The 63,607-nt window shown below is 40.1% G+C and overlaps 1 protein-coding gene across 2 annotated transcripts; it reads right to left on the bottom strand.

Moving 5' to 3' along the window:
- Nucleotides 1–7,567: 7,567 nt before the first annotated feature.
- Nucleotides 7,568–56,949, bottom strand: plekhm3 (pleckstrin homology domain containing M3). Of its 2 annotated transcripts, none has more exons than XM_085435116.1 (8): nucleotides 56,904–56,949; nucleotides 52,729–53,811; nucleotides 43,629–44,735; nucleotides 31,461–31,606; nucleotides 30,789–30,982; nucleotides 24,861–24,924; nucleotides 14,981–15,138; nucleotides 7,568–13,235 (listed from the first exon to the last, which is right to left on the bottom strand). In XM_085435116.1, the coding sequence occupies exons 2-8, from the start codon at nucleotides 53,249–53,251 to the stop codon at nucleotides 13,073–13,075; spliced, it is 2,355 nt and encodes a 784-aa protein (XP_085291242.1). In that variant the 5' UTR covers nucleotides 53,252–53,811; nucleotides 56,904–56,949; the 3' UTR covers nucleotides 7,568–13,072. The 2 variants fall into 2 exon arrangements, with proteins under 2 accessions (XP_085291242.1, XP_085291244.1); XM_085435118.1 differs by lacking the exon at nucleotides 56,904–56,949 and adding an exon at nucleotides 55,605–55,742.
- Between the last annotated feature and the right edge of the window lie 6,658 nt (nucleotides 56,950–63,607).

Below are 63,607 nucleotides of genomic sequence, written 5' to 3'. Positions count from 1 at the left end.
ATTTCTGTAATATACTCACATATCTATATTATTGCTAATATATATTGTAATATATCTATATCACTAAAGCACTTCTGGATGGATGCAAACTGCATTTCGTTGCCCTGTACCTGTGCATGTGCAGTGACAATAAAGTTGAATTCTATTCTATTCTATTCTATAAATAACAATTTAATCTATATTTGCTTTATTAAATTAAATATCCTTTTTTAAATTGCCATCAGTTTCACACATGATGCAGTGTATCCACATCATCGCCTCAAGGTCACAATAGTAACATAAAAAATAATAATAATTTTTTAGTGAACCTATTGAAAGAATTTTTGTTCATTCTGCCGCGAAGTAAAATCAGTTCCTCATATTTGAAAGTTAAAACAAAGCAGAGCAGTTTTACTGAAGCTGATAGCAACAATGTAAGTTCTACTTTAAAAGGGGAAAACTCTGTGCGCCTGCTTAAGCAAGATAGTAATTCTAAACTGGGATCGTGGAGTACTGGACAGTTTTTTTGAAACCTGGAGTTATGGACAGGTTTCCTTGGTTATCAGAGCAGCATGCACGTGGGTGTGTAAGGGAGTGTAGGTTGCCAGCTAAGGTCTGAGAAATGCTCGCAATGAACGCACTGATATCTAAATGAAGTGGTAAAAAAAATCAGTTGTGCTCGATAGCAGATCTCCTAACGCTGCTCTCTCTCTGTAGCCACACTGTACAAAGGTCACAGCTCTGGCTGGGGGACAAAGGTTTCCAAAGGTGCGTTTGTGTGTTTTTGTGTGTGTGTGTGTGTGTGTGTGTGTGTGTGTTCAGCATATCAGCTGAGACGAGTCTTTCTGATTTACCCCTCCTCGGCTCACACTGATAGATTAAAGCAAACAATGAGGAGTTCATATGTAAAGCTGGCAAGGCATCAATCTGTCACGTATACCAAAGCACACACACAGACACACAAACATATGCATGTGATTACTTGTGCCAGTTGTGTTTGCCTAAGATTTAAGGGAGAACACACGGAGACGTGACCTGCATCACTAGATGTTCAGGTAACCACAACACACACACATCTGTACTTGTTTCACCCGCGAGGACTCTCAGTGCTTCCCACAGCCTGCTGAAGAATTTCTGTCCACAAGACAAAATTAATGTCTATTTAAGTGACTGCAATGAGGATCTCTAAGGTTGCTGTTCGATGCCATGCATCCAAAGCAGTACTTCATATGTTGCTTAGCTTGGCTTTGTATTCCTTAACCACAGTTTTCAAAGTAACCAGTGTTTTCCAAAAACATATCTGTATGATGAACAGCTAAAGTGAGGGAAACAATTCTTTGATCATCTGCTTAAAGTTTGCTCCCTTATAAAGAAATTCTCTAACAATCCTCTAATAATAAGTATTTGATTGGCTATGTGCACATGTGGCACACAGATTACAATCAGTCAGTCAGTTGATCAATTGCACATACTCCAGATCAAAATTCTTTTGTGTATAAAACACACCTGTCCACAGAGCCAACTTCTTCCACTGAAGAATCTCTCCACCACCATTGGCAAGATCAGAGAGCTGTCAAAGGATGTCGGGGACAAGATCGTAGACCTGTACAAGGCTGGCATGAGCTACGAGACCATCAGCAAGAAGCTTGATGAGAAAGTGACAACTGTCAGTGGGATTATCGGAAATGGAAGAAATGTAAAATGACCATCAATGCAAGATCTTGGCCCATGGGGTGAGGATGATCATGAGAAAGGTGGTGGTACCACAGTCACCAAGAACACCACCGGTAACACTCTCATTAATGGCACCATCAACTACTAAGTCATGTTTTGCTTGGGAATCAAGCAAACATGTAAATCAATTTATATTTTTTATGTAATGAGTTCTTTATGGATGTTTGGTTGATGTTCTCCATTAAAATGAAACAAGCATAAAAACAGGGGGTTCATTTCTTTCTAAGTGTACAAACTTCAGCAGGGGATCAAATGATGATTTTCCCAACTGTATGATCTATACTTGGTGCAGGGACCGAGCCTCAGGTCCCAGGAAATGTGTAATGACAGTGGGTGGGTTAGTGGATGCGAGGTGTGTTCAAGGAAGTATAAAAGGTGTTAAAGCCTTTACACATGTTCTCACTTTCTTCGTCTTCTTTTGTTTAACAATAACTGGATCAGCTGATCATCGCTTGATGTCAACTTTTTTTCTCAATGTGATTTTTCTGAAAACTATCGTTTTTTGTTGCATAAATGCAATGCTTTTGATATATATATATATATATATATATATATATATATATATATATATATATATATATATATATGTGTGTGTGTGTGTGTGTGTGTGTGTGTGTGTGTGTAGATATAGATATTTTTCTGTTTCCATCAGAAAAATATGGAATTTCGTGACATTTTTTTTGTAAAGGCCTTTAAGCTAAAAACCTATGATAGCTAATCTGTTTTGTTTTTTTTGCTAATTCTTGTCTACAAATGTCACTTGCCAAGGACTGTAGCCATTGTGCATTTAATGATTAATTGTCTGTCTGCCTGTCCATGAATATAACCAACAATCAGTCCAATGTTTTTGTATGAACAGCAACAAGAACAAAATAACACAATCACCAGATTCATGGCGAGCCAGCAAGCAAACTGCTGTTATGTCTCTGTTACACAAGACGCAGATGCATTTTTGACATAATCTTTAATATGTCGACCGTTAATTTGGTTTATATTTGGTTTATTATCTTTAAAGAAAGACAGTCTATTGTTCTGTAAAATCTGCAAGGAGCTTGCACTTCATACCTCATAGACACAATTTTTAAGCTATTTTATTCAACTCGTTGTTTCCCCAAATCTTTAGAATTAGTTGGAAATTGCAAAGCTAGCGAATAATCCACATAACAGACCTTATAGAATAAGTTGCAATCAGCTGGAATTGTCTTTCAAAACCAATTCCCCAACAGTTTGGCAGCTCATGAAACCTCTTCTGCCTGGCTTGTCACTGGTTTGTTGAAGGCGTTCAATAAAAAAAAAAACAACAAAAAAACATCTCATTAAGGATTTAAGTAGAAAACAGTGGATCTACCCTTTAACCTTGGTAAAAGCACACTGACAATCAGAGGCCTGCTGAAAGCGTCGATGTGGCCAAACGAGCGTCTGAACAACCAGGTCACTGGGAACACTGGGGCCCTGCCAGCTTTTGTGTAGCGGCTCGATAAATGTCGAGGGGGGGTACTGTGTATGTGTGCGTGTCAAAGCCATGCACTCTCCACTCATGTTGGGAGAGCAGAGGCCCGGTCCTTCCTCCTCTGTGACCGTTGTCCACATTCCCCCTCCTCCTCCTCGTCCTCTTTTCCTCCTTAAACTGTCTTTTGTTTTCATTTTCGTTGGCATTTCTGCTCCGTCGTTGTTCAGTCCACTAAATGAGTCTTGACTGGCTCGCAGGCCACTGGAGAAGCACAAAGGACTTCGTTCTACTCGCTACAGTTGATCCATTGTGGGCGTCCTACAATGCACTAATTGGCGATGACAATTAAGCACGGTCGACACTCAGCTTCAATTTGCCCACTGCTCGACATACATCAGAGGCAAATGAGTCAGCCTCTGAGCTCCCAGCTCTCTCACACAATATCCATGTTCACTCTAGCAGGTTTACATGCACCTTTATTCACATGGATCTTGTTTTCTCTCAGCTCAGCTTGAGGCTGAGCTCATAATCTGATCATCGGCTGCAAACTGACACGTTATCGTTTTTCACCTCAGCAAACTGTGAATTAATTTGGAAATTGTTCACGTCACACGGCGCTTTTCGGCACATGGAGATGATCCACGTGTCACAATCTGTGAATCTTGTGCTCTCATTAAACTATTGCTCTGTAAAAAGAGTTTTATCTCCTGAGACTTTGGATGAAATACTCAAATGTGGTACTAAACTCAGCTGCCAATGCAGTGCGCAGTGTGAGAATACAGGCATCTAACATCTGGTTTAAGTTAAAGTTCAACAAATTAAATAATCCCAGTTTTAGGTTGCATTGTTTTCTACCTTATATGGAGTACAATAAGTCAGCTCAGTGAATCCTCCCTTAGTTATGCTGCAATAGACGTAGGCTGCCGGGGATTCCCATGATGCATTGAGTTTTTCCTTTCCAGTCACCTTTCTCACTCACTATGTATTAACAGACCTCTCTGCACTGAATCATATCTGTTATTAACCCCTGTCTCTCTTCCACAGCATGTCTTTTATCCTGTCCTCCTTCTCTCACCCCAATCGGTCGCAGCAGATGGCCCCGCCCCTCCCTGAGCCTGGTTCTGCCGGAGGTTTCTTCCTGTTAAAAGGGAGTTTTTCCTTCCCACTGTCGCCGAAGTGCTTGCTCATAGGGGGTCATATGATTGTTGGGTTTTTCCTCTGTATCTATGAAGCGCCTTGGGGCGACTTTTGTTGTGATTTGGCGCTATATAAATAAAATTGAAATAAATTGAATTGAATTTCCAGTTTAAATGTTCTGCCCCACAAGATCTCTTTTCCACAAAGTACTGGTTTCCAATCTCTATCCCATCATGTTACCCCTCACACACCCCACACAAAAACAGATTATTGCAGGTTCGCAAAAGCTTTCAGTATCATGGCACCAGAAAAAATTCCTGGCCCAAATTTGGAATCATTCGTCGACAGGGTCTACTGCATGAAATTTGCAATTTCACAGGGGAAAATGTGCAATTATTTCATGATTTTCATTCCGGTAGAAGTTATCCTAACATCTCCTGTGTAACATTTTGTTGTGGGGTATTTCTGAGAAGACAGAACGTAGTCAAGGACTACGTTGGTGCAAAAGACATAGGATAGTCACAAGGTTAATTTGAAGGGTCGTGAGATGGTTATGATATAGAAGTTATGCTATAGACATTCACAGGTCACTTCATCAGTTAGACCCTACTAGTACTGGGTAGGACCAGTTTTACTTTCAAAGCAGTCTTAATTCTTTGTTGCATAAATTCAAAATGCTGGGAAGGTTCCTCTGAGAATTTCTGTCCACGTTGACATGATGATATCACACAGTTGCTGCAGATCTATGATGTAAATCTCCTGTTCGACCACAGTGAAGTCACTGTCATTCTCAAACTGTGACATAGTCATGTCATGTATTTACTCCAAAGTTCATTTTCACTGAAGATATACTAATGCACAGCTTCATTATCCATGGATGTATCTTAACACATTCTGAGAACAACCATATCTTTGTAAAAAATACTGTTAGCAGTTATCTTCAAGTATGACCCTTGAAGCCACACATTGATATTAAAGCCATATTAATGTCTACTGGAGGCAGGTGATGACAGGCATGACTTATGAACACATGATTTCAATCTTGCTGCATAAATACTTAAGGCATATTTGCATTTCATGTAATTTACATATTAGCAAATGTGTTCAGCATGTTTGCACACTGTATATTTATTCAGATGACTAGTAGGATACCTCTCTTTGTTTTAACAAAAAGTGTTTGCCCTCGAATTGTTTCAAGTTCCACTTTTTGTCAGTTTCCAATATTAACATCTTCTCAGACTTGTCTTTCTCCTTTCTAAAGAAAAAAAAAATCAGATTGATGTCAGTAAATCAAAACTTTGCCTTCTTGCAATGAGATGACTGATTAATAAATTACCAAGTAAAAAATCAAGTCTAATGCTGCATATACACATATCTTTCACTTGAATCAGTTGCAGTACGCATGCATCTGACAGGGCAGATATGTTGACATGACAGCATCACACAGCTGCTGCAGATTTGTCAGCTGCACATTCATGATGCGAATCACCTGTTCCAGAAGGTTCTCTTATTGGATTGAAATCTGGAGAGTGTGGAGGCCATTTGAGTGCAGTGAACTCATTGTCGTGTTCAAGAATCCAGTTTATATGATCTGAGCTTTCTGATGTGGCATGTTATCATATGAGGGTACAATGTGGTCATAAAGAGATGGACATAAGCAACATCATGCAGGCTGTGACATTTAAATTGTTCTCAGTTGATAATGAGGTGGCCAAAGTGCCTCAAGAAAATATCCCCTACACCAACAGTGTCAGCAGCATCAGTCTGAACTGTTGATACAAAGCAGGATTGATCCACGCGATCATGCTGTTTATGCTAAATTCTGACTTTACCGTCTGAATGCTTCAACAGAAATCAAGACTTGTCAGACAACAGTTTTTTCCAGTGTTCTGATTTCCGGAGTTATTTTTGTCTTCCTATCAGCAGCAGGGCTGTTACCCCTCTGACCTCAGGTATCCACAAGGCATTTTTCACCCAGAGAACTGCTGATCACTGATTATTTCCTCTGTTTTGAATCACTCTCTGTAACTCTAGTTCTCTGAAGAACCCCAAAGTTCCCCACAATTTTTACTTTTTGTATCATGACTATATTTTAATGCAAAATTAAACTACACATCTGTAGCAAGAGTATTTCTACTACATGGTAATACCAATAAGTTCAATTTAAGCTTAGAGTACTTCTTCCACCCTCAGCTCAGACTCATAATTATCCAGGTTTACAATTAGAAAATACACCTCTTATTCTTGGATGCATCTTAGTACTTTTTTTTTTTTTTTTTTTTCTGGGGGAAAGAAGGGGAGAAAGAAAGAGGGAAAGAGAAACAGCTGAGAAGAGGGACGGGGGAGAAGGGCAAAAGACAAAAACCAACAGAACGGGCAGAGAAAAAAAAATGCATATATCAATCACCTGGATCACCTGCTGAGAAAGAAAAAAGAAAGCAAGCAGAAGAGAACAAGAGTAATAGAATAAACAACATCACAATGATATATGGGAATATGACAGTAAATACTAAATGTTAAACATTATTGTGCAGCACATAAGATCAACAGAACACAGTGTGCTTTGAGGTAGGAGCCAAAAAGGGTGTAGTTTGTGGGTGTGATCACCCGTGTGTACACCTGTGAGCATGGACGCGCTTGTTTTTTGTTTTTTTAAAAGGTTCCTTCATGTAATAATCTGCTAGAGGGTGTGGGGGGGCCACAGCCCCGTCCTCCAGGGCATGAAGCAGGTGTGGAGGAGATCAAAACTCCAGACATCCAGAGGCCCCCAGAACACAAGAGACCAAGGAAGACCAACAGAGGGGCAGCCGCGCCACTGTCCCAGAAAGAGCTGAGGAGAGTCCCAGATGAGGGCTCACTCAGCAGCCGCGGAGCAGAAGCCAGGGGGAGTTGCAGTGACGCGCCCGTGAGCTCCGCCGGCAGCCAGCTGCGCCTGAGTGACCGAGCCCCAGGCCGAGAGGCCGGGGGCACCCCACCTCCGAAGTGGCCCGAGCGAGCCCCAGGCTCCAGGCCCCGATAAGCGGCCGCCAATGAGTGAGCCGGTGTGTACCTGGACGCCCATCCCCGGACACAAAGAACCACCAACGCACCGATGTCTGAGGGGGTCCGTCACTGGCAGGGGAAGTGGTGGTAGGGGGAGATAGGCCTCCAAACCTTGGAGGGCCTGAGATGTAGTACATTCTTACATTTTTACACTGTACTGTACACAAAATATTAGCAATCCTTAATGCAGTGAAACCCAAACAATTTCTCAACATGCACTCAAAACACTTTCACTGTTGAGAAGTTTGTCTTTATTGGCATCAGTGGCTAGCAGACAAACCTGAACAAAATCCAACAGCAGGAAGGGCTGATTAAATAAGACAGAAAAAAAAGTTCAACTCCCTGTATTTGCATCAGAATTTGGATGTGAAAACAAGGATAAACAAGGACAATAAAAAAACTTAAAAGTGCAAAAGATTTTCAGTCCAGCTACTGTGCTTAAATACTGTACAATATATTATTCTCTAAGACCATACTGCAATGATCCCCATGTGCCTGAAACATAAGCAACATTTCAAGTCAAGTACCAAAAAAACAAAACAAAACTTCCTTAAAATTTCAACTTAGGCTTGAGCTGGAGGTTACTAGGATAACACTGCAGTCATGTAAAGAAATAAAAAAGCAGCTGGGACAAAAGACATAAGAGATTTGCAGATGTTGCAATATTGCAGTATTATTTAAAAATCAAATAAACATAGACCTGCACTTCCAGGTTGCAGTGAAACAACAGCATAAAATTAGCAAGTAATTTAATACATTTCTCAAAGTACACAATCAAGTAACTTTAGCTACATAGCGGCAAATTGTTGGGCCCAGCAGGTATTTGTCCTATATGGGTTTTCTTTCCATAAATTAGGTTTCTGCTCTTTAAAAATGCATCATTAGACTGGAGCAACAGAACTAAATGTCCCTTTTACCTTTTAAAAAATAGTTATGGTTGTACTTTCTATTATAGATCAGTAAAAATATGGTAAAAGTGAGGTAACAAGTTGGAAATGAGGAGATAAAAATTATTTATTAATTATATTATAATTATAACACATAATTATCTTGTATCAACAACTATAAAGAGCTGAGTAATATTACACTGACATTTATGTAGATGGGTAATAACAGGCCATATGCCTATGGAGCAAAACCAAAAGCTAATCATAGTAATATGTTGATAAAAAAATAATAACCTGCTAGCAACAAAACAGGAATATCTGTATTCAAATTTTTATACACTGACTTGCAGAAACTGGTAGTAACCTCAAAATAAGGTAATGTTGGTTGATGTTTTATATTTTAGAATACTATTATCATATTACAATACTAGAATTAATTCTGCATTATGTCAGAAACAACAAACAGAAAAACATCTGGGTCTTAATTGATTTTAATGTCACTTTTATCATTTTGTTTGGGGCAGATGAGGACAGGCATGACTTCTGGACAGATTCTAATGTTACTGTTTATGCAAACATGTCTTTTAAGACCTCGTCTGCATTTGCGTCAATTTGCATATTGGCTTATGTCTTCAGGATGTTTGCACACCTCTTGCTGTGTTTTATATATTTATTCAGATGACTTCACTTGTACAAATAGAGAAGCGTGCATCACCCCGAGGCTATACTTGTGCTCTGAGCTATTTAAGATGACAATAACTGATGTTTAGCATGCATAATGTTTACTATGTTTGCAATCTTAGTTCATAGCGTGCATAGTATAGAAATGTTTGATAATTAGGTCTAAACAAGTAACTACACAAATGCATATTCCACCCATATTTCACTCAGATTCACAGATATAGGCTAATGATAGCATTACAGTACCGGTAACATCATAAATATCAGCGTTGATACAAGATAATTACTTTGTAATTAAGTGGTAATAACTTGTAATTGTGCCATTATTAGCTTTTGGTTCTTACTGCCCCACTATTACTACATTGTTACCAACGGTAATATAAAGTACTACGGTAATTAGTATCCAGTTTTTACAGGTAATTGTTTGAATTCAACTTTTACTAATATATTTATTGTCTTTGAAACAATTGTAGCCAATTCACTTAGTAAGTCGGCCAAAAGTAAATGCATGTCTCTTGCTTCACACAGGTTCTAATTTTTCAACCCACTTTACCCACACACAGCTCAGTCGATTATACTTGTATGAAATTGTGGCTGACACAGACACACAAACACTGGTTAGTTAGATGTAGCCTCATTTCTTCAGTCATTTTCTTCTTTGAGTCCTTTTTCTACTGTTGCACTTTTGCTTGTGAAATTAATATTTTGGGGATAACGCCCCACATTTTTTTTTGCATATTGTGCAAAAATCATAATATCGAGTCTGTACTTTGTGTGTATAACTTTGTCTAAGCTGCCTGTTTCCACACACAGAAAACCTGTAACGCCTTTCACTTCTATAATTTATGCATCACTGGTGCTTTGTGTGCTTATTCAGTTGATAGTTTATGGAATTTAAAAGAAAAAAAGGCTTTCAATCTTTTGCCTTTTGCAGTGTGAAATGTTTTAGTGGCATGAAATCAGATTTTGTGGGTGATGTGTAGACTTGTAAAAATAGCCATAGTCTGAAAACAAACAAACAAACAAACAAACAAACAAACAAACAAACTCTACAATCTGGCAATCTGTAACAGGAATATAATCCCTAAATCGACATATTTTGATCCTCTGAGTTGAAGCTCTTTGTTGGGGCCAGGATGAGGATGAGGTTTGATTATGCTCGTTATGCAACTGGAAACAGATGAGCTAACTTTGTGTGGTGGGCTGGATTTGGACTTGATTACATGTGATTTATTCTCCCTGCAAAACTCTGATCTGTGTGATAAACAGTTAAATAATCTTTGACCTCTGCTGGGCTCCAAAGTACAAAAACAGCATGAGTTCACAGTCAAAAAGTGTAATAATAATAATAAAAAACTTCATTAAACAAAACAAAAACAAAAGGTTTTTATGCAGCAGGCACGATCAATTGACAACTTAAACACTGTTTTTAATCTCACCCGACATGACTTCAGTTATGACCATTAAAACAAACAAAAATAAATAAGTAAAATAAATAAAAATGATTTAATTTCAGCTCAAACACCTATTTAGTTTCAACGCGCAGCATCCTGAGTGCTTCACAAACACGTAGAACTGTCACTGATCTCACAAAAACACATATTCCTGAATCAAACCAGAGCTGAAGTTTGTCACATTTCAACATTGATGTAATTTTATGGCTCAAACAAGCTGATGAAGAGGAGGTTAAGAAAGGACAGATGGGAAAAAGTCTGCACTGAGATTTCAGCTTGTTAGGAAGAAAAACAAAAGACAAAAAACAAAACATATTACACATTTTGGCATATTGAACTTTAAAGCTGCAGTCCTTGAGTCTTAAGACGTTGAGAAATCCAATGTTTTCTGGTTTGCAATATATTTGAAATCTGATTTTATAGCAGTGCCTAAAAACAAAGAGAGTGCAGCTTTCATCGATCACTACAGGCAGACTTTACTATCTTTTACTGATTGGAGCAGTTTCATATTTTATGTAGAAAAAATAAAAGCTTACTGTATCTAACATTTCACTCTACACCAAACCAGAAAAAAATAGCAGGATTTAATTATTTACTCTTAAACCAGCAAAGAAGACAGAAAATTAATTAGATTAATTTCCTTTCATTATTATATTCTTAAAACTTGATGTAAACACAGCTCGTTCAGCGCTGTAAAGAACATGTTCCCAGACCTTTACACATCAGAGCTGTGGATTATAAAGGCCATCTAGGTTGCATAGAGATACTAAAACGCTAAAGCTGCTATCATGCTTGATAGATTCTGCATGAATAAAGCACAACAGGAAGTAGAATGACACAGGAGGGGGAAAAGGCAACAATAAACAATTAAGTTACAGTTTATATTATTGCCCCTTTTGTTATTTTACAGTCAGAGAGATGGAGGGAAGAAAACGTGCCCAAACACACTGACAGAGTCTGCACTAAAGAAACAGCGATCAAGTGAGTGAGTGAAAATCCACACGTTAAATAACTTATAAGTAGAAGAGAGGGGAAGGATTTTTATACTTTCATACACATTATTTTTTTTGTTTCTTCAGAACAGCAGCAGCTGTGGTCAGTTTGGATTTAGTCAGACTGTAAATGTCACTGCAGACACGTTGCCACAGTTTAAAAAAAAACAAACTAAATCACTGCTCATTAAAACAGCCCTGCAGCAGAATCCACTCTGCTGGGTTTATCCACGTGCTCCAAATGCTGTCAGAGTTATCACACACTACAGTAAAAATATTATAAATAATACAAATATTAGCTGATTTAGTAAATTAATACTGTCATTACGAGACAAGCTGAGAACATTTGAGTCCCGCTGAAAAAATAATCTGTCACTTACAGTAACTCTGTTCAGGGACTTTGAGCATCTCGACAACAATTTGTGGCACTATTGTGAAATCTGGTCTTATGATTTTTATGAGCCACTCTGCGTCAGCGCACCTGTGCTTTCAGAGAAGATGTGATTTTAGTAATATTATAGGAAATCTGCTCTTATGTGGGTAAAGCAGCTGATTGTGCTGCAGGACTGTTTTGAGAAGTTTTCCTCCTGGCACTATTTTCATGTAAAAACAGCTTATTTGAATCACGCCTTCCTGTCCTGCACTCGTCATTAAAACACACTTTTCTAAATCCTATTACAAAGGACACCGTTTGTATACTTCATTCACTCTAGCATGTTCTGAAAGTGATCTCAGGTTCAGTCTTGATTGCAGACTGAGGACTGTGGAGTTTTAGACCAAATAGCTTCTGTTAAAATGTTTTTTTTTTTCTTATCAGTGGTCAATAAGAACATGGAAAAAAAATACAGCTTATAAAATGTGTTTCACTTTTGACTACCATTATAAAATTAATAAACTGATATCTTACCCTTTAATATTTGACTGCTGACATAAATACATGTCTCTTTCTCTCTGAAAGGAAAAATGGTGAAAAAAGGGTTTGAAGTTTTGAGAGCTCTATCACTTTAACATGAGTTGACGCATTTCCATTACACACAGATCTGTTTTCAGTTATTCTCTATTTTAGTCTGTAAACAAAGACAAAAACATTGCATGGTCTCGGAGGAGGGGGATTTCAAAATTTGCTTATTTCACCCAAAAGAGAGCAGCAAATTTAATGTTTTTTTACACATCCATTGCCGAGATTGTATACTAGTTTTCTGCCTACTGACTACTCATTTTATTGTTAAACTTAAGCTGGACTTTGAGAGCAGGTGGCTACAATCCACAACATTGTTTTTAAGCTTGAATTCCTCCAGTTGATCAGCTTCGATTATGCAGGTCTAACTCCTGCAGTTGGAAAAATGTAAAAGGTAGGAATGAGGAGTGAGGAGGAGATGGGATAGAGGATAATCAGAGGATAATCGGTTTGTGCTGGACTACAAAATGCAAGTAGTTTGATCTGTAGAGCCTGACTCAGCAGTTCTTCAGTTGGTTTTCTTCTTGCTCTTTACAGCAAACCAAAGGGTGCTCGGCTCAGGCGTGTGCGTTGGCAAGTCCACACACAAAAACACAAACCTGACGCTGCAACAAAGTGCTCCAAGTCCACTCCCTGGTCACTGCTCCCACAAGGTCCATCCTGCAGACACACACAAATCAGAGAAACAGGCCCTTGTTGTCCAGGGTGATGGCTGGGCGGCGGTGCCCTGTTTGTTATGGCTCCTGCGGGTATTTGTCTCAGGTGTCTTGGTAGGGCACGTGGAAACAGCCTGGGCTGTCGTCATCAGGTGACCAGAAGGACGATGGCCTCTTGTGGTGGAGTTCCCGGCGAACGCAGCGAGGACACGGCTGTGCTTTCTGTCGACACTCGGCGTGGAAAACGGCGCCGCAGCTGTCACACCTACAAACACACACATCGGTCAAGTTTCACCAGCTGTACAAGGACACTATCAGAGAGTCAGATTCAGACTCCATACCAACTGCCATGCATCAGGCGTCATTTGGCCCTGCAGGACTGAGTGGCGAATTATGTGAGGAAGGAGTGGATGGTGACTGTGTGGTGAGATTATGAGATTAGGTCTTTATGGTGCATATATGTGGCATGACCTTATGCTTTGGCAGTTCAGGGTAAGGCTAAGTAAACATATTTGAGAATGTATCATTTATATCTACTAAAGCATTGCATGAATCTGACTTCTAAATATATTTATTGTACTCAGATTACTGGTGCAATCCAATTTCATTCCCTTTCTTAAATAAGCCACCTGAGCTGCTCCTCCTACCTTGAAACCAGCTTTCTTCTGATTTGCTAACCCTTGAAAACAGAAGGTTTGAACTGCAGGTGGGTGTGGCTTTTGTGCTCAATGACATCATGCAGAGCTAGGAGTTGAAATTTTTTTTTAAATTGAGTGTTTAAGGTAGTCTGAATTTGAAACTTTAACCAAGTTTACTAAGTGTCCAAAACTATAACAGAATTTTTGTAATTAAAAATAATCTTTTTAAAATTAAGCAAATCAGCCGCAAGTGTTTGTTATACCAGTGAAAGTGGCATCAGGGCTCCCACCTAAATTTTGGTTAGAAAGGAAACAACCAAACTTCCAAAGAAGTCTAACACTTTTACTACTAGTGATTAATAAGTGATACTGAGAAGCGCATATAGATTTGATAATGGGTCTTAAGTTACCTGCTGATTACACTGATCTGGTGAGTCAAGAAATACGAGTGTCTGGTTAACCAAAGTGTCCAGGCCAACAAGCTCTTTCCTGTTTCCTTTGGCATTTTAGATGATTTCCCAATGACTTTAAGCTCCAAATAAATCGATAACTATAAACTGATAAAATGTAGTTTCCAAACTGTTAAGTGAAATGCATATTGCAATATTCCATAATATGATTCACTGTTAAAACCACAAAGACTACATTGTAATCTGATAGCAATAGATTGGAACTGTCCATGAAGTAGGATAGGCAATTAACGCCCAGTTATTGCTCATTTCCTGCATCTTCTGAGTATGTGTAACTAAGTCAACAGCTCAGTAAATCTTTACAGCTCTGTTCCAGTAAGGACAGCAGATATGACTGTTATCAGTTAACACTTCTCAAGTCATGAAACACAGCTCAACAAGTAGGGTGTGTGTACGTCCAGAGCTCACAGTCTTTCAACTATTGGTCCTGATCAGCTCTTATCTCTGTGATATCTGTCACTCTGAATTTCAGTGATGGGGACGAGGTTCTGGACACTGTCGTGACAATCCCTGCACCCAAGACAGACACAGACACACACACACAGACACACACACACACACAGACACACACACACACACACACACACAGCTCTCATGCCAACCAGTGTTAGTAACAAACAGCAGACTCAGTCTTGGTGCTCAAAAACTCACGTACACGTTAGCACCTCATTTCCAGATAGCAAAGTGTCAGCTCACCCGGCTTTCTCCCATGCAAACTGTTTTTAATCAATTTCTGGATTCAAAACAATTACTGAGTCAATAAAGTCTCCTGACTCCACTGAGTCAACTTTAAATACATTTATCTGGAAACTATCAGTTATGTGCGCTGATCTTCCATCTGATCTTCCAAATGTAAAACCAGTCATGTTTAACTTGTAGAAAGGTTATCGAAGGATGTGTACCTCCGGGTGGCGTTCTCCTGGAAGGGATAGATGACCTGCCCGTTTTGGCAGAGTTCACAGATGAAGCCTTTCTCTCGACACAAGCTGCAGCTGAAAACATGTGAGCTGGCAAACTTGATCACCTTGGACAGGAAAGGAGCGAGTTTTCCATCAATCACCTAGAGAATGATAAGAAAGCATGGACGGGTGTGAGGGATAAAAAAGATGAGCAGCAGGAGACATAAGAAATACATGAAATGAAACAATAAGTGTGACAGTTGCTATGTTTCTTCTTCTGATTTCTTTCATTATCTTTTTTAAGCCCACTAACTCCTCCTTTGTCTGTTTTTATTTTTCCTTTTTAAGTTTTTTCTTACAAGTTGAAAATCTTTAGGGTGGCCAATAAAGTATTAGTCACACGCACTGAGGTAAAAACTAAATTAAAAGTACTAAAGCATGCATCATAGCTCAACATATACATTTAATGTTTAAACAAAATTCCTAATGAGTGTGTTTGATAACATTTAACTTAATATAACTAATTCAGAAAGCAATTTTATAATAAGCAGCTTAAACTATAATATTTTGACAATCAAGTCAAGTCAGCTTTATTTGTATAGCACATTTAAGAGACATCAAGTGTCAGCCAAAGTGCTGAACAGAGGGACAATGTAATCAAATAAAACAGGGGTGTCAAACTCAAATACACAGTGGGCCAAAATTCAAAACTGGAACAAAGTCGCGGACTAACATTAATATTTATTGAAAAATATTTATTCCTCCAGATATAAGAATGAATCTTTTCTTATGGACTCAAACACGTTTTGCTGAAAAACTGAATATGGAACAAGCAAAGCTTAATACTAAACAATATATATATTAGCTGTATAATACCAGTAGGCCAGCTCTAATAATAATTTGGTATGGCTTCGCGAGCCAAATGTAATTAGGCTGCGGGCCAAATTTGGCCCGCGGGCCAGAGTTTGACACCTATGAAATAAAACATGACATTGAAGGCTTTATTATTATTATTATTATTATTATTATTATTATTATTATTATTATTATTATAGCAGTTTTATTAAGTCAGTCTACCAACAGAGAAGCATCATCCTCTTTACTGGAATGTTTGAAGGTTGCCAATATATGTGTCTTTACATGTCTGACTGACAAAGACATTTCATATCCTTGCTATGCAGATGACAAACAGCTGTACTTCTCTGCTAATGTGCCAGGAGCTAGCACTGTAGCTCATGCAGATTTGGTTGCTGAAAGGCAGGGGCATTTCTATGATCTAACCTTTAGGGGGCTCAGGCCCCCATCATAATATCATGCGTGCAGATGAATAATCACAGATTTCAGTATAATACACCAGTTTTATACTAGTGAACTCTTTAGTTATTAAACCAGAGGCAAAGGATCAGCTATGTTGACCAGACACTGTTTCAGTCTCCTAATCACATGCAGTAGAGACAATAGTAGAGCAGGGCGATATGACCAAAAATATTTATCACGATATACATTTGAAAATTTGCGATAACGATATAACTGACGATATAATCGTAAGACAAAACACTTTACAACTCCTCAACTTTATTAGTGCAAAAAACCAAAACATCAATGTATTTTCACTTAAACAAGCAGCTGTTTTTTTATGTGCATTAAAGTTATATAAAAATTTAACAGTGCAAATGCAAATTCCTCGCTGACAGTTTAACCAAAAGGCATTTCCAGTGGAAACTGGCCGACATATCCTCAGCATAACCATGTATAATATCCACAAAACTTAAAAAGAGGTTATACACACACACAATACGGTAATATTATGTTGAAGCACAGTACGTATCACTCCGCGAGGCTCCTGCCTACAATAGCCCTAATGCTCCATCAAGCGGTGCGGGTTCGTAGCTTAGCAAAGTCGTACTGAAACATTTGATAGATTTTCGAGCGCCGTGCACATAAAATCGTTTCAAGGTCAGTAAACACAACCAGAATTCATACATAAGGCACACGGGATTATAAGGGGCACTGTCGACTTTCAGAAAAATCAAAGGATTGATTTTAAGTGTGCCGTATTTTCCAAACAACACGGTAATAACGACGGCCCGCTAGCATGCGCTACCAAAAATAGTGCTTTGTTGTGTATCTGAGGGACAAAAGCTAAACCAGTTCCACACCACTGAAGTTGCAGCATTTTTACAAACCAGTTCTGGTTCATCTGTTTCATTCAACGATCCGCTTTTGCTCTTCTCATTCTGCGTCGCCGCCATGTGCGTATGTACCTAGCAGTACTTTCTTAAAATGGTCCCTTCAAATGTTTCAAGATCATCTTGGGGCAAGGATGTGTTGGCTTCCCCCAAGATTGTTTAGCAAATTCAGCTGAGTTTTAGAAAGTGCAGTTGATCTGGGGCAAAGACATGTCTGAAAGTAATATGGGGGAATGGAGGGAAATGACAAATGAGGAAACTAATGCGACGCCACATTCAAAAAGGACCAAAACAAAGTTGAATGCTTGGTGAAAAGGCAGCAAAACAAGACAGGAAACTAAAGGAAGTAAGGCAAACAGTGTATGAGGTGAACAACTTTTGATGGCAACGCTTGGCAAGTTCCTTAAAGAACTGAGGGATGGGGGGCTTAGCAGTGGGGGGCTCGAGTTGTGGAGTCGTGAATAGACGATGAGAGACTGCACAGAAAGGGTGTACAGACTCTTAACAGATATAACAACTCAACATGGCTTCAAGCTTTGCTGTACCTTGTTAACAGTGCAGACAGTGCTATAAGCTTAATAACCCAGGATATGTAAGACAGAGGGAGAAATTTAATCGAAAAAAACAGAGTAGAAAGTAAGAGAAAGAGTAGCAGATTCAATATACAAGAGAGATCTTGAGAGAGGGCGAGAGCCTGTATTCAGATACAAGTGGTTCCACCTGGCAGAGCTCTGGACCTGCCAATTATAACCTCCTTCATGCTGTTTGTTAGACGATGAGGACGAGAGGATGAGAGACGTAGAGAGGAGGAAGAAACCACACTTACACAGAGGAAACCCAGCACACTGAGGTACAGTGATTCCCTCTGCACTGAGTCACAGGACCAAAGCAAAGACATTCATTAAGTTGAATGGATTTAAAAACCTATAGGGTACCTTTACAAACATAAAGAAAATACAAAATGATTAGTCTTTGGATGAAATCGAGCCTGATGCCTTGGACCAATATTTAACTAACAACAGGATTCATTCTAGTAATTTTACCATCTTAAAAAAAGGTCGAGAGGTAACCTCCAGGCCTGAAAAATGCCACCAAAAACTTTACTGGCCACTTCAAGTTATGACCAGTTGAAGAAAACTTCAAAACTTTAGAGCAGAAATAAACATCTTTATGCATGCCTTTTTCTCTTGTTGAATGTTTGACTGTATTAAAGAACAATATATGATTACAAAGCTCTAAAGGGTTTGAAGCTCCAGCAACACTTCTGGTATGAAAAACAGTTTTACTTGATCAACATGGTACTTAAAAAAAAACAAGACAAAACAAAAAACCCACCAAAAATCATGTTGATCAAATAATACACTATTATTTGTGGAGCTTCAGCCTATTTAGACCCTTGTTCATCTCTGCCACACCAGAAGTAGCTGAAGTAGTGCAAGAAGTCTCCATTTTGTTTCCACCAGCTGATAACCACCCAGCTCTACCATCCAAATATGTTCACATCTGGTTTTAAAAAACACAGAAATGCTAATTGTGAGGCTTGAAAATTGTAGCTTACAAAACCTGTGGGTGAGTTCACTGTGGCTTTGTCCATCGTTTAAATACAGTCCATGGGAAAGAGAACAAAATGTGGGTTATATGCAGGTGCTCGGCTTTTTGAAGCCATCTTAGAAAAACAAGTACGAGACTGGTGATATAATTTTTTGTGACCAGTAGACTCAACGGGGAGAACTTTAGATGTGGAAAAGGGAAAGAAAGAATTTAAGCTAAGCAGCACGAGAGGAGTCAAAGAATATTACATCCAAGTAAAAAAAAAATGTAAACATTAGGAAAATTAATAACTAATTTAAATACACTTTACATTATGACGATATCGACATGATTTTTAAAAAATGTTAAGAGTACCAAAACGGTGGAACCAAAATGCAGCCTAAGTTAATGTTAGGGAGAACGTAACAACAGTCAGAAAATAAAAATGTTTCCAGACGGACAGACGAGCGGACAGGTACCGAGAGTGGCACACAGATTTGTGTGTCCCTCTCCCCCCACACCAAACCTAAGTAGGCCTGCTCAGTCCGGTCCAGCCCAGTCCACATGACAAATGGCTCTCCTGATGGAGGCTGACAAGCTCAGTAATTAAGGCCCACTATAATTGCACTGGGCAGAATCAAACGACTGGCAGCACAGCTCTGGTGACTGGCTGGTTCTCTTGGGGGATGATGGGAAAAGAGGAAGGCACAGAAAGATGGATGGATGTAGAGTGAGAAATAAATATGCAAGAAGAAGAATATAAAGGCAACGTAAAGAAAACAAGGAAATCCATTTCTATTTCTTGCCCATAGTTTCTTCATTTAAAACGATTACTGTTTCAAATGAATTACAGCAAACTGGTTTCTCAGTGACTTTAATCACATTTAGGTCCCTGCTGTCAAAGCCTTCCAGAAATATACAGCGACACTTCTATTAGTTATACCGGAAGCCCTGAGACCAGCAAGGTCACTGTGGGGTAATTATTTAGACTAGAACTTCCAACTTGGGCAGAACAACAATGAAGCCAAATATTGACGACCGTCCAGAGTGTGTGGGTGAACCAGTAGAGCTGTCTTTAATGGTCGCTTAGGGACCGACCAACTTCTGTCTCAATATACAAAAAATATACTGCAGAGCAAAACAAACTGGGAAATTATTGGGATTATTAAAAAGAACATAAAGTACAGTACATTCAGTTATCTTCAAATCAAAATTCTCTAGTTTCCCTTTTCACCTCCTTACAAAAGAAACTAGTTCCTGAGTTTAGTTTCAATAAATAAACCTGGAACCATTCAGTTAAAAGTGCTGTCTAAAAATTGGAATTTGAGCATAATTCATACTTAAGGTAAGTGACATTAATAGCTTGAACTGCCAACTAGAACAATGAGACTGAATGGCAGCTCACAAGCTGCTAGTCCATCCCCCAGCAAGCCAGTCACCATGAACGTCTACACCAGTGAATGTGCAAAGGTCCTCATGATTATAGTTAACAAAAAAAACAACATGAAGCACTATCAGAATTCATTTCAGCATACAGAGCAATGCTGTAGAAGTATTCACCTATTTAACCCTCATTCCCTCCAAAAAACCCTCCCAGAAAACACACACACTTTTCACCTCCTCTCCCTCCATCCCTCCTCTTAAACTCCTCCCCCTCCAGTTGAACCTCTTTCTCTGCTCCATGCAGAGTCTTTGTGCTCCAAAACCTCCTAATCCCCTAAAACTGCTGTTAAACAGCCGTTCGCCTGCCCTCCTCTCTCACTCGCCCTCTCTCTCACACACACACACACACACACACTACCGCAGCTCCATTGAGACACTAGAAAGCCAGCTGGGATTACATGGCTGGAAAGACCAGAGTGAGATCTGTTTGGATAGCACCCTCTCTCCTCTCTCTGTGTCACACACACACACACACACACACACACACACACACACACACACACACACACACACACACACACACACTACCGCAGCTCCATTGAGACACTAGAAAGCCAGCTGGGATTACATGGCTGGAAAGACCAGAGTGAGATCTGTTTGGATAGCACCCTCTCTCCTCTCTCTGTGTCACACACACAGAAAACCTGACGTATGTTGGATGTCAGTGTATGGATGGTAGAGTCTGCCTTCTCAGGAGATTCCCCTAAAATCCCCAGACTTCCAAGTAATCTTCTGGCTGAGCAGATGTAAGAAACGTGTTTCTCTGATGCTTTTATTTCTTTTTAGTTTAAAAATCCAACCTTAATGGCACAATAGAATACTTTACTCTTTAGTGACATCATTCTATTTATTTTCTACTAAGGCACACAGCGATAGTAGAAAAAAGATGATTTAGCCTCTTAAAGGATTAAAAATTAACCAAGCTACTTGATTTGCTCGTAGGAAACACACCTTGGCTTGCTGCGGGGACAAAGCCTCGAGCCCTTGACGTCATGAGAGGCACTAGACTGATCTTGCTGCCTTTGACAGCTTCGAAGACAAAAACAAGATCTGTGATCCCTCACAATCATCTGCTGTCTTGAAAGCAACTTTGGTGCATCAAGGCGACAATAAGACAGAATGAGTCTGCAACCAGTTTGTGACTGAATGTCTCAATCTGTTTGTGATTCATATGAATTACTTAGATTAAGAATCCAGCTACAAATTCATAGAACTGAAACAGAAATTCAGAAATTCCTCCAGCAATAGTCAGGTAGTTGGTGCGGGACAGCCATTTAACTGCAAAATGGCACAGGTGCTTCACAACTTTGCTTTTAAATAGGAATATGACCACAATACAAACAGTGGACAACCAAGTGAGATTGGACCTCATTGCTCCAAAGAGACCTCATGAGTGCAGACTCACACAGATTGCCAACATGTTGCACTCAATCTGTCTGCGTTTATAAGCTAGATGACAATTACTCACAAATCTAAAACTAAGCGTGACTGCAGTCAGCCAAGCAAGACCATTATTGTTTGTGACAGGTTGCCTCCTAACTGTGAACTGCCTTGCAATCTGGGCAACCAGTTGGTTGAGCAGGCAGCACCCTCAGCTACTTGCTGTCGGTCTGTCCCCCCCGTGATTGCATTGATAGTTGTGATCATGTGGCAGCTACCAATTCTAGTTGCAAGGAGGTTGCTGTCCTAATTTTACTCTAGTGTGGCTCTAGAGTGCCACTCGCACCGAGACAGACACCCCCTTACTTGACATGACTGACAGTAACCATGGACTATACGAAAAAAATAAATACAAAGACTTCCCCAATGTTGATGTGCAGGCCAGCATTAGCTACAGGTTATATTTCTGCTACACAACACACAGACGTCTAATGAAGTAACAAACATCATGGCAATCAATCATGGCTTAAAAACCAACAGTTTTACATACTGCATCTTCAAACGTATGCACACCATAAGTGATGATTGTTAAAGGGAAATCGCAACAGAGACAACAGAAGCCTTTAAAAATCTACATTTGTAGAAATTGTAATGGATCACAGTTTCTAAATTACCGCTAACCTTTTTTATTAGGAGTGTTTGGGACAACAAAAGCCAGATTTACCATGACAAGGGATTAATACAACTGCAGGTCTCTATGAAATAGGCTTTGATTGACATTTTAATCTCACAAGGAACAGCTAGATAGCAGCTGTGTTTTAATTACATACATTTTATCAACCTGCCCCATGGCATTGCCACTCAAAAACCTCCACAGACATCATAAATCGTCACATATAGTCTAAGAAACTGTATAGCGACCAGTATTAGCATTGTGCAATCTCTTAACAAAAATAGCTCTTATTATGTGGATTGCTTGAATATTTGAGGTTAAAGCTCCCCTTACAATTAAAGGCATGAGGAGAAATCTTCCGGAGAACATATAGCACTTCCTCAAGAGGCCTCTGTGTGCCTGGACAAGTGTGAGTGGAGAGGCATGCCTGGCATACAGGGAATGCCAGGGTGTCACTGTGGGAAGCCTGCTGTCTGCGTACACACAAGCATTTTTCTTTCCTAGAAACCATCCTTAAAGCAAGCAGAGGGATGGTGCAGAGCATCCTTAGACAAACACATATGGCTTCTACAAAACCAATGGGCCTCTAATAGGGGATATGGGTGGAGGCTATTTGTTGGGAGGTTTAAAAAAAAAAAAAAGACTGGTGTGTCCCGGGCTTTAGCCAGGGGAGTTGAGCCTTCACTGACCTCTGGGGTGGAACAAAAAAAGCCACGTTGATTAAGAGTGTCATTTTATTCAGGAGGCGAATCAAAAGAAACAAGCTTGTTAATATGGAAAACCAATTAAGAGGCAGAGTGCTCAAGAATCTGTGGGAGGAAGGGTGAGAGAGGGGGAGAGGGAGCAGTGCACTCTCTCCCAAAGACACACATTGTTGAAATTAATTCAAAATCCCCAGTTTAGAGTTTATGACAGAAAATCAGAGTTTAAGCAGGAAAAAGACACACAGACACACACACTCAACACATGTGTGCTGAGCGTGTGTGAGGCCAAGGCGATGTTTAGAAGAATGGAAGGATGTCACGCTTTGTTTTTCTGCCTGTTGATTCTGAATGTGACCAATTAGTGAAGCAGAGAGACACAGAGTGTGGGAGTGGAGGAGGAGGTGGTGGAGATGGAGGTGGAGGCGGAGGGGGGGCTCCAATCTCTTTCACCGTGAGAGTCTGTGGCCAAGCTCTGAGTAGAGCAGGATGAAAGAAAAAAAATGGGGCAGGGTACAACATAATGAACATAATGACAAACAAAAGAACTTTTCAGTCATTTGTGGTCGCTTTCCTCTGACCCCCCCAACTCAGTCCGGCAACTCTGTGCTAAAAAAGGCCGCAATAAAGAAAAAAATAAGAATCTATGCAAATCTCTTTAAAATCTCCTCATTGATAATTTCAAAAAGACATGACGACTTTTAAACTCATTCACAGATATAAGCGTTTGTAATTTAATGAGAAAATCTGGTGATTCACTAAAATGCCAAAGTCTCTTTGTTACTGCAGAGTAATAATGCAGAGTCATGAGGATAAGATGCCAGACCATTGTTTTCTCAATCTGGATACTTAAAGTCTCCAAATGAGGCTGCTGGAGGATATCACCCTTTCTTATCACTGTTATGACACGGACACTCGCCAAAGAAACAAAGGAAAGGTTGTGTTTACTTAAACGCAACACAACCTTTTGGCAAATCAGACGAAAAGAGGAAAACACCAATGTGTTAGTCACGTCCCTGTTTGCTGCTCTCAGCTGCAGTTCATCGACTCTTGCTGAGGTCTATTTTTAGTAGTGGATTAATACATATTTGCTGCTTTAGTAAATAGCTCCTGCGTTGGGAATTCAGTGTATGACTTTGGTAATGAATGAAACCCATCTCTGAGCCGAGTCGTATGAGCGGTGAACATGTGCAGACTTGATCGCTAAATGAGCTCCTTTTCACAGCTTCTATCTGCTATGACATTAAAATTTGCAAATGTTTGTGTGCTCTTGATAATAAAGGAACATACCTTCCAATGACTAATGAAACAATGAATGAAGCATAAAAAAAATAGTTTTTTCAAACACTGGTCACCATATTACGATTGACACAGACTGAAAATGTCATTTTTAGCATCATAATCTGTTTCTCTAACAGACACTGACAAACCAAATGCTGCTTTACTTGTTTATTTAAGTTTATTCAAGCCTATAATCTATGCTTTATGCCTTATTCTACGTTAAACCTTCAATTTGTATTCAAACACGAAAATACATAATTTAAAAACGTGGCAAGCAGCTCAGTTCAGCGCTGACATTTTAGGTGGCCTGTTGATGGACTGTATGCTTTCTTCTACTCAATTTTAAGTCTATTACAAACATTGTGGTTTAGTCAAATATACCACTATTGAACACAATCCAGAGTTTTAACAAAATATTAATGGGTGCTGAAATGATTTTGTAGCTTCCAGCTTCAAGAACACATTCTGAGTTTATCATATATCTGCAGCAGCAGAATCTATCGGCGAGCAGGAGAGCTGCGTGCATTTCCACAGATGGCACATGAGTGGTAGCTTTTTTTGATTATTATTAGAGATACTTGACACAGAAACAGGACTGATCCAAGTCAAAGAGCAATGCTGTCACACAGAGTCACAGTTTATGCATCCTATTCTGTGTGCATGTAGCTCTGGATGTGTGCATGTACCTGCTGCAGGTCAGCCAGGGAGTACAGGTGGATGTGCTGTAGGAGGTATTCCCGGGGGAAAATCCTGTTGAAAGAACAACAACAAAAAACCATTTGTCCGTCACTTTCTATACAAACAGTTTATCAGGTTTAAACAGTCAGTGATGCTGATACTCCAACTCTTCTCTTTTGACCACGGAAAAAAGAGAAAATCTGGATTTAAAAAATGTTTGCTTTGTGATGAATCTCACAAAGATCATCCCACAGCAAGGTAGAGCCTGATGTTGTTTACACCGTGCATGAGAGATTTATGATACTTACATGCTACAATATACAAAACTGAGACGGGGTACCGGCGATTATACTGCTGACCCTTCAAAGTATTTAATATTAGTCATGTAGCATTTTGATGAATTATAAGATGCATGAATAAAACACACAGTATGCTTTGCACTGGAGACACTTAGAATCCTGCAGCATCATAAAAAAGCCACTGCCATGACATTAACCAACTATTGTTTATGTCATGGCAACAATTACTAGCATTACTGCACACAAACTGAATTCAAGTTAAATCTTAAACTGGCTTCTAATAAAACCATGCGAGGGAGTTTTACTGCAATACACTCAGTCATCTAAGTGTATAAATAAGAACAGAATGATCAAGCTCTGTGGGCCCATTATGAGCACATTTAATGTTTAACCACCAGCCATTCAGTGCAGTGATTGCTAAACAAAGTAATAATATTAATCTAGAGGCAAAAGCTTTCTCATTTCCTTCAGTAGTGTTTGACGAAACAGACGGCAGAGGTGTTGTGTGTGTGTGTGTGTGTGTGTGTGTGTGTGTGTGTGTGTGTGTGTGTGTGTGTGTGTGTGTGTGTGTTTGGTCCAACAATTTATTTTGGTTTGTTTTAGTTTAAAGTTGCTGGATGAGGAAATGTGAAATCTTTAAGATTAGAATTAGGTTGTGTTTAGTGAGAACATAAGACATTTAGCTGCAATGTTCAAGGTTACTGTGGGGGGCTACAGAGGGATTATGCCAACAAATGTCCTCACGAATCAGGAAAAACACACGAGTGTGCTATGAGGCCTCCTCTCAGACCTCTAAGAAGGATGGCACCACCTTAAATCATGTCTAAAGCTGTGCTGAGTGTCATTAAAACATAAGGTTGAGTGCATGGGTGAAGTAGACGCCTCATGGTGATAGGCACCACTGATAAACTGCTCTGTTTGGAACATTACCAATGGTTACCACATCAGCATTCATAGAAACTCTCTCTCTCTCACACACACACACACACTCTGATTGTGTCGTCCATGTGCGGATGAACACACCCTCAAAGTGTGTGCTGATCTTGATAAAAAGACTTGAGAACTAATATGTTTTAGATTAGCAAGAGCACACACCAATTCATGTACACATATGTACACACATGCCAACAACTGACAGTATTTGTGCAAGACCTGATAGGATCTAATTCTATATTTTATTTCGATATCCTCTGGGCTATTTCCACTCCGACTGACACACCTTTTATTAAATTCTGTTATCCCTCAGTGATTATTATTGTGTACTGAAGGTGGGTCTGACCTGAGTAGGTCTGTGTACAGATGTAGGAAGAAGTTGTGCAAACGAGTATGTTCCTATGTGTAAGTAGTGGACAAACCAACAAATTACAACATGGAGCAAACAAAGCAGCATCTCGAGGCAAAAACAAGCTTATCTTTTAAACCTCTGGATGTCTTTTTATGTTGACAAAGTGTCAGGGAAGTGCTGATACAACTTACGTGAAGCTTTACATTTTTGTCCATCACACAGCCTCCTGAGTTACTAACGCAAGAACAGCAACCTGCACGTAACTCCATGACATCCCCACTGAAGTCAGGAAGGACATCACAATGTTGTATGTACAGACGGGAATTAAAGCACTTCTCAGACAAGCGTACTATCGATATGTTGATACGATAATGCCAGGCATTAGGATACAGAGATTCTATGTTACTTGATACAATGAAGGAAAATTATCTGTGTAACCAAAGATAAGCATAAGCTTTCACCTGTGGTCTGCATTTTACCCCTGTGAGTTTCTTCTTCTTCACCACAACTTGTTTAACTTTACATCACTCTTCACTGATAAGTGGCAGCACAAGGAATCATGAAATAGTGACTGGAACATCAAATCTATACGTGTTCTGCCATTTTGAGTTTATTTCAATGATTAACATATTTTAAGAGCAAACAATACCATTAGTTTTCCTAATCGTGTACAGACATTGGAAAAAGAACACACTGTCATGTCCACATGCAGTCCTGTGGAAAAAGTAAGCACACCCTTACTGCTTGCATACTTTATACTTTTATGACTGTTTATGTCTAAATTTTATCTACCATGTTTGCTATATATACATTTTTCTTATGTTTTTTATGGTATTGTTTACGTGTTACTGTAAGGTGACCTTGAGGGTCTGAAAGGCGCCTATAAATAAAATGTATTATTATCAAAAGAATACGTAGCAGCCAAGTGGTGCTAATCAAATGCATTTCATTAACTGATCATCAGAAAGTGTGATGATCTCTATAAAAGTAGTTTTGGCAGTTTGCCGGTCTGGAGCATTCAAGTGTGTTCAATCCCACAATCTTCTCAGGAGTGGACGTCCTAACAAATTCACCCCAGGGTAAGATCAGGCAACGCTCAGAGAAAATACAAAAGCAAGCTACATCTCAGAATTAATAAAATTAATTCTATTCAGTTTTATTAATATACTGTGCCAAATCATAACAGCAGTCGGAAGTCACTTTATGTTAGTAAACCACAGACCCTATAACAATACAGCAAAACCCAACAATCAGATCCCCCCCATGAGCAAGTACATGGTGACAGTGGTAAGGAAAAAAAACCCTTTTAATAGGAAGAAACTTCTGGCAGAGCAAGAAGGGAGGGGCAGACATGACCAACAATTTAAAAAAAAGACTGTTTGGAAGGGTTGCCAGAAGAGAGCTGCTCTCGGAAAGCTTTGCTTTGGATCGCAAACTTGCATCTGAAGAGATGAAAGCAAAGTGGAGATGTTTGCTCATAATGCACAGCACCACATTTAGTGAAAATCAAACACAGCATATGAGCACAAACAACTCATACCAACTGTCAAGTACTGTGGTGAAGGGGTGATGATTTGGGCTTGTTTTGAAGCCACAGGACCTGGGCACCTTGCAGTCATGGATTCCACCATGAATACCTCTGTATACCAACGTAGTCTAGAGCAGCGGTCCCCAACCCCCGGGCCTCAGACCGGTACCGGTCCGTGAGTCGTTTGGTAAGTAGTTGAGGCTCAGGTGTGAAATGTATGGTTTTCAGGGTTTTTATCGGTTTTCAGCGTTATTTTGTTATCGTTTTTATCGTTAACTCTGTTTTCCTGGGTCTTTTCACGTGTGTTATTAATAAATCTTCTTTTTTCGGTACCGGTACTAGTTGTATTTTGTTGTATTTATCCGCGACACCTTAATTAAAGGCCAGTCCGTAAAATTATTGTCGGGCATAAACCGGTCGGTGGCACAAAAAAGGTTGGGGACCGCTGGTCTAGAGTCAAATGTGAGGCCATCTGTCTGACAGTTAAAGCTTGGCCAAACTGGGTCCTACAACAAGACAATAATCCAAAGCACAGACGCAAATCTTCAACAGAATCTCAGAAATAAAAAAATTTAAAAAAAATACAAATTGAAGAGTCCCAGTGGTCCAGTCAAAGTCCTTAGTTAGATCTTTACCTGACTTAAATGCTGTGTTGGGCTCTTAAGAGGATTGTGCATAAACAAATGAACCGGCAACTCAATATACTCAAGGCAACGCTATAAAGAGGAAATTAAGTGGGCCAAAGATTCTGGACTTCTTTAAGTTGCTTGAAGACGTTTCACCTCTCATCCGAGAAGCTTCTTCAGTTCTAAGGTCAAATGGTGGAGAGTCCCAGATTTAAACCTAGTGGGAGTTTCCCCCCACAGAGGGACAAAAGGACCCCCTGGTGATCCTCTAATTGCCTGAGCCAAGGTGTGAAACTGGGTGTGGGTCCCAATCAGCCAGAGTTTCGGGTGTGTTCATTGTGAAACCTGGCCCCACCTTATCATGCGAATTCCTGAGGTCAGATGGCCCAGGATGTGAGTGGGCGTTAAGGCGTCTGGGGAGGGAACTCAAAACTGGATTATAGATGGCAGAGAGTTGGGGTCGTAAACCATCGCCTCTGTTCAAAGATGGTCGCTCACAGTGGACATAGATGGCTTTTCTTTCCAAGCTCTTTTGACTACAATGACCTGGATGACTGAGAACCTTAACAGACATGGGCCAAAGATTCCTGTGCAAACCTCTCATAGTGTCCGAGAACCACTGCACAGGGCCACAAACACAGCTTTGAGGGCCCCGTGTGGTTCCTTGTGTGATTGTGTTTCCATAGCATATCTCTTCAGATCCCCTGAAATAAACTAATGACTACGGAAAGGTTTTAGCGCCATGGCCCTCATCAATCCTGCAGTGTTTGGAAGTGACGGGGCACTGGCCGGCACAAGCTAATGGGACAGAAGTAAACACAGAGCGCCACGATGCTGCTCGGCTTGACTACTACGGCATGACTGAAATGCTTTTTTTTTTTTTTTTTTTTTTTTTTTTTGGAAGTTGAGTTTGTGATCCCGATTTCCTATTTTAAAATGTTAGAAACAGATTTATATGAATGTTAGGCTTACATTGCATTATGGTGACTGTAGCATCCATCAAATCTAGTTTCTGCTCTAAATAATCAGCTAGGAAACTATAAGAAAACGCAGACTTGGGTTGATCACTATTTAAATTGCCCTATTAAAATATAAGTCATATTACAATTTCCTCTTGATTTTAAATGCAAAACTATTTATAGCTCACTTAATCAATGATCCGAATGCATATTTCAGTGTTTTTCTGCCCACTAACCAACTGATGAATCATGCATTTCATCTCCACATGTAAATATTTTTATAGACTTTCATCTTATTTGTTGCCAACATTAAAGTATGACAAATCTATGTGCTGCTTCTCCATTAGGAATGCTCTGTTAGTGAACCAGACCGGGGCAAGGAGCATCCATCACTGCACAGACAAGGCTTTCAGTGTGTGATCCCACTCACATAAACAGTCGTCCCCCCTGACCATCACACACATCGACATATACACACACAGACACATGTCTTTAATGTATAAACAGTCTATACACACACAAAGGAATGCATGCAGATAAAAGTTATGATAATATATACATATGGACTCAGACACACACATATGAGCATGTGCACGTCACGCAAGGAGAAAATAACAGTCAGTCATAAAGCATTATTAAGGTTTCTGATGTGGAACATTTATTTTTAAATAATCTCTGCATATTCATCTGAGCAGAGCTTCCTTAAAGGATCGTGTTTTGTCTCATGTTTTCCTCCTTCCTTTACATTTAGCCATATAACTTGATAAGCTTCTCGGTTAGTTCAAACAACTTAGCTCTTTCCTCCATAAACATGACATTTGACCACCTCCCCAGTTCTCATAATGATGAGTTTTGACAACTCAGGATATATTACATTAGAGTAGTTTCCAGGCTTTTCCGGGGAGAGACCACCCTCACTAACTTCTGATTCACAGCCAGTCATTTTTTTCTATAAGCTGGCCTTAAAAATGACAGAAACCACTCAGTTCAGAAAAAGGCTTCAAGGCTTTCTCTTAGTCGGCTTTCAAGGGGTGAAGAGTTAAGGCTGGGTCGGGGTATCGGCTTGTACTTGCATTTAAGAGACATTACATGAATTTAATTTTCTTGCAAAATTCTTCAGGTCAATCAGCACGAGACATTTCAATTTGTAAAATATTTGCGTACCTCCTCATTACTGCTCACATAAAGTAAATAACTGCTGGGCTACAGAAATGCATCTCAGTCCCACAGTGTTCATACCTTCGTCTGAGGTCCTCAGCAACGGTCGCTCGGCAGCTGAACAGGTAGGCCCGCAGTGACTGGAGCTGCTGACGGAGACGCAGGACTGTGCTCAGAGGCTCACAGTGTTCATACAGACAGGGGTTAAGCTGCTGGATGTCCAGCAGTGGCTCTTCATACACAAACTCCAGGAACTCCTTGGCCTGTTTGGACACCTGGAAAAGTTTACATTAAAATGACTGCATCAAAGACCACTGACATATGAGGGATAATCCTGAGCTCAGACTTTAATGCTTGACAAGATAGAACAAGATAAAACCTGGGTGGCTAATTTTATTTACCCCCCGCCCAGAGCTACAGTAGCCATTTTCTGCTTTTTCTATTAATTGCTAATAATGTGGGGGGCTGGAGTCAGTAAAAGAAGTATGGTTGGCTAGTTGAAAAATAATCCCATATTGAACACAAATCTAAGACCACGCTTTCTGGCAGTAGCTTAATATTTAGCGTACAGATGTGATAGGATCAATTTTTCTCCAGTACTTACTGGAAACCTGCAGATCTTTAACAGTAGTCTTACAGTATACTATAAGCTAAAACATGACAAGGCTTTTTAAGCCCCAAAGCCCCTCCTCTAATGATTCTGCATTAAAAATTTGTTTTTTCTTTCATATTTCTGTGTGTATGCTTTCATACCTTGTGCTTGCTGGTGTCCCAGTTGTGCAGCAGGCGTGCTGGGATGAGGAAAGAGTTGTCCTGATGGCAGCTTTGGCAGTAGTACCAGCCACTATAGTAACAAACCTTCGCCTTTCCTCTGGACAGACCAATGGGACGCTGACAACCTGAGGAGGAAGTCATTGATGAGTATATGTGTGCCTTCAAATTTGGTACTTTAGTGTGTCTGAATGCTATCAGGACAACTCAAAGTCACACAATTTGCTTTTCAGTCCCAAAACATTTTAATCCAAAAGTGTTTTTTTATTGTCTCTGACTCACATATCATCAAATTGCAGCTTCACTAAAGAGATCCATATCTGTAGCTGTATTTGTTATCATGGGCTAATTAGTATTGCACACACTTGGTGTTAAAAGTGCACTGAAGCAGACAAAGACGAGCCCTGAGAGAGAGCACAAAGGCTGTAATGCAAATTGGTTGGTGTTAATATGTATCGGTTTATTGCCCCACACTAAATGCCATGCTAATCCAGCCAAGTAAACCTGTAGATAATAAACAAGATAGCCTCTATTTGACAAGATGCTCTGACCCCGATAAGGTAATCCATTGGATCAGGAAACACAGATAATCAAACTTAAATTATCACCTTGCAGGTTTTATACCTCTGACAACCAGGCAGGCTTATATCCATGCCTGTTCACTCATAGTATATGTAGTGAATACCTTGAAAGCAATTAATGGGTGAGGACCAAAGATCAGTGTCACTCGGTTTAACCAAATGTGAAATATGGTCACAATCTCTTATCCATCCCTGAATTATGGTTACATAATGGTCAAATGTTTTTCTTGCAAAATAATAAATAATATGATGTCACAGTGAAGTGGACCTTAGACACAGTTCATGAACTTGTCGTTCCTTTTTTATGTTTTTTATTCTGACATTTTGATGTTGTGATGTTTTGAGGTTGTGTTATCTTGACAAACCAAAGCCACTCTGAAGACAACAGCTGCCTGCGAGTGATCGCAGACCTGGCCCTTGGCTTCAAACCAATCGTTCAAAAGGCATCCAGATCAGAAGCTGATTGCACACCGTCATTATAACTTGGGTCGTGCTGTGGTCCACAACCACCGTTTTCTTTAGTGTGACTAGGGCATAACAAAGTGGGGGTGCGTGTGTAGCTGTGTGTGTGGACAGACATTGTAGGGTGGGGCTAGCAAAACTGAAATAGTTGTTCATGCAAAGTTCATGCAGTGCCTGTGTTTGGAGGTACGCAAATAAACAAGCTCTTGAGCCAGACTTTCACTCTTTCACTCATTACACAACCGTTTGTCACATTTTGAATAAACACTGCGAGCAGCTTCCAGAGAGACTGCCTCCATATTTATGCCACAGTGGGTATAATGGGTGCTTTTTATCATGCTTTCCAGTGACTTTTCAAAACAAGTATAAAGCCACTGATGGTGTTCACAAATGTGTGTGGAATGATGATGAAAACTTCTTCTCTGTATGTTTGCTCAGCTTTGTAAAAACTTCATACACACTAGTTTGGTTCCTGTGCCTTTTACTGCTTTTAATAGAAGAATTTCATCTTGAAACGTTTAATACATTTGGTATTTTAAACTATATTTACGTTGTAGTGAAATATCTTTAAGCGTATCCACAGAGCCTAATGTAGTATGCACTACAGCAACAATATCCCTCTTGTTTTTGGCTGAGGGAGCCTGTGCTGATCTCCACTGCAACACAGAAACTCCTGAAACCACACATGCATTCTTCAGAAAGATGATCCTGATAGTTCCCATTTAGTGCATCTTCTATCCAAAATCTTCACCTCACTGATTTGAGGTAATCCCTAGATAACAGAATCCTGGTTCTCCCAGTAGCCACAACACAGCAGACTCCATTTACAAGGAGCTCTGCAGACCTAAAAGACCAACAGATTCTCTGCTCTATTCAGCCTGATAGCTTCCACACTCTGCTTTGTCTTCCAGGCTCTTTAAAGTTCATTCTTCACCCAAACACCCGGCCCTGCTCTCTGATCACGCGCACCCAAACAGTTGAGCGCTGAAGCAGTTCAACAGGTGTCTCTTATCGCACCATCTTAGCGGACACAGAGCCTGGAGGAAAACAGCAAATGAGGAGAGGCACAGAAGAAAAGATCCTGAAGATTGTTATCTAGGAAAACACAGGCTTAGGAAGCTACGGAAAAAAGAAAAGGAAAAACAGTGGAAGAGGGACATGTGTCAGCGTGTTTGTCAGCTCTGCTTTAACACAAGAAGCGCAGGCTGAATGAGAGGAAAACAGGAAAACAAAGACATAATAAGTAAAAAGCTATTGAGAGATGAGAGGAAAGAAGGGACTGCGTGAAAGAGAAGAGTAAGATCAAACAAGCGCAGATGATGGCAGACAATAAAGACAACTATCACAGACAATAATCTGAAAAAAGGCAGACAATGGTTCAATCAGCATTCAGAGCTGAGCTCCTTCTTTATCTAACCAAAATAAAAAACATATTAATTTGGGAGCTTCACTCACAAAAAGAATGGAAAACCAGGCCCAGCTAGTACTCCACTAGAAGCTTTGATTCTGAGATCAAAATAATCTTTTTTTTTTAAATATATTTTACTATTCAGTTCATTTATTGCTTAAGTTTTCTTCTCCCTACCTTTAAGCCAGCTTTCTTCTGATTGGCTATTATTTAAAGAGCAAGTCAGAGAAGAGGATATCCACTCTCTCTGACATCACACAGAGCCAAACATAAAAAAACAAAACCGTCTGAAACCCAGTGTTTAGAGCAAGTCTGAGACCTGGGTTATTGCTCAGTGGGATTAATTACACATATGCCGACCTCAATATTTAAAAATTCTTGCCATATGTAATATGTAAGTGTATATATGACAGATAAGAAGAATAATGCGGCCTGACGGTAGGTGGAAAGTTCTAACATTTTCAAATTCTTAATTTTTTTATGCTTTGAATGTGATGAAATGCTAAACTTTGTCACTGTGAATCAAAGAGATTAGTAACGGATAAAAGAGAATCGTGAACAACTCTGTACAACGCTGTATCCTGTGGGACGATGTACCAAAGCTCACAAAGATCTGAACTACGGAAGAAAAGCTTCCTATAAGTGAGCCTATAAGCGAGTGGCCAGTGCAGTCCCTGGATGTCAATCCTTTTGCCTTTAATTAAAAATGTGAGTAAACCTTACAAAGTGATTTTCCATCTGTCACATGTATGACCTCAACATGAGTCAAAGCACCGTCAGACGTGATTTGCCTGTCTTACTTCCTGTCCGCTGTGTCTCTAATTCATATCTCTAATTCTAAATCAGCATCCATTTTTAAGAATTTATAAAGTTTAAACAATGTGCATTTGTTTTTCTTTAATCAAAACCACTGTGCAAGGATACAATCCTCGACAAAAGACAACGATAAAGTCTTATCTTACTGAAGGGCTAACAATTGAATACATATGTGTAACTCACTTCTAGTTAGGCTTATTACAGCAATGAGCTCATGCTGCTGTTTTGGTCAATGCTCTTTCCAAAAAACCACAATCCGCTGGTTGGCAGCCAGCAGGCTGAGGGGATGGTTAACAATCAGAGAAACACTATGTCACTTCGAGGAAACGGCTGACCACCAGATCAGCTTTCTGGCCAACTGTGGTCTCAAATTTGGTGTGCTGCTGTTGGGACCAGAGGAACAAAGACAGATATGTATGTAGCCTGAAAACATTTGCAAACCGAATAACAACCTTTAACCTAACCTCAAATTCTATATCATGAGTAAAAGAAGAGAACACACCCACGCTGACTGGTCACACGGTGGCGAAAGGACCTCTACAGCAGCGGGGGCACTCTGTAGTGTCCTTTGCTCAATAAAACAAAAAGCAAAGTCAACAGCAAAGGCAATGTGGACTACAGAAGATGACAAATATCAAATAACACCATCCGTATAAATCTGATGCTGATCTGTGCCTCTTCCAAACCTCGAAACTGCAGCAAGACAACTGCAAAACATACACACTGCAGGAATTCTTACCAAAGAGCAGAGAGATCAAAGTAAGGACAGGTGGCACTTCTGTGTTCTGGGAGCAATGAGAAATATGTATGCTTTACGTCACATTACTCACTCAAACTAAGGTTGGACTTTTAGGAAGTTGTGTTTTTAAGAATATTTACTGTCATAAAAAGTAAATCAAGTCTAAGCAAGTATTTATATATAGATATACCTGCGATTCTTATCCAAGCCAATACAAAGTGGACACTTAGTGAATGTAAAGTATAGACACTGTGGGTTTAGAAGTATATATCATGTAAATAAACTGTAATAACACACTAGTGACTATACATAAATATGTAAGGACTTTATAAAAGTAATTATATAAATTACAATTTCAATACATAGAAATAGCAGCACTATTTCATCCTTGACAGTCAACTCATTCTCCCATTAGGCACTTTTGTCAGCAGTTTCAGTGGGCAGATTGGAGCATGATTGTGGTCAATATCTTTAACAAGGATGCATATTTTCATCACTGTGAAGCATCTAAATCCAGGCCGAACGAATACCACCCAGCGGCACAACTGCAGCTTCTTTTTATAGCTACTGTTTGTGTGTGTTTGAAGTGTTTGTACATTACAAAGCTGCAAAATCTCAGCTAATTTCCACCCAAACTACAAAGTACATTTGTACTTTTTGGTTATTATGAAGAAGAAAGAAGGGTGATCCCAAACAAACTGTCCACCTAGGATGGTTATGTGGAAGAGTTTCATGTAGACCAGAGCGATAACAGTTTGAAAGACTTTACAACCATCCAACCGGTGTAGGTAAGTGTGTTTCTATTTCACTTAGAAATAGAAATTTGTTAAAATACCTGCAGCGAGTGTATGTGTTAAAAACCTGCAACTTTTGTTGCCTGCAGGACACAAGAAAAAGTTCAACCCCACCACACCCAAACCATTTTATCCATCCTTAATGGAAAAAAGCATTTAGTGAAATAAAGGTCCGCATGACTCCATCTGCAAACTTGTTTGTTTACTTTCTCTACATTAATAGCGTTCATCCAGCTTAGTTTCACTCTATATTTTTCCTCTGGCAGTGGCTCTATGCCCACCAGCCGGGTCCGGCTCACAGTTTGAGAACCAGGTGGTGTAGCTAGCAGGTGGCAGATGAAAAGACACTAATTATGCTTATTTTAACTGAAGTATTAAAAAACAAAATCTCTAGTGGAATAACTGATTACTTAGTAAAAAATAAAATTCATATTGATTTGAGGTTTTAATTAGCCTCTCTAGCATGGGGATTTGCATCTTTCCTCTCTTGTATTATTACAAATTTAATCCATTTATAGGTGCTGTTGAACAAAATAGGCAATAGGTGAAACAACAGTCTGGGCTCATAGCAGGGGTGTAGCCAATTAGTGGCCCCCTCCGACCCACCCCGCACAACCTATACTCACAGAAACAGAGTTGCATCCACTAACTTTTATAAGTTCAACAAATACCGTTGTTTCAGATGCATTTAACATCACAACCACCCATTTATACTGAATTTATCTTATAGGTCTATTAAAAATAAACAAAAAAAATGACATTGGCAAATATTCTATATTTTATTATTTGAAGGTACAAGAAAAAAATCATAATCATGTGAAAAAGAAAGTGAAATCATGTGAAAAAGGCTGTTGCTGATGATTTACATTTACTTACCAACTTAATTCCTATGGAAGTAGAAATTGTGCACACCTCTAATAAAAGCAGAGGTTTTATTAGTTTGCTGATTTGGCATTCAGGCATACAAGTGTGTGTTAACCCACAATTTTCCCAGGAGTAGAAGCAAATTCACCCCATGTTCAGACCGTGCAATGCTCAGAGAAACTGGAAAAAAAACCCAACAGATACTAACTGAGGCCTGTAGAGTCTAAGATGTATGTTAAAGTTCATGACAGCATAATAAGACCAAAAGACCAAACAAGTATGGCTTGTTTGGAAGAGTTGCCAGGAGGAAGCCTCTTCTCTCTAAAAAAAAAAAAAAAAAAAGAAAAAAAGAAAGGAAGAGCATGGCAGCACCGCTTAGGCTTGCAAAGTTACATCTGAACAAACCACTTCTGGAACAATGCCCTTTGGAAAGATGAGACCAAAGTTTGACCATAATGCACAGCACAATATCTGGTAAAAACCAAACAAAGCATAGCATCACAAAAACCTCATTGGACAGATGTGAGGTAATCTGCCTGACAGCTACAGCCTGGCCCAAACTGGGTCATCAAAGAGGCCAATGATCCCATGCGCATTACCAAATCTAAAAGCAATTCAAAAGTCCCTCCACAATAATGTGAGAGACTGATAAGATCATACAAAAAACTATTAAGCATATTATGCTAGACGTTACATTTCTCAGCTGTTTAGCCTATTTCTTTTCCACAATAGCAGAAATACTGTAATCCTCTCAAAGGCTACTTTTAAAAAAATGTCCAGAGTAACTATTAATAGTTTCAGCTGCTAACTACTTCCTTCATTATCAGCAGAGCAACAACCTCGTTTTATTCGCGTCTCTGATCTTTTATGCGTCTTTTTGGGATGCAGAGAATGAGAGACAGAGGGAAAGATGAATGGGAATTCAAACATAGCTCAAAGGTCTACCGATTGTACTGCGGCTCTCTGTAGTGAGAGAGGGTCACTTTGACCTGCTAGCAGTGAGAGAGAGAGAGAGGAAGAGACACAGAGCTACAGAGAGAGCGAGAGAGAGAGCGATGACATCAGGGAAAAAAGGGGGCTCATGCTTTCATCTGCCCGGCAGTGGTTCAAACAACCACACCTCTGACAGGACACCCGTGTGTGTGTGTGTGTGTGTGTGTGTGTGTGTGTGTGTGTTATGTACATGTGTGAATTAAAACTCAAAAGACGAGAGAAGCCTGAGCTTTGATGTGTCCCATTCACACCAACCAAACACTCCAATGAAAATGTGGACAAATGGAGAGTACTATGAGTAAGATGGCGTGTGTGTGTGCGTGTATGAGAGAGAGAGAGAGCGCAAGAGAGAGAAACTGTTTGTCTTTTGATGTGAACCCACCTCCTACTTCCTCACTTCTCTCATATCTACTGATTCCCACTTCACCCAAAGCCCCCCTGTCCCACAGATTCACATGGTCTGTGGGGGCCTGAGAATGTGCTCCAGCGCAAAAACAGGGGTCATCTAACCTGAGAGCACACTCTGCACAATGTGTGTGTGCGTCTGCACACTCATGCGTGTGCGGCGAGGGGTTATGGGGTGATGGAGAGTCACAGCCTTCAAACGAACACTAACCATTTCCTTCAAAAGGAATCTAAAATGCAGCAGTTCCCATATGTAATTAGCTGAATATATTTTACATTTTAAACAACGATTCACTCGATATGTTTATAAGGAAGCAGCCTGCATATGCAAAGAGAAGACTTGAAACAAGTTCAAAGGGAAAACGGTGAAAGCTGAGGTAGCATACCGAACATGAGGTACTTATTACCGTCTTGTAGTCGCACGCTAAACGATTCTCCAAACCTACTTTCAGCTAAAAATGTAAAGGTCAATGTCTTTTGAAAAGATGGAGGTTTGATGCACATTTGCACAGCGGATGGCTGGATTCATTAATAAATAAATTTTCTATTTGCACCTAAAGTGCAAATGCATGCATCCAATTGTTGTCTGCTTTTGATCCATATATACAAGTATCATCTGAAGATACTATGAGCAAGTGCTTAGCCACAGTGAAAAGGAAGAACTTGCTAACAGGGTGTTTGACAGAAGATGGATGGACGAATGAATGGACAAATACTGTTTTGAGTGAAAGAGTGACGCTGCCAGGAAGAAGCTTGATAATGAGGACCCACACTTGAAACCACCAGCTGATGAACTGTGTTCCTTGTTATTGTCTTATCGCTTTCCTTGTTTTCCCTTGACAGCGTCATATCTAATAAAACAAGTCAAACTTAAAATGTAAACAAAAGAGGCCCAGAGTATAAGATCTTTGGTGACGTCTGATCATGTGCCAGGGGAACAACTTCGCTGGATGTCTGCTGGAGCAGTGAGCAGCTTTCTTCTCAAAGCTATACCACTATTTGGAGTTTGATGGTGATGGAGAGTGTTGGAAATCTATCCAGCTCACGCCAACGTTTGTTGATTTGTAACTTTCTATCCTCTGCTGCTTCTCTTCAATGTGGCGTCCACAGGGTTCAGTTTTACGCCCCCCTTGGATCTATCTTCAGGAAACATGGGATTTCTTTCCATTGTTATGCCAATGAGTCCCAGATTTATTTTCCTCTTAAAAAGATAAATGGTTTAACAGCAGACTCCCTGTTCAGATGTCTTGGTGAAATAAAGGTCTGGGTGGCTTTGATGAGCAAAAAATAGAAGTGAGGATTTTCGGTGACACTTCTGAGACACTACTATGGATCTTGGTTCTTTGGCGCAGTACGTTCAACTGAACATTACTAATCTGGGAGTTAAAATTGATGCGGATCTTAAACTTGAAAGCCAGGTCAGGGCTGTTGTAAGATGTAGCCTTTTTCATTTGAGGCAGTTAGCCAAAATAAAACCTATTTTATCAAGGCTGCTTTTTGACACGGTAATCCATGCCTTTGTTACATCTAGGCTGGATTACTGTAACGCACTTTATTGGGGTGTTAGTGATGTGTCCATTAGGCATCTGCAGGTTGTGCAAAATGCTGCAGAGCGTCTTTTAACTGGCACAAAAAAGTCTGAGCACATTATCCCCATTTTATTTCACTCCACCGGCTACCTGTACATTTTAGGATAATTTTGAAGTTATTTTATTTGTTTTTAAATCTCTTAATGACTCTACTTTTTCCTAATTCTCTATTTTTAACATGTTTGATTTTATTTTCTGTTTATGGTATTTGTATATGTACAGCACTGTGTGAACTAGGGCTGGGCCATATCACACCATTCACAGTAATACCGGTATAATGTTGGGCAACGATAAGAAAATGAAATATTGCGATAGAATATGGGTAAAACGCGCACGCGCAGTGCCTTTGTTTACATACGCACATGGCGGAAAAAGCATGGCGGCGACGGAGAATAAGAAGGGCGAAAGTGGATCTTTGAATGAAACGGATGAACCAGAACTGGTTTGCTGCAACTTCAGTGGTGTGGAACTGGTTTAGCTTTCGTCCCTCAGATACACAACAAAGCACATTTTTGGTAGAGCGTGCTAGCGGGCCGTCGTTATTACCGTGTTGTTTGGAAAATACGGCACACTTAAAATCAATCCTTTGATTTTTCTGAAAATCAACAGTGCCCCTTATAATCCCGTGTGCCTTATGTATGAACTCTGGTTGTGTTTACTGACCTCGAAACGATTTTATGTACACGGCACTCGAAAATCTGTCAAATGTTTCAGTATGACTTTGCTAAGCTACGAAGCCGCACCGCTTGATGGATTGTCGGAGCATTACAGCTATCGTAGGCGGAGCCTCGTGGAGTGATACGTACTGTGCTTCAACATAATATTACCGTATTGTGTGTGCTTAACCTCTTTTTAAGTTTTGTGGATATTCTACATGGTCATGCTGAGGATATGTCGGCCAATTTCCACTGGAAATGCCTTTTGGTTAAACTGTCAGCAAGGAATTTGCATTTGCACTGTTAAATTTTTATATAACTTTAATGCAAAAAACAGCCGCTTGTTTAAGTAAAAATACATTGATTTTTTTTTTTTTGCACTAATAAAGTTGTGGAGTTGTAAAGTATTTTGTCTCGTGTCAATTATATCGTTATCGCAAATTTTCAAATGTATATCGTGATAAATACTTTTGGTCATATTGCCCTGCTCTAGCGTGAACCCTGGTTTATTTTAAAGTGCCTTATAAATAAAGGTGGTATGGTATTAACAGAGAAAATGTCAAACTGAAACCTGTATAACATCCCAAAACCTACTTCGATAATTGACTGTATAGGGAAGAAGACGAAGAAGACGAAGAAGAAGTGAAGACTGAAAACATTTACATCCATAGAAATCAGGATTCCCACTTTAAGGGAAGGGAGGGAAATTTTAAGACCAATTTCCACAAAAGAAAATCTTGAAAATGAAAGCTAAAAACCTGTGAGAAGACATAAGACCTCTATAACAAGGCCTTGAATTCAATGGTTGTAAAAGACTTCAGGGCTTCTAACACTGTAGGAGACCAAGAAGGGATACAGTCAAATAAATGAGGCGGTGACAGCAGGAGAAAAGGGAGACAAAAAGAGGGAAAGGCTACGAGTGTGAAAGAACTGGTGAGCGGAAAAGTAAAGAAAGGGAGGACAGGAGGGAAGTGAATGGATCGAGAGAGCAGAGGTGTGCTCTGTATAGAAAAATGGACGTATCCAGCTGTCCCGTCCTACCCAAAAACCCTTCAAACAAACAACTACAATCAGGGCTGACCACTGTAGCATCCCCAGGCTGCTTTTATTCCCTCTCATTCATTCATTCATTCATCCATTTTTCCTCTCCTCCAGTGCTTTAAGCCTACCAATTATCATCAGTTGCCCCCAGACGGCCTCTGTCCTTGTTCCTGTTTCAGCTGGCTTTTCAAACAGCTCTGCATTAATAAGCCAGTTGTTACAAATAAAAAGGGAGGTGAGCGGTGATTATTCAAAGCCCTGCTAAGAGACAGAAAGAAAGAGAGAGAGCGAAAGCCCATGTTTTACACCTAGGGTGAGTAAATGCAATTTATATGAATTGGTATGAAGAGTGATAAAAAAAATAACAATAAAGGAGAAGAAGGCTGCGATAGACCTGGAAATGAAAAATCATTCCTGCTAAATACTGAAAAACATCCGGTGATCCTGACAGAAGAGTTAGAATCATCACAGAAGACATCATCTACAGTGCAGCTAAAGAAAATAAACTACTATGAACACCAGCTTGGGAAAAAATAAGAATGAATGATGAACATGTAGCTATATGAAGGTCACAGCAGATAGCTACAAGCAAACAGTTAATCCGAACCGGACATCTGCAGCTCACAGCCTACATGATGAACATGGAGTTTTAAGCCACTTAAAAAAAAATAATAATAAAAATAAAATAAAAAATCGCATTTTGTAGTTTTGAAACCATCAGCTAATACCAGCTGGCATAATAAGGTGCATTTATAGGCATCCATACAGATACCTAGAAGATAGTGCTAACATACATCTGCAACAGTGTTAAACTATTTATACAAAACAATCAAAAACAAGACCAAAAAGTTTTTCGAGCCATCCTAATGGATCTTTTTTATATGACTGTCCTGCAAATAACGTAACAACAAGCCCTTTTCTACCTGACCCACTGTTCATATTTTATTCAGTAATAAGTGCGCCATTTAAAATGATTTACGTCTCTGTATTATATCATTTTATTCTCTAATGAGCATATATTGGGTCAGTGGGCATCATATGCATTTTCAACTTCAAGAGCCCCAGCTGACCGTGTACCTTTCTTGCCTCTTCTGTTTACATTAAAGCCGGGTCCAGTCGAGTTTCCTGAGAACTGCAATAATCAGTCACACTTTGTTGATGAGAAGACTAAACAAGCAGGCCGTGAATAAGAACAAGGCTGAAAGCAGGCCAATGGGGGTGAAAGGGTGAAGGGAAGATATTTCTGTATACCTACAATAATGTCTTGGGAGCCAATTAGGCAAAGTTACTTGTAATTGTAGAGATTGTTGTTGGGACTGAAGAGGAAAATGTGCAAAAAGCCTAATTAAACAAGAAATGAAAAATAAAGAAAGTCACAAAATCACAACTAACAGTTGTGATTAACTAACAGTGTATATTAATCACCAAATTAATATACACTTTCCTGTGCTTTGCATCATCACAGGAAAGTGTATATTAATTTGGTGATTTCACCTCTAATTACGATACAGGAAATAAAAATTTAATGATCCAGCTTAAGAGCTAGCTCATATGTTCCCCAGAAAATAATTTATACTTAAAACACATGCCGTAAATACAAAAATGGTCAAAATGTGGCACTTGCAAATGACTTAACACCAAAACTCTGCACATAACCTGCTCCAGACCAGGTTATGTGTTTAGCCTAAGATGCCACAGTGATTTAACCAGGTAAAATAAAGAGCCACTTTTAAGACACAGAAAACTCAGCCTTCAGGATGGTAATTTTCTTCAACTTGTCTGTGTTTGTAAAAACCACTCACCTGCACACCTGAAGCTCTGAGCAGTGAGCCCCTTCTCCACAGCCAGACAGGTGAGAATACTGAGGAAACTGGTGGTGACCGACTGTCGCTTTGCTCTCTGTGCGTCCCTGTGCCTCCTGTCCCTGGATGGATTTGATCTCAATAGCACCCCTTGGAGACCAGGAGGTCCTACTCCTGGTTCTGTCCCTTCTTGTGCAGGCCTCTGTGTTCTAACTGCCTCCCGCAAGGTCTCCACCCACTCCTGGGCCTTGAGGTGACCATCAGCACGAAGTTTGAGTACCCCTGTTGGGAAAACAGCCTGAAAAAATTCCCCTTTCCCCGTCCATGGCTCTCCATTCTCTAACTCATGATCATGATGAACAGCAATGCAGGACGCCAGCGAGTACTGGAGAACAGGTTGGGACACAGACCCACGGCCTTCTGTAGGGAAGGCCTGGAGAACAGATCTGGTGAGGACAAAAGTGAAAGCCCGCCAGTTGTTCTGATCCGTCAGCTGGTACAGTAGACCGACTCTGAGAACGTCCTGGCACGACTGCGTGAACAAAGGCAGGGTGGTGGGTCTGCTCAGGACAACAGAATTAGGTGGAAGACAGAGCGATGCCTCTGCTGAAGTCGGGGTGTCGCTTTCGCCATCAGGCCTGGTGTCGAGCCCAGAAGGAGAAGGCGAAGACGAAGGTGACATGGGTGCAGGAAACTTCACGACATGATGATTTTCTACTCCGCTTTTATGCTGACGATTCTCCTGCCTCATGGGTCTGGCTGCCTGCACCTTCTCCCAAATCAGCCGTCTCCACTCCATGGCTTCCCATTGGCTGGCCGTCCTCAGCTGAAGACGTGTGCTGTTGAAGAAGACAGCCTGGATCGTGCGTTGGTCTGCGGGCTGGGTGATCTGGCCGGGCTGGCTGCAGGGTGCTGGAGAGATGACGCTCTGGCAGTGTGACAGTGAGTAGGCAGTGCCCAGCTGGCGGTTGGCACTGCTGTCCAGAGCGTACAGGCGGAGCTCGCAAGGCGTCAGCTCAACATGGCAGGGTGTCCAGCGGCCTCGCGGCCCCTCACGCTGCTCCATCTCACACTGCTTCACCACACTGCTACTGCTGCTTTTATCAGCTGGACAGGCACAGAAGAAGAGCAGGGGAAAAAGGTAGAAATGAAACAAATGAATAATATATATGTTCAGAACAAGCAGTTGTTTTAACAAGGGCCTTTCCGTTGGCAATTTACAACCATAACCATCCAAGTTTTAAATGGGGATCAAAAATGTATGTTTTTAACAATCCCCTCACCATCTGAGGCATGTGACTTTAAGAAGTAAACATCAACCTAGAGGTTCCTGGCTGTCAAGGAACTCTTGACAGCCAGATGTTAAGTATAGATACTTAACATCTGGCTGTCAAGAGTTCCTTTTGTGGGTGTTGGCAGCAGTATTGTTTGCATGGTTCAAGTTTAGCTTTTCATGCACATAAAAACTTAACATTTTTCATGCCCTACTTCAAGATTAGTAATTTAGTTTCTAATATTTTCTTTTATGTTCACGTTATGTTCCTTAGTTACTTTTTAACTACCCAATTCGACACTGGTTAAAACCAGTCAAGTGAAAATTATTTACATGGGAAACATCTCATGCAATAAGCTACTTAAACTACAATAAAGTTTTGCAAAAAAAATTCTGTAATGTGTGTTTCAATACCATTTGATAATCTTTTGATAATCCACTGACATTTGATCATGTTTAGGACTAATTAATAAAACAGAGCTCAACAATGCTATCTCTAACACAGCATGACAAGGTGATCACAGAAATAGTGTGTTGAGGCGTGCTGTTGAGAAAGTGAGTGGCGGGAACATATGGATCGACGCCAGAGGAGGCAATTGAGTCCACTGTAACTGCTATGAAGTCAGCTACATGCACACTTTAAAGACTAAAGGTTGGGAGAGATACTGAAAGTGGATTCTTTGTGGTTCTCCAAAAAGTTGATTCTGTTCATCTGGACGTAGCGTTTTGTGGGAGAAACATTTCATCACTCATCCAAGTGACTTCTTCAGTCTCAGCTGACTGCAGGTTTCAATCTTATAAACAGTACATTTGCAATGACTGAAACCAGCCCACTAAAGGAACAATGGACTGGGAGGTCAGTTCCTTAATCTTAATTATGCAAATTCTCATGACCATTGATCAACAACCACTGATCAAAACCCATTGATCAAAGACCACTGATCAATGGTCATGAGTACCATTCACAGAGAGTTGGGGAATGGCTGCAATCACAGCATTGTAAGATGGTGACAGATGTACCCCCTTAGGCCCCCTCCTCGATTCAGAGATGGTCTTTCCCTTTTTACGTAAATGGCCTCCTTGACTTCGCGCTCAAACCAGCGTTCCTCCCTGTCCAGGATGTTACATCCTCCACATTGAAAGAGTGTCCACTGGCCTGTAGGTGTAAATAGACTGCAGAGTCCTGGCCTGACGAGGTAGCTCTTCTGTGTTGTGCCATCCGCTTTGCCAGAGGTTGTTTGGTTTCCCCGATGTATAAATCCTGGCAATCCTCCTGCCACTTAACAGCGTACACAACATTACTCTGTGTCGGGGGACCCGATCCTTGGGGTGGACCAGTTTTTGGCGCAGCGTGTTTTGGGGTTTAAAAGCCACAGAGACCCGGTGTTTAGAAAAAATGTGTCTCAGCTGCTCCGATACTCCTGACACATATGGGATCACTACAGGTTTTCGCTTGGGCAGTGGTTGTCCTTCTCTCCTGGATCGGCTGGAGCTTTCTTTAGGTGCCTTTCCAACTTTGTCAAAAGTCCAGCTGGGATAACCACATTTACTCAGGGCCTTCTTGATGTGCCGTTCTTCTGCCTCCCTTGCCGCTGTGTCAGTGGGGATGGTGAAACGCTACGTCCAGATGAACAGAATCAACTTTTTGGAGATTTACTTTCCTGGATGATTGAGAATGCATCAAGACAATTCTTTGTGGTGTTTTCCTTTTATGGACAGCATCTATAGTGTGAACTCATACTGATAAAAGACCCGGGAGTCTTCAAAGCACTTAAAGAGACGTGAAAACTCCAAGCCTAATTCCAAGCCAGTGACCTACCTCCTACCTTGACTTGCTTATGCAGCTTTTTCCTGCCACATTTGTTACAAGTCTAATTGACCACTGGACATATAATCAGGGCCGGTCAGTTTCCTGAAGGAGGTCGCTTATCATAGCCTGACTGCTCAGACCTGAGCTTTTGTATTTTGGTCAGAGATAGCTATCCACGGGTGCTCCTCTGGAAACGTTTCTTGTAACGAAGGCAGGAAGAAACAGTATTGTTAAAGAGGCCAGTGGGCAGTCTGCCCCACTTTCCTAATCTGAAGGCTGGAGCCCACATTTTCTCTCAGATAATCCACTGTCTGTTCCTCAGAAAGTTGGTTTCACACTCGTTTTCCTTTTCTCTTTTTTCTCTTTTAGTCTTGCCCTGTGATTATCGTTAACTTTCTCATTGATTAAGGAGGGTTCAGATTAAGGCAGATTTCAGGGACCACAACATCTGCTTGGAAAATGCACTTGACCACAATTGTAGGGACTTACAGCAGATATATGGAGCGCTGTAGTGACAATAATGTTCTTGTCCAGACTTTGCCCTTATATCCAATTTCATTTCTCTAACTGTTTATAACCCAGTGTTAAAACTAAACTAGACTTTAAGCAAAGTGCTGCAAACTGGCATCTACACTATAAAAACAAACTCCAATCCTTTCACATCATTAAAAGAAGCCAACATCAAGGTGAAAAAAAAGCATATATATTTAGTTTTTTTAAACCTACACCCACTTGTCCTCCACTAAAAGAGGAACAGAAAGAACCACTTGCTATACCGAAACTGGTGACAAAGAGGTGAACTTTCAATGAGGCAGAAAAGATTGAGGACTGAAAAAACAATGATTTTATACTGCACCTGTGATTATTTGATATATTATTACAAAATCCATACTGGCTGTGCCTCAGGAACTGAAGCAGGTTATCCACTAATTAGAAGGTTCGTGGTTTAATCCCTGGGGGCTCCAGTCTGCGTGTCAAAGTGTGATTGGGCAAGATACTGAACTCCAAGTTGCTCCCAATGCGTTCATTGCAGTATAAATGTAGAAAAAGTGCTTGTGTGAATAAGTCATGTTGTATAAAGTATTTTGAGTGCTCAAGTGGAATACAAAAGTACTATATGAAAACCAGTCCATTTACCTTGGTTACATTTGCATAGAAAGTACTTCTTGTCCTTAGCCATTAAGATGTGGTCGGGACCTGCTTCACATCAAAATTAATTACACTCTTGCAACAATGGTTACTTACACACGTTAAAACTGACTATTTTCCAAGTGGAACATGCTGAAAACTCAATTTAAACATTGATGTACTCATGCTTTTTGACCTGACACACTTTAACTCGGTAAAGTGTGAAAGACAAGTTTTCTAAATAAATCTGACAAATTGATTTAATTGCTAACCCCCGCCACAAGCAGTCTAATTGGTGCATACTGCATTTTGGTTGAAAAAAAGCCAATTCTCTTAGAGCCCCTGTTAACTTAAGGGTGGCAAGTCCAGTGCCTCATCAATCTTATCAAAACAGCAGCTGACAGTGTCACTCTAGGTCTCTGACTTTGCATGTTAACAAACCTTTTTTGCTAAGGGAACAAATGAATATGCAAATGAAATCAGGTCTGGCTGATTGGCAGTCTTCACGCTTGGGAGGCTCGAGATGAGAATTAGGCATTGTGGTGAGGAAAGCTGCTCTGTTCAATTAGCCTTCATCTCTACCTGGTGGGTTTTGACATCACACACAATAATAGTCTAGCGTACACATTCAAGCCTTCAACCATAATTAACATTTCACTCTGTTGTTAAGTAACACTACTGCCTTTATGTTCATCGAGGTACAAACTCCTGCTTAAAACTACGTGCTGTTTCCAAGTTTCCGGCTATAAGTGAAGACCTATCCTACAAATGTACAAAGGTATACACCCTTGACCTATTTTCTAGATCATAGAGCTTATCCTCATTGAGCCAGTACTAGCCTGGAGAGCACTTCAGCTATCGTTAGCCTCTTCCTTTAACCTGGATTTAACGCTTTTCTTGGACGTTCAAGTTCAAACTCCCTAGATTGAGAAAGGGCAGAATTTCACTCGTGTGTCAAAACTAATTGACATTTATAACAGGAACTGAAACACAGAAAGCATGAATGTACACAGTCAGCAGAAGGCCCAACTAAAAGTAAACACAAGTAGGAATCCAAAGGCTGTGGCTCAAATGGCCAATCTTGTAATCTGTAGGGATTGTCATAATTTCTCAGTACTCTAATAGTCCTTAAAGTAGAAAGGATTAAAAAAACAAAAACAAAAATGAGGTCTGCTGCAAACTCTGCAGGGTAAACCTAGCATGTCACAAGTCTGCCATGACTTTGTGCAGACATTTGAGTGTGAATCATTTGTTTGTGCCAATGAGTTACCACTAGAGATGCACCAATCCATAATAATAGATAACGGACAACAGTCCAGGGTTGACTCTAAAAGCTGGATCAGGTATCAGCAACAATCAGCCAGTCTATTTAACTCAGTTGTTATGTTGATCTGTTTTTACAATGCCACACGTCAGAAGCACTGCACAGGCTGCTAGGGGGGGGAGAGTCAACATAGCATGGAGGAATCCGTTTCCAAAGAAACTAACACAACCAAAAGGGGCTCCTAAGACAATACAGTCTCTGTTGTTTCAGTGCTTGAGTCCTGTCAGCTCCACTGTTTGTGTGTGTATATAGAAGTGCACTCATAGTAAGCTGCCATAAACAGGGAAAGTTCAGTTTTATTTATTTAGCACCAAATCACAACAACAGTCACCTCACATATGTATCTTATATTCTAAGTTTAAGACCCTGTTAGAGAGAAAACCCCAACAATTAGAAGACCCCATATGAGCAAGCAATTGGCAACAGTGGGAAAGAAAAACTCCCTTTTAATAGGAAGAGGGGAGAAAGTCAGGACAAAGACATGCTGTGCAAGAGAGCCAGGGATGAATAATAACTAATGATTAAATGCAGAGCAACGTATTAACACAGAGTTAGTGAAAAGAGGTGAGTGAAGAAGAAACACTCCCAGCGGCCTAGGCGTGCTGCACCGTAAGCAACCTTAAGTACCCCTGACATGTTAGGTGTACAGGCCGGGGTAACTCAAGGTCTTACCCATTTCTAAAGCTCTTTTGCGTGGTTGTTTTTTTTTACTATTACTGCTGCATTTCCTGTTAAATATTGGTGACTTAGTATGAATGTGTTTATTATTTTAAAAAGCATACAGCATAAAAAATACACCTGTTGCCAATGTTTGTTTGTTTTTGTTTTTTTTAATCAATGCAGCTTTTCTAGTTAAACACAATAGAACTTAAATAGAAGCAAAGCCTATGTGGTTACATATGCATGTATATTGTGTACATAAAAAGGCGATAATCATATCCATTTAGCACCTAAACATCCCCAGCTGTCACTAATGGAAAAGCCAACAGGCTACTTTTCTTTTTTAATGTGAATGAAGACACATAGCAAGGCGAGCTAAATCACTGTGCCTTGTGCTTATTACCGTCCTTTTCCTCCTCCTCTCTTTTCAATACACATCGAGCCAAACTAAATAGCCTGATGTCTTTTCACACATATGCTAATACTAAATAATCCTGCCAGTATCAGGGCCTGGGTAATTGGGTTGCCTCTTCTCTTGCCTCATTTGAGTCCATTTGCTGACAGGATTACAGGCTATTATCCCTCAGGATCCCTTAGGATCTCCTTAGTCCTTTAGATAGCCAAAACACACAAACAAATGCTGTGTGTGTGTGTGTGTGTGTGTGTGTGTGTGTGTGTGTGTGTGTGTGTGTGTGTGTGTGTGTGTGTGTTGGGCTCTCTGCCTGAGTAAGGACTGTCATAGCACAGCTGTGTCATTTCAAGTTATCATCATCTTCTGTCATTATTGCTTTCTCTGAGGATGCTTCAGCCTAAGTACAGCACACGCCCCGATCCGCAGCACAAATAGTGCAGGACTTCTGTCCTCCCAAAGCCTCTCAAAGGCTGAGAAAGCTTTTCAGTGAATGGACGGTCGATAGGAGCAGAGGAGGAGGAGGTGTGCATATTTCTGGCAGGTTCAATGAGTTGGTCACCAGAGGCCATGACATCATCTTCAATGAGTCAAAGCAACTCTCCATGCCACAAACGCCCAATTAGGCAAATTCAATCTGATTAAAGGGTCAGTTAACTCAAATTAGAAAACACACACAGATGAGAAAAACGGTGTAACCACTGACTGAAGTGAATAATATTGATTACCTCGTAACAATTATGGGCAGACGTCTGGGTCAGAGAATCTGACAGCTCGAGTTTCATGGCGAGTGGCACGAGCACAGATAAATAACGAAAGCTGGGTTTTCAGGTACCTGCGACAGTTTCAACTCACAACTTTATCATTTCTGCTAACCTCTCTGACACGAGGTGGTTTAGAAGCTACTCCTCAGCAGGGCGAGGCATGCAAAGGGTCAACACTGTATTAGGCAAGAGTGTTTGTAACGTTTTCACTTGCAGCTACACATCTCCTCACTTACGTCAGCTTGACTCAATAGCATGAAGTTAATTTCTGGATGTAAGTGATGGTATGACTTTTCAGATGATCTCCTCAACACAGTAAAGGCGGATCTATTTATTTATGCTGCTGAAAATCAGTAAAATGTACATTTAGAAATCTGAACTATAGTCTTTCCAGAAAGAATGTCCTTGTTATTCTGCACAACTCGTAATGCTCTTCCAACCTGTGTCCATGTTTACTCTTGATGAATACAGTCTCAAGTCTCAAGTCTGTGTCAAAACGTATTCTTGATTCTAAAGACATGGTTAAGTTATATCCACCATAGGAAAAATGCTTTTGAAAATCTGTGACCTTGGTAACACATGAAGCGAAATAAATAACTTTGCGTATCAAATTTATTAGGTTTCATAAAAACAAGAAAACATGTATTTAGAAATCTGTCAAAAAAGTTGTTTAAAACTAAAAATTATTGAACCATCACAGTGGAATTTCTGTTTAGGAATGCTAGTAAATAACTGTAATTTGGCATCTTAATCCAAAAATAAAAATGTATTTTACTACTTTTTTCTAATTTTTTTTTTAAACAGTACGTTTAAAAATTCATGGATGGATAACACTAATTATATTTTATATTATATTTTAGTTATTTTAGGTCAGCTGTGGCATAAATCTTACATTGGTTGGTGATGTAAAAACTACTGGTGATTTAATAGGAAAGCATATACCTGTTGGCTCCAACACTTCATGTACAAGTACGTCACACTGAACTGTAGAACTACAGTTTAAAGTTTGGGTTCACCTGGAACTTTTCCACTAATCCACCACATAGTTAAAGAAAGCACCAACCCCTGAACAATCATGATATCAGATCATGCATATCAACATGTACCAGATTATGAATAAACTTCATTTGCACGTGAAAGACACATTTAAAAAGTTTACTTGTTATAATATTAACAAGTAAACTTTGCAAATATTTTTGCAAATATTAACAAAAATATTTGCTACATATTTTTACATAAGGCAAAGGTTAAAATATCAATACTACAATCTAAATATCAGGAGAGCAAATCAATATGCTTTCAGATGTGTGGCTACATGTTGGTGACCTTTTCCTGGATTCTTTCCCCGGGCTCTCTGTCCTGGTCGTTGTGTTCTTGGGCAACACACTTTACCCTACTGGTGTTGGCCAGAGAGGTCGATGGCGCGTTATGGCAGCCTCGCTTCTGTCAGTCTGCCCCAGGGCAGCTGTGGCTACAACTGTAGCTGCCTCCACCAGTGTGTGAATGTGAGAGTGAATGAATAGTGGCATTGTAAAGCGCTATATAAAATCCAATCCATTATTATTATTTTATGTAATATGTAGCAAATATTTTTTTAAATTGCTGTTCAAAATCCATTCTGTCAATTAACTTATGAGCAGTGACTCACCTTTTCAGCTCTGCCATGGAGCTGGACTAAGCTGTTCACATTAGCATATATATTATATTATCCACAGTGTGAACATGAACTCACCCTCCTGCTGGTGGTTGAGGATCATGTTCTTCAGGGTGTTGCAGTCCACTGTGGGCAGACCATTGTCGGTGCAGGCAGACGGACGGTAGTGGACATCTGACCTGGACCGGCTGTGTCCCTTCTTAAACGCAGAGTTAGATGAGGAGTTGGTGGTGTTGTTGGTACACTCGTTGGTATGGGCAGCCAAGTCATTGGTGGAACGCGCTCGGCTTCTCTTGCCGTGCCTCAAACCCACTCCTAGCCCCAAAACACTGACGTTATCGGCCCAAGCTAGGCCTAGAGGCCCCACCTCCGGCTGCTCTCCAGCTAGCAGGTTCCACACGCCACTGGAGCTCAGCTTGCCCAGCGCTGCATTCGATACCTCCTGCAGCTGCTTCGACTGTCTGGCAGGCTGAAGGTTCCCTGTTTGAGCCTGGCTTGTACCTTGGCCTTGTATCCTATCCATGCAGTGGATGAAATCCTCTGTGGCCTCCAAAGCTGGGCTGATATCACCCACCATGTCCAGCTGCTCAAGACCCTCCATGTCTGTACCAGGACAGGCTTTCCCTGAGCTGGAAATCTTACAACTAGACAGCTATCCAAAAAGGGTTTAAAATCCCTGTTAGCAGAATCTGCATGGCCAATAAACAAAAATCAGCTGTCAGTTGGACAAATGCAGGTGTTTTAGGTATGCTGACAAGCTAGTAACAAAACAAATCCCACGCAGTTCACAAACTTCAAAAACTGCTGCCTTAAGCTGCGATCTGCCCTCTGCATGAAGACAGTACCCTCATCCAGGCTACAGTCTTCTATTTTTTAATGACGCTCCACTAGCTCTGCTAGGTGAGTCAGTATATTCTCCGGGGAGCTACTGCGGTTTCATGCCAGGACTGGCAGGAGCTGGGACTTTCCAATCCAATCTGGGTGGCAAACTACCTTACGCAGCCAGATACACTCACATTTGGGCGCAAAAAGCAGCAAAGTCCTTCTCCTTTGTCTCAATTGCTGAGGGACTAGAGTCAAAATCATACATCAGCTGATTTACACTCTTCCGGCCAATCGGGTGACGGCTGGGGCATCAGCTGGATGGTGTTTGTGGCTTGACTGTAACAGAAGGGAAGAAAGAAAGAGGAACTTGTAAAAGAGGAAGTATGCAAAATAAGCACGAAGACTGGAAAGACAGCTGACAGTAAGAAAACTTGCTGCTCATTCCAGGTGCTTTTGTGAAATTTAAATAGAGTCTCTGTCAAGACTAAAATTATGAAAGAGGGTAATAAAGCATCTAGTTACAGTTTAAACATCAAACCACCTACCCACCTACAGGATCTTCATCACACTTAGGCCAAAAAAAAAACCCAACTTCAGATTCCGTCTCGGCAAACAGAAACAATCATCATTCCTCGTACTGGAATAATACTTGACTTCCTCCTCAGCAGATTATCTCTGGACTGAGCGGACAGAGAGGAAACAGACCTGGGTGGGGTTCCCATCCATCTGCTTGACTGCTTGTCTCTTCTGATTGTCTCCACTCCTCTGTCTCTCGCTCCCTCTCTCTCCATATATACACACTTCTTTCTTTCTCGTTTGTGCTCTCTCACTCTCATTGATTTTCCCCTCCTCCACAGCTCAGCCTCTTTTACTTTTGTCCACTTATGAATTATTTAATGGCCATTGCATCATTGAAACTCATTTTCATGGAGCAATTTGCCGGTGATAATTTGTTGAAAATAAAAAAAACCCAGAACATTATCATGGGAGGGAAAATGTCAGGGATTTTCTTAGCTTTGCATTTTTACGTAAGATTTATTATATGCAGCACATGTAAGCGAGACTATACAGTCGACTATCACAAAGTCCTAGAACATTTGCTGCTGGTAAACACTACATTGCACAGAAATGGCTGAGCCCTGGATTTTCTTGATTACTTTTAAAAATTATTATTAACTATCTAATCTGACTTAAAAGTTTTCTCACAAGAAAGAGAAAATGCTTTAAAAAACTACATTAATAAGTTGATGACATTTTGCCTTTAGGTGAGGTAATGTCAAAATCACCATTAATATTCCTTGCGATGCAGTGATAAACACACTGGGATCAAACATTCATATTTGTAATAAAACGTGTAGTCGCTCTAAACCAATTCTCCAACACATTTGAAATCATCATAATTTTAAGACTATGGGTGGCAAAGTGAACACAGTTAACCAACTTTCAGTGAACAATTTCACTGGAAGAAAAAGGTGGTCAAAAATCTAATCAGAGAAGCTCGAAATATGAGTCTCACTGATTTATTGGTGGGGCAATATTAGCTATTTGCTGATTTATCAGTGTTGGCATTTATAACTGCAAATAAGTAACAATTTAAAAAGAAATGGGAGAAACATCCTTCCTCCATCCTACAAGTGTTGGCTTTGCCTATTTTGTCCATCAGAGGGCTCTCTGCAACGTTTGAAACGCCACAAACACAACACCCAGTTGATTCAAGCAAACCCAAGCACAGTAAATAAAGAACTACCCATAGCAAATGCTATGACAATCTGTTTAGGTTGTGTTTTTGAAAGAAAAAAAGCTATAAAAAAAAACAACAACAACAAAAAATGGATAGATAGAATTTAATGATCGAAGTTGGATTGCACCAAGAATTCACTGCTGTGTACATCTAGCGAGCACTGACCACCTTGTAATCCATTTAATTGGCAACACTATGTATCATCTCTTATGAACATATTTACCATGACATCATCTGCTTGCAGATATAGCTGTGAGCTAATACTGCATCGTCATCAAGGTTGATTACTCATCGAGCTTCCCACTGAACTCCTGTTGACTCACACATGCTGACATAGCCCTACAATCAGCTTAGTACAATGCCAAGAAAGCAAAAAGTAAAAACCAACCTTTCTTTAATGGTGGACGGACTTTGGTAGTGACACTGTTGGAGATGTATGATGAATTCTAATCAGCAGAGTAACATAATTCTTCAGTGACCCAACATCCCTTCAGGTTCGAGTTCAGTTGGGGGAACACCATCTGCTTTACGGGAGGATAAAAATCTAAAAACACACCTCCAGGCTCTGTAAGAGTTGTCTCACCGAGATACAAACTGATGGAGTGCTGCAGCACATGGCCTCACATCAACAATCACCTGACCTCAACCCAGCTGAGGCGGTTTGGGATATGTTACACTGCAGAGTGTGGAAAAAGCACTCTCTGTGGCACCTCCTTTAAGACAGCTGGATCGTTTCCAGATGAAAACATCATGAACCTGACGGAGAAACAGCCATGAGTGTGCAAAGCCGTTTGCACAGAAACAAAAATGAAAATCTGCCAGAGATGAGGTGCACATCAGGTTCCCCTGGGCTCACTTTTGTCACATCTTTAATGTTATACTGAGCTTTTATTTCGATTGAGGCTGCAGATTTAAACATTCACAACTGTAGAACCAACCTAGGGATCCAATTACACAAAAACATGAGTACTGTGTGAATGACTGCTTTATTGCTGAGTGTCAATCCTTCCTCTCAAGATTTCATATACGAGTTCTAAATTATTTTATATAGAACTCCCATATCCATATTTTAGACCAACGGACTTGAACACACCAGCATATTTAACTTTTTAATTTAAAAAAAACGCAAAGCATTTCATAGATGCTTGAATGCATCACATCTATAAGGATATTAGCTCCTCGTTTTAAGCAGCTTTCGACAATAATTATGCTGACATTTAACTGGGATAGCAGGTACAGATGAAAAACTATCAGCCTCAGCCCTGTGCACTTCAGTTCACAAACACACAGTCAGCATCACTCAGCTGGAAACACTGACAAAGGTGAAGCCACAGTTAGACATTCCGACACTTACATGAATTTGCTGCCCATGTCAGCTCCCCTAACGCGTCTAGTTCATCGTCTAAATTCTTTCGAAATAAATGTATGCAGAAAGTCGATGGAACACTCCTAAAGCTGACTGAAAAAGGCCCGTGCTCATCCCCAGCTAAAGTGATGTGAGCCGGGGCTAGTTAGCTCCCAGCTAACGCTAGCCTCTCTCCATCCTTGATCAATGTCATTTAAAAACGAGATAAAACGGCTCACTTTTTCAAATGTGCACCATCGCATGGCGCTAGTGCTTTACTGGTGTTTTCAGATGGAGGAACTGGTGCCCTGCACAAGCTATATCACATAATTCTTGACTCACCTTACTGTGTTTACCATTATGTCATCTGACAGTCCGTCAACGAAACACTCCTCTGGGTGCAACTCGGGTTAGCGGGATAAAGGTTCCGTGTAATATTTGACTATTGTACGCAGCATGCGCCACAAATACACACATACAGATACACAATGTAAACATTAGTGAAAATATAATATGAAAAAAAAATTATTGAAAGAATTTGAAGAATTTATTACATAGTGAAATCAGCAACAAATTTAAATCCAACCTCTTACTATTAAGTTATAAGTTATATGCAAAACCAGGTAAGTGTCTCTTTTGATCAACATTTATTTAACCCCTGAAAAACAAGCAAACCAATAAACAGAAACTTCTTCATAGTAAGTAGAATAAAAAAGCAAATACATATTTTAAAAACATTTCCCTGAAAAAATATACACATACACCAAAAACAACTTCAGCAACAACAACAATGATAAGTGCTATGAATTGCAAAAGGCTCTGAGCAGCAATTTCAAACCGAACAATATGAACAATATTTCCAAATGCTTTCCTTTTTACTTTTTCACACCTTGGCTTGCGTGATTGGGTAGAGGATCAATAGGGGGTCCATGTCCCTCTTGGGGGGACACTCCACCTTAGAGTGGAGCTTAGAACTGAAGAAACTTCTCGGACGAGAGGTGAAAAGTCTTCAAGCACCTTAAAGAAGTCCAGACACTTTTCTTTCCAAGCTCCTTAGACTATGACCTGGATGAATGAGAACCTTCACAGACATATTTTTCCTTTTTCCCATTATTTTGACATTTATTTAACCAGATAACACCATCGACAGAACAAAGAAAGAAGAAAAAGCACAGAAATATATTACAAAGATGTGCTAAAAAAAAGAAAGAAGAAGAAGCCACAAGGCAGTGTACTCCTGTTCGTCCCAAGCCCGGATAAATGAGTAGGGTTGTGTCAGGAAAAGCAAAAGGTATACAATCTTTGCTAAACAGAACATGCAGATAATAAACAGGGGAAAAAAATGTGGGCCTACGTTAGTGCCATTGGCTAACGGGTTGCAAGTGGAATCTACGCTACTGTTGGCTGAGGGCAAAGGAAGAGGAAAGGAGAAGAAGAGCGCCCAGAGAGGTGGAGGTATGCTCTGGAGAGAAGAGGAATGAAAGTCAGTAGAAGCAAAACAAAACGTGTTTGAATGAGAGGGACACAGGTGTAACACTGCAAGGAGCAGTGACAGTGAACACAGATGAGTTTAAGTATCTGAGGTCAACCTTCCAAAATTTGGACAGTGCACAAGAGAGGTAAAAAAGAGAACGGAGGCAGGATGGAGTGGGTGGAGATGAGTGGCAGGGGTGAAAGATAGCATATGAAAGATAACATCAAATTGAAGGTTTACAAGATGGTAGTGAGACCTGCTGTGATGTATGATGATGGTGACAAGAAGACAGGAAGTGGAGCTGGAGGTAACAGAGCTGAAGATGTTAAGCTTTTCATTGGGAGTGACCAAGATGCACAAGATCAGAAAGGAGTTCATCAGAGGGACAGCTCTGATTAAGCAGTTTGGAGACAAAGTTTGAGAGGAAAGGCTGAGATGGTTTGGCCATGTGTAGAGGAGGGATGGTGGAAGAGAGGAAGACCTCAGAGAAGATGTAGCGAAGAAGGACATGCAAAGTGCTGGTGTGACAGAGGAGGATGATTGGAAGAAGGTCAGACGGAGGCAGATGATCCTGTATGGTGACCCCTAAAAGGAGCGTCCAGAAGAAGAAGACAATGCTGAAGATTAAAACCATAATAATCACGATCATCGTCATCATCCGGTCGTTAAGTCTGACGTCACTAGCCGTGCCTGGGCCTAAACTCTGCTGCAGGTCCATATATCAAACGATCACTATGGCATTACTGAGAGTTGAAAAACTGTCTAAACTCTTTGATCTTTAATAAAATGATCAGCGTTCTGCTCTACCAGGTGTAACAGTTGAGTTTAACATCCAGGCATCCATGAAAATGGAATTTATGACATTTAACGGCGTTAGAAGTTAGCAGGAAGTTAGCTTGCTAGCTTCTATCTAAATACAATATAGCATGTCCTGACTGCGGGGTTTTGGAAACAAATTAAAACATACAGCTCTGTTATCACTTCCAACATAAATGAAGACAGAAAACTAAACAGCAGTGACGTTTGTAGGGTTACTGAAGTTTGGCTAGCTGGTATATAATGATGTGCTACGTGACCGCTAGCGACACAGCTATGTTAGCATAATATAAACAAGCTAACTTTTTTTCCACTCGATAAAAGTTAACGTGAGTGTTGTCGGTGGTCAGGAACAAATGTAATCGCATGGCAGGATGCTGTAAAAGGACCAAACTTCAGCCAGGAGAACTGAGATAATCCATCCACAATATGAGGTTAGTCATTCATATACTGCTGCATGGGCTGGGCTGTAGTTACATGCTAAGGTTTTAAAAACTGAGCTTAAATAAATGATTAGCGGTAATAAAAGCCGAGGGAGGTTAACAGTGATCACTGACTGTTTTAGGAGCTTTTTGAGATTAAATAGAAGAAAATACAAAACATTAAACATGTTAACAACACAAAAGCCATATTAAACGCAGACTACCTGTTGTACAGTGTCCTTGGGTGCTTTGAAAGGCGCTATTTTTAAATAAAATGTATTATTATTATTATTATTATTACTACTTTAGGCCCGGAAGTAGGATTCGTCACGTCATCGCTTAACGACCGGATTAAAACACTAGAATTACTTTGCATTTTCTAACATAAAAGTTTCATAACATTTCTTTAAAAAAAAAAAAACTCTTTTCCTCATTTCGTTGCTATTTGTAGGTTTTTGAGATTTCCCCAGCAGCCATTCTCCATCTTTCAGTGACGTGTTCTGCATTAAACCAATTCTGTTGCACACAGGGCACTTCCATTATTTTCATTATCATGAAATGGGATAAAAATCCATAATAGGTGTGATCAATACCACACTTAGTAGCAGAAGGTAATGCATTTACTTAGTCTTACAAAGAAAAGTTCATGACATGCGTCTACACACTCAAATCTGACCAAGATGGGGAGAGGACCAAAGAGAACAGGACAAAGAAGAGGTGGAGAATGGTTTCCAGCTAATGGGGTGCTTGAAGCTGACCCAGCACCCAAAGTGTCAGTCCAACAGAGAGAAGCACAGTAATTCTCCTCCAACCCATGTTTCACAGGGGCTGAATTGATGTATGGGGCCAACACAAGATGCTTTATTACAGACACATTGAATTAATATTGTCCCTTTCCAAAACCATTGACATGTAGTTTCATGTATATTGTTTGGGGGAATAACTGACACTCTGGCTATATGAATACTTTGACTAATGGTGTGTAAAACACAAAGATAGGTAAGAGGTTCAAATAAATGCTTATAGAGCGACAGACAGAATCATAACTGTACAAGGATTCAGGGACCTTTGGGTTATGCAGGTAAAAAATTTGTTAATTTTGCCTTTTCAGTGCTGGTTGATGATTTGTTTGTTAACCTAAATTAAATTACCTTGAATAAGTTTGGGCTCTTATTTTGAAATAAAGGCGAACAGTATGAAATATGTGGAGTTAATAAACCATGTTTAGTATCCGTATGACTGGTTTAATACTGGTTGTCATAAGGAAAGAACCCAGCATGCTCTGGGGCAATTGACTCAGCTGAGTGTGTTTCTGCATTTTCATTGGTTACTTTCTTCACAGTGTTACTTTGATATCTGTTGAAAAAATTTTTTTATCACCAATGAATATTACATACAGTGTATCCTAATGCTGGTGCATAATAAGTTTAGCTGCATAAAAAACTGATATCGTGTTTTTATTATGCCATTTTCCTACTTCTGTTTGTTTAGAATGTGGAAGGAACCACCCTCTTCAGATGTTATCAGTCCACTCAATGGACTTTATTACCTCTAATAACATCCACTGGATGATAACATCCGAAGGGAAGGGGAAAACATACATGCTAAAAAGAAATTGTGTTGGGGTTTTTTAAGCATGTTTCAAACATATATTCAGCTGTTAGATGGAAAGCTGTTTCTAATACATTGCAAAACCCAGTCACACTTGGGCAGCACCAATAGTTAAAACCTATAACACATTTATTTAAATTTACATCAGTAATCAAAGGATTCTATCAACCAAATATTTACTTTTATCAGTCATGTTTCTGCTTGTGTAACATCAACATCTCAACAAGTTTACACCAAAACTTTTTGCAGAATTTCTGATTTGCTTCTGGAACATATTATTGAAATTATGGCCCCATCAGATAAATAAACTACAGGTTCTAGTGTTCAAAATTGTTTTGAATTTCATCATGAATGTTTATAGGTAACTCTGGAACTTAAATAATTATTTTGCAGAAACAGTCACAATCTTTCTAAAATCTTTTTTCACCTTCAAAATAGTCAGTAGACACACTTCTATTAAAAACTCATAAAAGGAAGTTATTTGGTTCTAGATGGGGGAGGGCAGGTTTACTCAGGGTACTCAGGTTTCCTCACACAGTCCAAAGACATGCAGGGTTAAATGGTGATTCTATACTGACCGTGGATGTGAGGTCGATAAAGTGATTGATGTGCATGGAATAAACAACTATTGCTGAAATGAGACTTGCACTCTAAAGTTCTTTGAGTGGTCAGCAGGTTTAGTAAAGTTCTCCTAATGCAAGTACTTTATCTTAGACACTCTACTGAGCTTGTGCAAAATGTAAAATAATGAAAATAGGATGTTAATATTTAATACAGCTGCAGTTGTGTTAAACACTATTATGGACATAAGGCAAGCTTTCAAATTTCCCATTTGAGAAAAAAACCCAGTCAGACTGCTTCTCTTCATTTTTGCTCCAAAATGCTTCCTGTATAAGTTGTGAGGAAGGGGATCAGGACTAGGAATGGTCTATTCTAGAAATTATTGCAAAAACAAAACAAACAAACAAACAAACAAAAAACCTTCATCTCAAGTTTTAATTAAAGTTTTTGACATTCTGGTTTAGAAGCCTCTTCATGGACAGATCGTTTTCTGCCTTAAATGTCAACACTAATAATTCAGATGTGAATATGACACTTCTGCTTTTGCTATATTTCAACTGAGCAGCTGTAATTCCATTTGTAATACCAATAATAGTAATATAATTATAGTAATAAGATAATAGTAATAATTTTGCATTTCCTAAATGGATGATTAGGCATCGTTATTCACACCTAAGTCATCTGTGTTTGCTGCAGTGTATCTGAGCATCAGAAATCCTTTTAGGCTAAGTGTTTGTTGCTGAATATGTGGACTGAAGCAACAATTAAGCATCATCTTTAGGAATAAGACCGTCTCTGTCCATCATTTTCCATCTGAGAGCAATCTCCCGTCTCCCTTCCCTTGACTTATGGACTCTTGTCTCTTGCCGTCCTGTCAGTCTTGCCTATTTTCTTTCTTTCGAGCATACCATCTTGTACTGATGACTAAATTATGATTAGATTTAAGGATGTGCAGCGCTTTCATCTGTCTAGTGTGTTGTTTAATACTGCTCCCCCTAACCCCTCTCGAACCACCACCCTGACCCCCCAAACACACACAACACAATAGACGTCTACCTCGACTCACTCGCGCGCTATTGAAAAGAAGAGTGGCTGATTGGTCCCCATGGAAACACTGTGTGCGTATGTGTTTTGAGGTAATGTTTTTCCCTCGTTGAGAGTAAGCTGAACATGCACTCTCAACAAACATAGGACAAATTTTCTATGCAAATAATCCATAAGCAGCACACTGCACTGGTCTCATTTTAGTGAGAGGTTTGTTGGTCAGATCACCTGAAAGACTTCAGGCGAGTTGAGCAATATGCTGCACACGTGCTGGTCTGTAAGAAAGAGCAACAAGTGTATGTTTCAGTGGTGAAAAAAAAGGAAGCTCAATCTCAAGAATATGTCTGTGAAGATTCTCAGTCATCCAGGTCATCGTAGTCAAAGGAGCTTGCAAAGAAAAGCGTCTGGACTTCTTTAAGTTGCTTGAAGACGTTTCACCTCTCATCCGAGAAGCTTCTTCAGTTCTAAGGTCAAATGGTGGAGAGTCCCAGATATAAACCTAGTGGGAGTATCCCCCCACAGAGGGACAAAAGGACCCCCTGATGATCCTCTAATCGCCTGAGCCAAGGTGTGAAACTGGGTGTGGGTCCCAATCAGCCAGAGTTTCGGGTGAGCTCATTGTGAAACCTGGCCCCACCTTACCATGCGAATTTCAGGAATTCTGAATATGAATATAGGAATTCCTGAAATTCGCATGATCTCAAGAATAATTCAAGTAGCAAAGTAGAATGACATCAAAGCAGCAAATGTGCAAAGTGTCCTGTGTTTTCGAATAAAACTCACTCACTGTCTTTGCACTGGAAACAGCTTCAACAGCATCCTAATAAAAATAATAATAATGGATACTTTATTGATCCCCATGGGGAAATTACTTGTTTTTCTCTGCATTTGACCCATTCACTCAGTGAAGCAGTGGGCAGCCCACTAAGCAGGCGCCCGGGGAGCAGTGTGTAGGGACGGTACCTTGCTCAGGGGTACCTCAGGGTAGCCGTTAAGTGGATTCGAACCGCCGACCTTCCGATCATGGGGCGACCACTTTACCTACTGAGCTATCCCTGCCCCCAAAAATGGCTGTGACACAGGACCCTCACACACACGGGTTATGCTTAGTGTCTTTT

The sequence above is a fragment of the Copadichromis virginalis genome, linkage group LG16 (assembly GCF_057382275.1).
Source record: "Copadichromis virginalis isolate Kocher_CV1m ecotype Utaka linkage group LG16, C_Virginalis_male_GT1.1, whole genome shotgun sequence".
Taxonomy (NCBI): domain Eukaryota; kingdom Metazoa; phylum Chordata; class Actinopteri; order Cichliformes; family Cichlidae; genus Copadichromis; species Copadichromis virginalis.
This window is presented reverse-complemented; position numbering and strand designations above follow the sequence as displayed.

Coding starts and splice junctions, on each gene's coding strand:
- plekhm3 (XM_085435116.1), bottom strand. CDS start 53,251: ATGGAGGGTCTTGAGCAGCTGGACATGGTGGGTGATATCAGCCCAGCT. Junction 44,736..52,728: donor CCTCAACCACCAGCAGGAGG/GTGAGTTCATGT, acceptor GTGCCTGTCCAG/CTGATAAAAGCAGCAGTAGC. Junction 13,236..14,980: donor CAGGAGAACGCCACCCGGAG/GTACACATCCTT, acceptor GTGTGTTTGTAG/GTGTGACAGCTGCGGCGCCG.